The sequence below is a fragment of the Lepidochelys kempii genome, chromosome 3 (genome assembly GCF_965140265.1).
Source record: "Lepidochelys kempii isolate rLepKem1 chromosome 3, rLepKem1.hap2, whole genome shotgun sequence".
Classification (NCBI taxonomy): Eukaryota; Metazoa; Chordata; order Testudines; family Cheloniidae; genus Lepidochelys; species Lepidochelys kempii.
In genome coordinates, this window is record NC_133258.1 from 136,859,411 (window position 1) to 136,931,499 (window position 72,089).

General features: G+C 42.1%; 1 protein-coding gene across 1 annotated transcript; it reads right to left on the reverse strand.

The window, feature by feature from the left end:
* Window positions 1-19,268: 19,268 nt before the first annotated feature.
* On the reverse strand, window positions 19,269-21,333 carry LOC140908297 (uncharacterized). Its single transcript, XM_073335256.1, has 2 exons — window positions 20,477-21,333; window positions 19,269-19,889 (listed from the first exon to the last, which is right to left on the reverse strand). Exons 1-2 carry the CDS (start codon window positions 21,057-21,059, stop codon window positions 19,615-19,617), a joined length of 858 nt encoding a protein of 285 aa, XP_073191357.1. The 5' UTR covers window positions 21,060-21,333; the 3' UTR covers window positions 19,269-19,614.
* Window positions 21,334-72,089: the final 50,756 nt, after the last annotated feature.

Below are 72,089 nucleotides of genomic sequence, written 5' to 3' on the forward strand. Positions count from 1 at the left end.
CAGAATAATTTAAAAGGTAAGTCTGTTGTGAAATTTTTTTTTAAAATGTAGCTCCTACCCCATGTAAAGTAAACAGAGTTGAACTAGTGATAAGGAAATGATCTGCCCTGTATGAAGATCAATGTCCTTTATTTGGTACCTAAGATCCTGTGGCCTGAATGCAATAAGATGCTATTGAGAATCATCTGATCAGACGTAAGGCATTTTCAAACAATCATGCAAAAGATCATACAAATATTTAACTCATGGTACAGAATTACTCCTTAGAATCCTAGAAATGTCCCTTCCAGCCTTACATCAGGAGGCCATCTAGCCCATCCCCACCCTGTGCTGAGGCAGGATTAAGTATACTTAGACCTTCCCTGACCAGTGTTGGTCAAATCAATTCGTAAACCTCCAAGGACAGGAGTTCCACAGCCTCCCTAAGTAAGTGTTCCAGAGCTCAACTATCCTTGTAGCTGGAAAGTTTTTTTGTTTTTTTTTTTTCCTGAGTATCCAAACTAAATCTCCCCTGCAAACTAAATGAATTACTTGTTCTTCTACCACTGGTGGACATGAAGAGTTTATCACTATCCTCTGACAACCTTTTACCTATTTGAAAACGTATGTCTTTCTTCAGCCTCCTCTTAACTCGACTAAAAATGCCCAGTTCTGTCAGCCTTCCCTTATAAGTCATGCTTTCTAAACTTCTTATTTTTGTTGCCCTCATTTGGATGCTCTCCAATTTGTTCACATCTTTGAACACAGGACTCCAGCTGAGGTTTCACCAGGGCCGAGCAGAGTAGAACAATTGCTTCCCATGTCTTACATACAGTGCTCTTGTTCCTGTATCCCAGAGTGACATTAGCGTTTTTTGCTGCAACCTTGTAATATGCTGTCCCTTATAAATAAGCTTTGTTTATCTTACAGTTGTCCCTAAAATGTAGGCTCTTGCTTACGCAGAAATCTACCTTTCTCTTGGAATTCTTTCAACAGTATTATCTTATCCTGGACCCATGGTCCTGGACCCATGGAAAAGAAGCCCTTGAGGAATTCCACCATGATTTCAACAATTTCCATCCCACCACCAACCTCAGCCTGGTCCAGTCCACACAAGAGATCCACTTCCTGGACACTACAGTGCTAATAAACAATGGCCACATAAACACCACCCTATACCGTAAACCTACTGACCGCTATTCCTACCTGCATGCCTCCAGCTTTCACCCTGACCACACCACACGATCCATCGTCTACAGCCAAGCTCTGCGATACAACCGCATTTGCTCCAACCCCTCAGACAGAGACAAACACCTACAAGATCTCTGTCAAGCTTTCTTACAACTACAATACCCACCTGCAGAAGTAAAGAAACAGATTGATAGAGCCAGAAGAGTTCCCAGAAGTTACCTACTACAGGACAGGCCTAACAAAGAAAATAACAGAACGCCACTAGCCGTCACCTTCAGCCCCCAACTAAAACCCCTCCAACGCATTATTAAGGATCTACAACCTATCCTAAAGGATGACCCAACACTCTCACAAGTCTTGGGAGACAGGCCAGTCCTTGCCTACAGACAGCCCCGCAACCTGAAGCAAATACTCACCAACAACCACATACCACACAACAGAACCACTAACCCAGGAACTTATCCTTGCAACAAAGCCCGTTGCCAATTGTGCCCACATATCTATTCAGGGGACACCATCACAGGGCCTAATAACATCAGCCACACTATCAGAGGCTCGTTCACCTGCACATCCACCAATGTGATCTATGCCATCATGTGCCAGCAATGCCCCTCTGCCATGTACATTGGTCAAACTGGACAGTCTCTACGTAAAAGAATAAATGGACACAAATCAGATGTCAAGAATTATAACATTCATAAACCAGTCGGAGAACACTTCAATCTCTCTGGTCACGCAATCACAGACATGAAGGTCGCTATCTTAAAACAAAAAAACTTCAAATCCAGACTCCAGCGAGAAACTGCTGAATTGGAATTCATTTGCAAATTGGATACTATTAATTTAGGCTTAAATAGAGACTGGGAGTGGCTAAGTCATTATGCAAGGTAGCCTGTTTCCTCTTGTTTTTTCCTAACCCCCCCACCCCCCCCAGATGTTCTGGTTTAACTTGGATTTAAACCTGGAGAATGGTCAGTTTAGATGAGCTATTACCAGCAGGAGAGTGAGTTTGTGTGTGTATGGGGGTGGGGGGGATGTGAGAAAACCTTGATCTATGCAGGAAATAGCCCGACTTGATTATGTAAAGAGTTGTCACTTTGGATGGGCTAGCACCAGCAGGAGAGTGAATTTGTGTGGGGGGGTGGAGGGTGAGAAAACCTGGATTTGTGCTGGAAATGGCCCACCTGTTGATCACTTTAGATAAGCTATTACCAGCAGGACAGTGGGGTGGGAGGAGGTATTGTTTCATGATTTCTGTGTGTATATAAAGTCTGCTGCAGTTTCCACGGTAAACATCTGATGAAGTGAGCTGTAGCTCACGAAAGCTCATGCTCAAATAAATTGGTTAGTCTCTAAGGTGCCACAAGTACTCCTTTTCTTTTTGCGAATACAGACTAACACGGCTGTTCCTCTGAAACCTGTCATGAAATATTGTGTTGCTAAAGATTTGTTGATACGGGGGGGGGGAGGAGGCAAGAGAGCTGGCTAATCTCATGCTGTTAGTGCAGCAAAATGTCTTACAATAAAATACATGCGTGTAGAACTATTTAAGTAGGAAAAGAAGGTGCATTAATAGAATGTTTATTGTATTCAGATTAGGTGGTAGTAGCTGCCAAAGCAGTAGCAAGTAACCAAGAGATTGTTTTAGTATAATAATAATAATGATTCTTATATAACACCTTCAGATGGACTCCACAGATCCTCTAGCCTCTATATTTATGAGTGGAGAATGATGCATGTTCGGCTGTAGATGCTTCTATAGATTGTAGTAGCAACTGCACACTGGCTATTGACCTGTAACCTGCCTCTGAGCTGGAGAAAGATTCCATCCCACCTCTAATCTCGCATTACTTCGAGCACACCACCATTTACTCTGGCTATGCACAGGGTGCTGGGATTTCACCTTTAATAAATAGCCAAGGTTAAGTTCTAGCAACATGATTTTCATTAATAAAAATGAACATGAGGTACCATGAAATGGCAAAGTCAGTGTATAAGTTGGAATACTCGAATTTTGCCTTAATGTTTCAAAACGAGCAGAAGTTGCATAGGGTTGCTCACGTATTTATAGATTGGTTTTATCAGAATATTACTAAGTCATAATAGATAGGCATTGTCCTCTTTCTTCCCTTTTATTTCATCTTTCCATCCATCCCAGGTTACTCTTTCCTGTCATGGACTGTGAGAACTGCTTTATCATGTAACATGCCGTGCCAAGACAATAGATCTTAAATGAGTAAAGCGAAGGACAGATGCACTGATAAAACTTGGGCTGTGCCATTTTTTATGTACATTTTGCTATTCTAGGGAGAATGATTATTCAGTTGGGGAATTGTGAATGAATTTTACCAGGGATCTACATCCATTTAAAATTCCTAGGAGGGGAGGAGATATCAGTCAGTCTCTGTCAAAACCCCCTTTCCTTCCCTCCCACTCTTCCAGTTCAATAGTAGATTACTTAATAAGCAGGAAAGGACATTTCTGAATCTATGTATGCTGTGTGGTTGGAGATGCATGCAGATAAATGAGATGCAAAGAGGATAAAGTACATCACCAAATCCTGTCATTCTGTTGAAGACCTGAGAACTGCAGTGATGTCTCACAGCTCAATTCACTGTTTATTCATCTAATTTAAATGCCATTGTAAATATATTTAGCAGATAGCGATAGCTTGTATGCAAATTAAATGTCAATAGGTAGTTAAGATCCATTAAGAGAATTAGTAAATACACATTAAATAAATCTGCTTTTAAAGATACTGACAGTCACTTAAAAATATTTTTTTAAAAAATACCCAAGCCGCCTACTTTGTTAATACAAATTACTTATGACAGGTTTCAGAGTAGCAGCCATGTTAGTCTGTATTCGCAAAAAGAAAAGGAGGACTTGTGGCACCTTAGAGACTAACCCATTTATTTGAGCAGACTGCTGCAGTTTCCACCGCATGCATCCAATGAAGTGAGCTGTAGCTCACGAAAGCTCATGCTCAAATAAATTGGTTAGTCTCTAAGGTGCCAAAATTACTTATGAGTTTCTTGTATCAGCAATCCATATGATAATTTTAGTAAGATAATTTGTCAAAGAATATCTTGCAAATATTGGAGCTATAAAGAACAATCACAGACAAAGCTTTTGGCTGTCTTCTGTATTTCCGCAAATCTTTGTAACAAAGGAATTTCCATAAAATGTACTACGTGCACATCCGAACATTCACTAAATTATGATCACAATTAACTCTCAAAAAATTGTTACTGTTACTTTAGGATGTAAGATGCAAAACTGAGTTTGCACTGCAATGACTTTAATAATAAAAGGTCTGGCTATCAGATTAGTCTCTCTGGAAGTTTGTAACATTCCAGAGCATTTGTCTTAGCTGAGCTTCTTAATTTTCTGCTTCTGCAGCTCCCTTACAGCTATCTCTATATAAGGAGCAGTCTTCTATCTTTCCCCCTCACTCTAAACCCTCTTGAACAAAATGGAAGGCAAGACAAAAAGCACATTTGTTTCTTTCAAAAATTACTTAAGGATTCTGAATAATCAGATATGGACTCATCATAGACTTACGTCCATGGGAAGGTAAGACTCCATAGATATGCAAGTAAGATCAGAGATGTAAACTTGACCCTTTCAAATTTCATCTCTGACCCTGAATGTTTGCAACTGAAATGCTCCTACATGCTTTAGGAGATGAAGGGCCTCCCGTATGTCATCAGACAGATAATTTTCCATAGATTTGCAACCTCAGACTTGATGTATGGTTTCAATGTCATGATACAGAAAGGGTTGATGTTGAATTGGGTATCTCATGCCTTGCAAGTTTTAGTTGCATTTAATTCATAAATCTTTATTAAAATTTGGCCCATTTAATTTATATGCCAATTGAAGCTGGGAACGGGGGTTGAATGGATGAGTTACTCCAAATTTATGCTTAGTTAGGGCCAAGTTCTATCAACTATGTGGTTAAAACTAGACTCAGATGCTTCAATTTTGTAGGTTTTACACAATTTTAAAGAAATCATAAGGATTTCCATACTAGCAACTCTCCAGGTACTGCAAGGACTGACTGGAGCATTTCACTGCCACATACCCGAGGTTCCTGAACAGAAAAGGTTACCAACAAGTCCTGTTGTACTCACTACCAGTGAGTGAGTGGGGCTAGATCATGAGTGCAGTTCCTGCAATTGGTAGTTAAATAAGATGAAGGCACCTGGTCTCAACTCATTGTTGAGGTTGAATTCCAATATAGGTCTAAAATGGGACATATGCTCCTGCTTCTGTCTAAGCAGATGTGGCCAATCATTGTGATATTTCACATTATATATTAGTTTTGATGCCATTTGGATAGTTTTGATTTCTTTTCATAAAATGTTAATAGTAAGTGTTCCGAAATTCATTCGTGGCAATCAGACTCTTTATCAAATGACCTTTTTAAAAAAAATGTCTACACAACAATTGGAAGAAAAATGAAATCAGAATGGTTTTGTGTAGTTTGGTTCATTTTTAACCGTTCATCATAAATGAAAGTTCATCAAATAGCTGACAGAAAATCTTTATCTGATTAAAATCTCTGTACAGATGACTGCATGTATAAAATCTTCTCTCACACCCTCAGAATATTCTATCCTGACACCAAGTATGGAAATACAGGAAAAGGGAATGTAGGGGAGGTATGAGACCTTAGATCAGGGGTAGGCAAATGTTTTGGCCCGATGGCCACATCAGGGTTGCAAAACTGTATGGAGGGCTGCGTAGGGAAGGCTGTGCCTTCCCAAACAGCCTGGCCCCCGCCCCCCGACTGCCCCCCTAAGAACTCCCGACCCATCCAATGCCCCCCCCCGTGCCCTGTCCCCTGACAGGCCCCCCGGGACTCCCACGCCTATCCAACCTGACCTGTTCCCTGTCCCCTGATCACCACCCCCTGAATATCTGACCCATCCAACCCCGCTTGCTCCTTGTCCCCTGACTGCCCCCTCCTGGGACCCCCCCAACTACCCCCTGGAACTCCCCCATTCCAACCCCACCCGCTTCCTGTCCCCTGACTGCCCTCTGGGACCCCCTGCTCTTTATCCAACCTCCCCGCCCCCTTACCATGCCGCTCAGAGCAGCAAGAGCTTGCAGCCCCGCCGCCCAGAAGGAGCAGCGGGCCAGAGTGCTGGTTGTGCGGCGCGGCAAGCGGAGGCTGCAGGGGAAGGGGGGATGCGGGGGACGGGGCGGGGGACTGGCTGTGGCCCATGGGCCATAGTTTGCCCACCTCTGCCTTAGATTGTGTGGGAAACATGTAGACAAAATGCGTCTAGGCAGAAGATTGGATGAGGGAGGGAGGGAAGGAAGGAGACGAGGGGGTAGATGGATGAGAATGGAAGTAGGACAGTGTCAGGAAGAGGATGGAAACGGACAAAAGGGTCATTCCCTTTCCACAGAGATTGAATGAATAAGTGGACTATCCTCTGAGTAGCTAGGGGAGATTCCACATTTGTGTGTATTTAAAAGTTGAATTTTGAACCTGAGATGCTCACATGAGAAATGGGAATAGTACCTTTCCCCTAAAGATTAAAACATCAGAAAGCACACACAAAACCCATAATAATTTTCAATCACATGGTACTTTTAAGCCAACTTCATGGTTTTAGGGTGTGGGAGTAATTCCTGATTCTTGAACACTTGAAGTTCAGATTCATTGTATTATTTATCTATCCACAAAATCAGTACTGAGGCAACGTGAAGCTTGCAAAGTCAAGCAGTCTACAGTGAGGAAATGCAGAGTTAGGCAAAAAGCTAAGCCTGAGCTCTGCCCCCTTGCACATATGCCGTAAACTTAATCTCTAAATTGTTTATCAAATTTCTTATTTCATTAAAATGGAATTTCCTATTAAACTCTTTTCACTCATAACAAAGTATCATACCTGTTCTCAGCACTCAGCAATGGGGAAATATATTCAGAGTCTCCAGATCTTTTGACACCGTCCAATCCACGTGTGAAATATAAAAGCTCAATTTCCCTCAGACTTCCCCAAAAGAGATGATTAAACCTGAATGTTCTGAAAACTTTTCACAGAGCTATTGGGAGACCCCCTCAGGGAAAGGATCCAGCCTGAAGTCATTTACAAGATCACATGCTGATTTTTCCTATCAAAGGGGAATTTCTTTGATTTCCCTGACTCTCTTCCCTTTCACTCCTCTTCAAACTACTGTATTGTACCTGCTTATGGTTATAAGTTAATAGCAAACACTGGTCAAATCCACTAGCTTGCATTATTTTTGTTCTACTTAATTGATTTGTAAAAAAGTGTTCCAATTTTTATAAAGTACTATCTACATCAGATTAGGTCAGTTTAAGTAGCATCATAGATGCTGTTAAAGGGAATAATTTTCAGTGCAGCATGCTGGGAATTAGTTTTTTCCACTCCTGTTAAAGTGGAATAGAAAACTGTACCTATCTCGAGATACATAATGTTAGTGATTATTTTTAAAACTTTACATAGAATCATAAGCTTACCTTGCAGCAGTTTTAAGAGGGCATAAAAAAATAAATTGGCAATGTTCCAGCCTCAAGTGAGGTGTTAACAAATAACTGTTGTCAGATGGGTGGAGGACTCCCTCCTATTTCTCTTGAAAGAAGGAAGAGAATCACTTGAACTCCTCACCATAAAATAGACCTCTCAAGATTTTCTGTGGTGCAGTTATTAATCTCTCCTTTTTTTAAAAAATGTACTTGCTGCATTCAAATACATTTACATTAAAAAAAAATCTACTTTAAAAATTCAGCTCCCTTTCCTTTATGCTGAACAGTTCTATGCCTGGAGCTGATTTTTTTTTTTTTTTTAAAAATCAGTTTAGGTGTCAATAGATGCAGTAGGATTTTCAAAATGCCCAGGCATTTAGCTTGTATTGGAATAAATGGGAGTTAGGCACCTAGACACCTACCTGCATCTGTAGGTGCCTAAATACCTTTAAAAATCTGGCTCTTAAAACTTTGCTGTTCCATAAACAGTTAGTGTGGTTATAAAGTGTAATGAGATCTCTTGCTGACCTCTATTACTGCATAGGTTAATAGACTGCAATAGAAAATAGATAATGCAATTGTGTTTTCAAGTATATCCCTAGATAAATTATATTTTAGAAAAAGCTTATGGCCATATTCTAAGCCCTGGGCTTCATCTTTAGCTGGTGTAAATCAGCATAACTCCTGACTTGTGCCTGCTGAAGGTATGTCCCTCTGTCTTTGCACAAAACTCCTAATGATGTCAATCAGAATTCCATGTACCTGGAACAAGGGTTAATTAAATCCATTATGGGTAATTTGTATCGCAAAGATGCTAACTACAGCCCAGTCCTGCAATTGCCTTCTGCAACTTTGGTGGATCTGACATGTGGATGTGAATTTTTCAGGACAGGCGTATCTCTGGATTACATTATTTTAGTAAGCAGGCCTAGCCTTTCTTTATGTTTAAAGTCGGACTGTTTTGTGCAGCAGTTTCATTGATGAGCACTTTTTGCATGGGTAAGTGCTCATCAATCTGAATAAGGATTAGATGACCTAGTCCTCACACACCAAATCTTGCCTTGTGTGTCACCATGTAGCTTCCCCCTCCCCCACAATGTTGTAAAGATGAGCATAGAGTTTGTCCTGATGCTGTTAATCAAAAGGATTTGGCATTCAACCCTCCAGCCCCAAATTAAAGTATGTTTCTTATCTTTTACATTCAGGGTATAGGGCATGCTATCTGCCAGTTGCTTTTCTTAGGCCAGTAACTTTACTTCTGTCATTTGCTTTACTGAGTTAGGTGGATTGGGGGAGAGAGAGAAAATACATAATGCTTTTTTTCTTCTGACAGCTCTCTTTTCAACTCCAGTATCCTGATGAATACCAGGATCCTAATACAGTAGACCCTCAAAATTACAAACACGTCAGGAATGGAGGTTTTTCGTAACTCTGAACAAAACATTATGGTGGTTCTTTCAAAAGCTTACAACCAAACATTGACTTAATACAGATTTGAAACTTTACTATGCAGAAAAAAATGCTGCTTTTAACCATCTTAATTTAAATGAAACAAGCAAAGAAACCGTTTCTTTACCTTGTCAAATCTTCTTTTTTTAAACTTTCCCTTTATTTTTTTTAGTAGTTCACGTTTAACACAGTACTGTACTGCATTTGCTTTTTTGTCTCTGCTGCCTGACTGAGTACTTCCGGTTCCAACTTAGGGGTGTGGTTGACTGGTCAGTTCGTAACTCTGGTGTTTATAACGCTGATGTTCTACCATCTATAGTAGTTTCCCTTTAAGGATCTCAAACCACTGTTAAACATTTTTCTTTTTATATTTAACAATTTTTCATTGGAAATATTTTATATCAGTATGTGTGATATAGAACGCCTGTGTCGAGGTGTTTGGATTTGATGCATTGAGTGGGGAACATCATCAAACCTGGAGTGGAGGATTCATTATTAGGCCCTATCTTGGATCCAAATTCTTACATGGGTTAAAACAAATTCAAACACTTCCAAACTTTTCATAGAGCTCAAGGCTATAAGGGACCATTCATCTAGTCTGACCTCCCATATATCATTACCCATTAAATTTCACCCAGTTATCTCTGTATTGACCCCAATATTTTGTTTGATTAAAGTCTGACTTTGACGATGTTTCAAATCTGGACCTAACCACACACCCATATTTCACAGAGCAGGCCAAGTTCTTTCTTTCTATCTATCCTATATATATACACACACACACACACACACTTCAAGTAAGACACATTAGAAATGCAGCATTATTCTGTGACACTAAGCACCCCTGTATTCACCCTGTACACACTACTGTAATAATCTTTGTACAAAATATGCCTTCAGGTGCCATTTGAAAACTAATAACTCATTGATCATTAATATTCTTGTGTGGTGTCTGTATGCAGTGGGTATTAAAGTTTATGGCTATATACTAGAATTATGACTGTTTGAACCGGGCATGTCAGGGGGATTTGGGATGTATATTTTATTCCCTAACTAGCCTGATCTTCAGGGAAAGACAATGAAGATCCATGTTTATATATTCGGTAAACAAAGCTGTTATTTCTTCCGCCATTTGTTAGCATAACATGCAGCTTCCTTCACCACCAGACTCCATCTTACCTTCCTCACACCTTCAATCAACTTTACTTTGAGGGGTAACCCTCAGAAGAATCTGTTTTTGTTTCAAAGGTTTACTGGTCTATAAAGATGGGGAAGGGGGGCTTGAAACTCAAGTGATAAGAAATTGAATCAACTGATTTGTGTATATTACTCTATTATAAGAGTGTAAAGAGTCAAGTCTCAATGAGGAATATCATTGTGAAATGTATGTATTAATACTGTGTATGTGGAAATGTGGATACGTAATGACATTATGCTTAAGGCTCCTTCCCAGACAGGAGCGAAGGCAGCTCTTTACTTAACTCCAATGTAAATTTAAGCATGGTGGAATCAGAAACAGTGGAAGCCCCATTTACATACAGGGTATAGGAAGCCCACAGGAAGGGAAAAACCGCATGAGGTCATCCGGACTCTTGAAATAGTTGTTGAATTTTGGAAGATATAAGCAAAGACAAAAGCCACTGGCATCCATCACTAGATAGACACTAAACACTGGCATCCATCACTAGATAGACACAAGGAAACAATGCTCTTCCAAGTTGAGAAAGATGCCAGAACCCCTGTGCAGGGCCACCCAAGCCCTTCCTGCCTGTGCGGGGCCAACCTGAGGTCCCCTTCCCCTCTGGCATCTGGGGCTGGCCCAAAGCCCGCCCACATGCAGGGCTGGTGGTTTTAACCCCCCTACCCATATGTAGGACTGATGGTCTGAGGTTATCATTTGGCTTTGGTTTTTCAAAAGCAAAATCCAGATCTGGACTCCATTTTATCCAATCCACCGAAGTTCTGGGGATAAATATCTATAGATCTGAACAAATTATGGGTAATACATGGGTGGTTGGGTTTTGTCTCATCTTATCAGCTCTATTAAGCATGAGTTTGGCTGTTTGGTTTCATGTTATCTTCGCTACTGAATTTTGGGATGGTTCTTCTCCGTAAGACTTAAAATGTGCTGCCTTGCAAATAATGAATGTAAATTCCACAGTTTGGAGTTGTCTCTAGATGCCACTAGAATATTGCTGCAACTTCATCTTTCAGAGGTCTAGGTCAACCTTTCCTCCATGGTTTTGGAGCTGCCTTCAGTAGCTGTGGAGCTGCTAAGATGCATCAGGTTAAAACTACCTCCGGCTAACTTTGTAAAACACGCAGGACTTCTTCCGCAACCACTTGCTACCTTGCAGTACGTTCAAACATTAAAATATTGAACTACATGCTACAAAGCATAGTCTCTATACTGGTTTTCCTCTCAGACCATAAATATGGGTACCAAGCAACCACCAGAAAAGGAGTGCTTCATGTGCAGTGTTTCAATATACTGTCACACTGTCTTCAGAGTAGACTGTCAAAAACAGGTCAGACACCCTAACATGTTATGTTCTATAATTAGGTTTCACCAGTAACAAATGTGAACTCCTGGATCACTGTTAACAGTCTTACCATGGAGACAGAGACAATACCCCTGGGCTCTTCAGTCTATCTTACCACTCAGGTAAAGTGGACATAGTGAGAAATGGTCATTTAAACCAAAAATGACAAAATATTCAGGTTACCCCCAGTCCCAAGAGACCAGTCACTTACCACAGGTCAGTCTGTACCTTAGATTTCACTTAAAAGACAATGCCTGTAGCCAATCCTATAGGAAACTAAAGATTTATTAACTAGGAAAAAGATTATTTGCAAGTTAAAGCAGCAACATATATGCACAAATGACTTCAGTCTATGCATCTCTGTCACTTTTTGGAACCAATAATTTGTCAGCATTGAATGTCTTTGTAGGGCTGACCCTGGGGATCTCCGCTTTTTGTTTTAGCTTCAGCCCTTGTAAGAGTCCAAACAGCAAAGAAATGGAAAAATCAATCTTTAATTCCATCTTCCAGCATTCCAATCAATGGGACAAGGCCTTCTGCACATACTTCTCCATGGGTGGATGGGGGCAATCAACAAAGCTTTTTGTCCAACATGGTCATACTTAATTTTGATAGCCCTCCTGGATGGGCGGGAAAACCGCTCTTCCCATCTGAGTTCACAAGGTCAGACCAGGCATTTCTACAATTAAAAAACAAATTTATATTTTTTACTTTGTAGCATGGAATGCAGACATTACACATAAGATTGATCATGCACTATTTACAAGCGTTTTATAGAGTTGAAACACTAAACACCTGTCTTGAACAATATTAACATATAGATGAATTGGTCTGGTTTCTAGCTATGAATTTTAGTGCTCAGCTGACGCCTACAGACTTGACAAGAGCTGGCACCCAGTTTGCCAGCATCACGTTATTATAAAACAATCAACATATTTGTTTGCAGTGATGGTGTAACCACATTGGTCCCAGAATATTAGAAAAGAAGATGGGTGAGGTAATATCTTTCAGTGGATCAACTTCCGCTGGTAAAATAAACAAGCTTTTAAACTACATAGAGCTCTTCTTCAGGCCTGGAAAGGGAGAGTGTGTCAGCTAAATACAATGTGGAAGAGATTGTTTAGCATAAGCAGTTAACAAACATTGTAAGAGACCATTCACGGTGAAGTGGTCAGTTAACACCTCTGCAGTCACAGGACAAAAAAAGAGGGTTAGTGGGTTACAGATTGTTGCAATAAGCCATGAATCCAATGTCATTATTAAAACCATGATTTTTAGAATCTAGCAAAGTTATGAATTTAAGCTCCCAGGCACATCTTTTGAAGGTGGTGTGCAGATTTCCTTTGAGAATGAGAACTGAGAGCTCTGATATGGATGATGATTTTGTGAAAAACGTTTTGCACATGGGTGATGTAGTTATTTTTTGTCTCTTAAAAGATATTACTTCACCCACTTTTTCTCTTTAATCAACATATTGAAAGTTCTTTTTTTATAAAGGGAAACCTTTGATTTTCATCCTTTCTTTGTTCATCAGCATGGAACAATATATCACACACCATGAAAACTCTACTGCTAAAAGCCTTTCTGAAGGTGATGTCATTGTGCTAGCCATCTAAGCCTTAGCCCAAGTGTTGCATGGAAGCTTGCAAGTGATACTTGATGACTAAGGAATGTTCAAGTTTCTCAGATGTGACCCCAGTCCCTTCTAATTTGTCTAACCTTGTACAGTGAGAACACTGTCTTGTCCTACAGCAGAAACTAGAGTAGCATTTTCAGATGGATAATAGCAAAAGGCAACATAGCGGAGATTCTGTATTCAGTTCACCTCTATTTGTGTACAGTATTGAATATTCTTGTCTAAGTACTGATATTTGAGCTGAGGTATGTTGCTTTTGTACTCTGTGTATGTCAGAGTTTCAATCTACCTCTAAGACTTTTTTGTATCACAATCATCCTGGCCCTATTAATAACAATTAAAAACAAAATGAGCACTAAAAAGATCAGTCCCTAGCATTACTAATACCCACTCACTGATTACAAAGAATGCCCTTCCAGATACTGTATCACCACATCTTCAATGCGTCCAGTGTCCAGCTCTGGTGGACTGCAAGAGGCTGTCATTCCAGTATCAGGGCTCCTCTGGTGAGAATGCTGACTCTTGTTCAAGAAGTTCAGCTGAAGAGTAATTTAGATGAGAACTAGCACACCAAGATATATAGTGAGATGTGTTCTGAAAGGTCAGTTCTCTCTCTCTTGTAATGAGAGATACTGCCCAAACCTTTGGGCTTTTTGAAGTGATGAGCTTGGACTGGAAATTTAAGATTCTGAAAGTTTTTGTTTTGTCACTTTCACAAGCCTTTTCACTTCCACATTCTGGTCAAAATGACAGTTGAGAGAGGTTGCTCAGAAAAGCATTTCCAACCATGATCAGAAACTGTAGTGCCATAAATCTCCTAAGAAGGAGTATCCCTCTGAGATTTCTAGTCCAAATATTTAGCCTGAAGAGTTACTTGCATATAAACTGTTGGAAGATTTGTTGCTTCTGGACTCAGTGCTGCTCCCTTTTACAAACTACTCAGAATGCTGCCATTGCATTCAGTGGGAGAACGGAGCAGTCTCTCTCTGCATGTGTCAAAGTGAAAACTGGCTAGACTAAGTCCTACCATCAGTTTTATGCCAGGCTGAAGTAGGGGCTCCATACGCAGAACAACAGCAGGTTGTTACTTCAATTGGCATCTAGATGCACTGCCTGTTCTGTTGTTGGCAAATTAATGTAACCTGGGTATCTCCACTCTTCATGCACAGCTGTTCCTGGCCGGAGTCTAGTATGGTTTCTCTGACAAAGAGAACAAGGCTTTTGTCTCCTTTATGACGCTGTTATAATTAGTTATATCTAGCATGATGTGGACAGCTGTGCTTGAAGAAAATTATTCAAATTGATTTTTCTAGCCACTGTCATAGGAAGGCCAAAATTGGACCTGCAAGTCTGCTTCCTTTATATTTAAGTTAGGGTGATTGCATGGAAAATAATCGAGACTGCGAAGCCCATGCTCCTCTCCTTTTATTTATTTAGGGTGAGAGGATAGGCAGCTTTTCCATAAGTGTGTGCTTTTCTGCTTTGTCATGGGCTTTACTTTTGGTTTTGACCTATCACTGGGAGAGAGAGTACAAGGAGATCCAGGTGTTAGTTTCCATATATATATATAGTCACTAACGGGAGTAAAGACATAATCTGGACTGTTCAGCTCTTGCACAGAAAACACAAATTGGTAAATTAAACATTATACCAATGTGCAAACATTTAACATTAACACCTAACATCTCTTAAAACCCCTCTCTTTGAATCCAATCTGTAACAGAGCTGAAAAATTAAGCTCCCCCTCCGCCCCACTAACCAGTGGAATCCCATGCCCAAAGGGCTTTGTTCATAGGTGAATATGATGCACCGTTCTAAAGCTAATGGATTATTAATCGGGTGCACTTTAGAATGTATTTTCCCCTCTTTATGCTGGATCTTCACAAGGTCTCATATTTTTTGTTTTTCATCTGTGCGTGTATGACCCTATAGAGCAAAGACCATAACATCAAGGGAAATCTGTGCTTTCTTGAAAATGACTGCATCTATAAAATTAAACCTTTGAGCATGATGCTACTTAATTCAAAATAAATTGGGTTAACTTCCAAAATGAAGTGTTCGAGCATCTGACCATGAAGCAGCTCAGGGTACAATAAAGAAGCTACAACCATCTCTCCATAGAAATATTTGTACAGTCATTTCTTGCACTGAAAGGCAACATCTTATTCTAGAATGCAGAATCTACAAGCAAATCTGGGATATTTGAATAATTTGTTTTAAAAGTACACGAGGGGTAGGATGGAGCTTGACATCCAAGCACAGCCACAGTGTAACATCCATGTCCTGCAACTGAATGAGGACAGTAATAAGTGATAAACCAGTGAAGCGAGAATTTTCAAAGGGACTTAAGTGAGTGAGATGCCCAGCTCTCATTGAAAGTCAATAAGTATTGGGGGGTAGATTTTTTTTCAAAAGTACAAGTGGCATTGAAGCTCCTAACTCCCATTGATGTTCAAAGAGAGAAAAGTGCCATTTGACACTTTAAAATATATCCTAGGTGCCTAACTCCCTTAGTCCCCATTGCAAATATTGACAGGTTTCAGAGTAACAGCCGCCCCCCCCCCCAGATGTTCTGGTTTAACTTGGATTTAAACTTGGAGAGTGGTCAGTTTGGATGAGCTATTACCAGCAGGAGAGTGAGTTTGTGTGTGTGGTTTTTGGGAGGGGGGTGAGGGGGTGAGAGAACCTGGATTTGTGCAGGAAATGGCCCACCTTGATTATCATGCACATTGTGAAGAGAGTTGTCACTTTGGATGGGCTATTACCAGCAGGAGAGTGAGTTTGTGTGTGGGGGGGTGGAGGATGAGAAAACCTGGATTTGTGCTGGAAATGGCCCAGCCTGATGATCACTTTAGATAAGCTATTACCAGCAGGACAGTGGGGTGGGAGGAGGTATTGTTTCATATTCTCTGTGTGTATATAAAGTCTGCTGCAGTTTCCACGGTATGCATCCGATGAAGTGAGCTGTAGCTCACGAAAGCTCATGCTCAAATAAATTGGTTAGTCTCTAAGGTGCCACAAGTACTCCTTTTCTTATTGCAAATATTGACATTATTAGCAACTTTGGGGATACACTGCATTTCCAGTTATGTACCATGCTCTGCACAATTGCATACTGCCTGGAGCAGCTAGTATAATTCAGACATGGATTATCTATTTCAGTGGATTACTGTTATTACATTCCATTATGTGTATATACAATTTAAAGCTTAAATGGCAGACATCTTAAACTATGGAAAGGATCCTAGACAAAAGTTAAGCAAATGTACACTTACAATTCTGTAGAAGATAGTAAAGAACACTTTGTTGTAAGTTCATTTTAAGCATACTTTCTAAAAGAGATTCTATGATCTTATTAGATATATAAAAGTGTTATACCTTTGATGTACACACTCAACTCCCACTGATGCTACAAGAATTGTGTATACTTCAACAGAAGAAATCCCTTAATATAGAGGAAAAACTTCAAAGAAAACTGCCATGATAAATATTCTGTCAATAGTTACCATATGATTAAAGTAAATCTAAACTGCAATCAAAATTAGTAGCCACTTTAATTTTTATAAGTTGCTTATTTGAAATCTAATGCAGTCATTGCCAAGAACTGCATTTATGCAAAACACACACATAATCCTATGTCAACAATGTCTGTCAGACCATGTTAATGGGAGAATTACAAAATAGATGTTGCTGTAAAATTTTCAGACCTGTATTTCAGTGTGCCTGTGGTTGTACCATGCTTAAGGTTTTACTTTTTCTTCCTGAGGGTATGTCTACACTACGAAATTAGGTCGAATTTATAGAAGTCGGTTTTTTTGAAATCGGTTTTATATATTCGAGTGTGTGTGTCCCCACAGAAAATGCTCTAAGTGCATTAAGTGCATTAACTCGGCGGAGCGCTTCCACAGTACCGAGGCAAGCGTCGACTTCCGGAGCATTGCACTGTGGGTAGCTATCCCACAGTTCCCGCAGTCTCCGCTGCCCATTGGAATTCTGGGTTGATATCCCAATGCCTGATGGGGCTAAAACATTGTCGCGGGTGGTTCTGGGTACATATCGTCAGGCCCCCGTTCCCTCCCTCCCCCCGTGAAAGCAAGGGCAGACAATCATTTCGCGCCTTTTTTGTCTGCTGCCAGCCAAAGATGTAAAGGATAGATGGAGTGGGTCAGAACAAGAAATAGACCAGATTTGTTTTGTACTCATTTTCCTCCTCCCCTGTCTAGATCACACTGCAGTCAGTCACAGAGAAGGCGCAGCGAGGTTAATCTAGCCATGTATCAATCAGAGGCCAGGCTAACCTCCTTGTTCCAATAACAACGATAACTTTGGTGCACCATTTCTTATTGGAACCCTCCGTGCAGTCCTGCCTGAAATACTCCTTGATGTACAGGCACACCCTTTGTTGATTTTAGCTCCCTGAAGCCAACCCTGTAAGCCGTGTCGTCAGTCGCCCCTCCCTCCGTCAGAGCAATGGCAGACAATCGTTCCGCGCCTTTTTTCTGTGCGGACGCCATACCAAGGCAAGCATGGAGGCCGCTGAGCTCATTTTGGCAATTAGGAGCACATCAACCACCACACGCATTATCCAGCAGTATATGCAGCACCAGAACATGGCAACGCGATACCGGGCGAGGAGGCGACGTCAGCGCGGTCCCGTGAGTGATCAGGACATGGACACAGATTTCTCTGAAAGCATGGGCCCTGACAATGCAGGCATCATGGTGCTAATGGGGCAGGTTCATGCTGTGGAACTCCGATTCTGGGCTCGGGAAACAAGCACAGACTGGTGGGACCGCATAGTGTTGCAGGTCTGGGACGATTCCCAGTGGCTGCGAAACTTTCGCATGCGTAAGGGCACTTTCATGGAACTTTGTGACTTGCTTTCCCCTGCCCTGAAGCGCATGAATACCAGGATGAGAGCAGCCCTCACAGTTGAGAAGCGAGTGGCGATAGCCCTGTGGAAGCTTGCAACGCCAGACAGCTACCGGTCAGTTGGGAATCAATTTGGAGTGGGCAAATCTACTGTGGGGGCTGCTGTGATGCAAGTAGCTCACGCAATCAAAGATCTGCTGATATCAAGGGTAGTGACCCTGGGAAATGTGCAGGTCATAGTGGATGGCTTTGCTGCAATGGGATTCCCTAACTGTGGTGGGGCTATAGACGGAACCCATATCCCTATCTTGGCACCAGAGCACCAAGCCGGCGAGTACATAAACCGCAAGGGGTACTTTTCGATAGTGCTGCAAGCTCTGGTGGACGTTTCACCAACATCAACGTGGGATGGCCGGGAAAGGTGCATGATGCTCGCATCTTCAGGAACTCTGGTCTGTTTCAAAAGCTGCAGGAAGGGACTTTCTTCCCAGACCAGAAAATAACTGTTGGGGATGTTGAAATGCCTATATGTATCCTTGGGGACCCAGCCTACCCCTTAATGCCATGGCTCATGAAGCCGTACACAGGCAGCCTGGACAGTGGTCAGGAGCTGTTCAACTACAGGCTGAGCAAGTGCAGAATGGTGGTAGAATGTGCATTTGGACGTTTAAAGGCGCGCTGGCGCAGTTTACTGACTCGCTTAGACCTCAGCGAAACCAATATTCCCACTGTTATTACTGCTTGCTGTGTGCTCCACAATATCTGTGAGAGTAAGGGGGAGACATTTATGGCGGGGTGGGAGGCTGAGGCAAATCGCCTAGCTGCTGGTTACGCGCAGCCAGACACCAGGGCGGTTAGAAGAGCTCAGGAGGGCGTGGTACGCATCAGAGAAGCTTTGAAAACCAGTTTCATGACTGGCCAGGCTACAGTGTGAAAGTTCTGTTTGTTTCTCCTTGATGAAACCCCCCGCCCCTTGGTTCACTCTACTTCCCTGTAAGCTAACCACCCTCCCCTCCTCCCTTTAATCACCGCTTGCAGAGGCAATAAAGTCATTGCTGCTTCACAGTCATGCATTCGTTATTCATTCATCACACAAATAGGGAGATGACTACCAAGGTATCCCAGGAGGGGTGGTGGAGGAGGGAAGGAAAATGCCACACAGCACTTTAAGCACAGCACTTTAAAAGTTTACAACTTTAAAATTTATTGAATGACAGCCTTCTTTTTTTTGGGCAATCCTCTGTTGTGGAGTGGCTGGTTGGCCGGAGGCCCCCCCACCGCGTTCTTGGGCGTCTGGGTGTGGAGGCTATGGAACTTGGGGAGGAGGGCGGTTGGTTACAGAGGGGCAGCAGTGGCAGTCTGTGCTCCAGCTGCCTTTGCTGCAGCTCAACCATACACTGGAGCATTCTGGTTTGGTCCTGCAGCAGCCTCAGCATTGAATCCTACCTCCTCTCATCACGCTGCCGCCACATTTGAGCTTCAGCCCTGTCTTCAGCCCGCCACTTACTCTCTTCAGCCCTCCACCTCTCCTCCCGGTCATTTTGTGCTTTCCTGCACTCTGACATTATTTGCCTCCACGCATTCGTCTGTGCTCTGTCAGTGTGGGAGGACAGCATGAGCTCGGAGAACATTTCATCGCGAGTGCGTTTTTTTTTCTTTCTAAGCTTCACTAGCCTCTGGGAAGGAGAAGATCCTGTGATCATTGAAACACATGCAGCTGGTGGAGAAAAAAAAAGGGACAGCGGTATTTAAAAAGACACATTTTATAAAACAGTCGCTACACTCTTTCAGGGTAAACCTTGCTGTTAACATTACATACATAGCACATGTGCTTTCGTTACAAGGTCGCATTTTGCCTCCTCCCACCGCGTGACTACCCCCTCAACCTTCCCCCCTCCCTGAGGCTAACAGCAGGGAACATTTCTGTTCAGCCACAGGCAAACAGCCCAGCAGGAATGGGCTATACTGAGTGTCCCTGAAGAAAAGCACCCTATTTCAACCAGGTGACCATGAATTATATCTCACTCTCCTGAGGATAACACAGAGAGAGAAAGAACGGATTTTGGTTGAATGCCAGCAAACATACACTGCAATGCTTTGTTCTACAGTGATTCCCGAGTATGTGTTACTGGCCTGGAGTGATAAAGTGTCCTACCATGAAGGACGAAATAAGGCTGCCCTCCCCAGAAACCTTTTGCAAAGGCTTTAGGACTACATCTAGGAGAACTGCAAATGCCAGGGCAAAGTAATCCTTTCACATGCTTGCTTTTAAACCATGTATAGCATTTTAAAAGGTACACTCACCAGAGGTCCCTTCTCCGCCTGCTGGGTCCAGGAGGCAGCCTTGGGTGGGTTCGGGGGGTACTGGCTCCAGGTCTAGGGTGAGAAACAGTTCCTGGCTGTCGGGAAAACCGGTTTCTCCGCTTGCTTGCTGTGAGCTATCTACAACCTCCTCCTCATCATCATCTTCTTCGTCCCCAAAACCTGCTTCCGTATTGCCTCCATCTCCATTGAAGGAGTCAAACAACACGGCTGGGCTAGTGGTGGCTGAACCCCCTAAAATGGCATGCAGCTCATCATAGAAGCGGCATGTTTGGGGCTCTGACCCAGAGCGGCTGTTCGCCTCTCTGGTTTTCTGGTAGGCTTGCCTCAGCTCCTTCAGTTTCACGCGGCACTGCTTCGGGTCCCTGTTATGGCCTCTGTCCTTCATGCCCTGGGAGATTTTCACAAAGGTTTTGGCATTTCGAAAACTGGAACGGAGTTCTGATAGCACGGATTCCTCTCCCCATACAGCGATCAGATCCCATACCTCCCGTTCGGTCCATGCTGGAGCTCTTTTGCGATTCTGGGACTCCATCATGGTCACCTGTGCTGATGAGCTCTGCATGGTCACCTGCAGCTTGCCACGCTGGCCAAACAGGAAATGAGATTCAAAAGTTCGCGGTTCTTTTCCTGTCTACCTGGCCAGTGCATCTGAGTTGAGAGTGCTGTCCAGAGCGGTCAGAATGGAGCACTCTGGGATAGCTCCCGGAGGCCAATACCATCGAATTGTGTCCACAGTACCCCAAATTCGAGCTGGGAACGTCGATTTAAGCGCTAATCCACTTGTCAGGGGTGGAGTAAGGAAATCGATTTTAAGAGCCCTTTAAGTCGAAATAAAGGGCTTCACTGTGTGGACGGGTGCAGGTTTAAATCGATTTAACGTTGCTAAATTCGACCTAAAGTCCTAGTGTAGACCAGGGCTGAATCAGAAATAGAGTAATTTGTAGATATGCCAGTGTTCTCTAAACATATTTGTCATTATATAAACATTTGTCATTGATTTAAAAAATGCAAATAGAGGAGTTAACAGTGACTACTTTTAGATGATATAGAATTTCACCTAGTACATCTGCAAATATGAGTTGTTAAAGAGAAAAAAGTATGAGGTTTTGATTTGACTTTCTCTTTCAATATGAAATTGTGGCCTGCATTGTGCAGGACGTCAGACTAGATGATCATAGTGGTCCCTTCTGACCTAAATATCTATGAAGCTACTGCAGCTGGACAGTCTATGGAAGGATCTCAGACAAAGGTGTTAGCTCAGGAGCGTTCCCTATCATCCCAGAACTAGAAACAGTGGCTAAATTCCAACCAGATCCGGTTATCTTGGAAGCATATGGGACCCAGCAACCTATATCAAACCTGTGACTGTACAAGGGGTACTGAGCTGGTTTGTAACAGTCATTTAGGAAGTCAGAATTCACAATACCCAACAATAACCACACAGTGGCCTCTGAAGTACCACAGTTATTCTTGGCACGTACAGAGAAATATCGTAGTACCTCCAATATCCATGTTAAGCATAGGTGAGTATTAACTCTTTCATGTTGCTCACTGGATCTTAGGTACAGAGGAGAGCTATCTGAAATGTTTTGAATTTAAAAATTAAATTATTTTAATGTAACTTTCCTCCCTCAGTTCTGACCAGCTCTAGTACAGACTTTTTTGGTCACATTTCCATTGTTCTTTTACATAGATTCAGTCAGCTTGACTATTTTGGGTGTTTTTGCATATAAATCTACAAGTATTTAAGTATGTGAGCATCTTATCCTCTTAAAAATAATAAAATAGGTCAAGAACTTTGTGGGACTCAGAGGTGGTGTTAGAAGCGAACGAAGTTTGCCCTCCAGATGTTAAAGAAATAAAGTCACATAATTTGAGTCAGCGTTCACGCCTAAGCCTTATCTTTGACCCTGTCCCTCACTAAGGGCTTGTCTACACTACTGCATGGGGTCGATCTAAGATACGCAACTTCAGCTACGTGAATAGCATAGCTGAAGTCTACGTACTTAGATCTACTTACCGTGGTGTCTTCACTGTGGTAAGTCAACAGCTGACGCTCTCCTATCCACTCCACTTGCACTTCTCATTCTGGTGGAGTACCGGAGTCGACAGGAGAGCACTCAGTAGTCTTTTTATTGCATCTATACTAGACGCAATAAGTTGATCCCCCACTGGATCAATTGCTGCCTGCCGATCCAGCAGGTAGTGTAGACAAGCCCTAAGACTTCAGCCTAACAAAGTACTTTAACACCTGTTAACTTTAAACCATGTGCTCAATTGCTTTTTGGATCAGGGCCTGATTTACTCAAACATATAAACAGACCTTAAATAAAGTCAAAAAGTCTGCTCTGTGGCTCACTTTTAAGTTATTCCATTTGCAGCAAAAGGATCCAATTAATTCCAAGAGAGCTGTTTTACGGATATTAAATTTGCATATTGAGTATAATATAAAGATGAATGTGGCTAATCCAGAGGGATTTTGTTTTATATATCTGGATGCAAAACTATTTTTGACATAGGAAGTTATCAAATAGGAAACCTACATTTCATTATTTTTATCTAGTTTTTTATTTTCATAAGTAAATGTATTTTTCTTAATGTGCTGCACTGAAGAGAGCATATTCAGGGCCAGGCTTTTCAAATATAGGTAATAAAATAAGTTAGTATAAACAAATAGAAATGTTTGACCACTGGAAATATTAAGGACTGAGTTTCTTTGGAACTAATTTTCAGCACACTTGAGATGTTTCTTGTTAAGTTGAAGTTTGCTTCTGATTTATAGGATCAGTATAGAGTGCCTTATTAAACTGTCACTCAGAGAGTACAAGAGTGGAAAACCCATTAATGATTTAATTAGGTCTATGGTACTTTTCAGCCTAGTAGTGAGTTACTAGCATGTGACCTACCATATATATATATATATAATCAGTGTGATAATACTAGCAGTGTTGGACTGCCAGGCTGTACATAGATATGACATAGAGAAGAGAACATTAACTTTGCCCTGAGCCTTACAGCTGTATTTCAAAATACAAGAAAAGTTTTGAGGATTAGACTGTTTAAAAAAGAAAAAGAAATTAAAGAGAGAAGACAGGGTAGAGTGCAAGTTAATTCTGTTCTTTTTATTAACTTCTCTTCTCTTGCCCACCAGTTAAGCATTAGCCAATGGGTAGTAACAGGAAAGAAGGGAAATGACCTTAATCAAATGCTACACTCTACTGTTATCTAGAAGATGTCGCTGTCTTATTTTAATATTAAACAACCAAATAAATAACACCTTGATACTTGTGTATGACAACACTGCACAACATACTCATGGATTTTCTTGTACATAAACAAATTCTACTGAATATATTCATAGAATTTAAGATTATGATCATCTAGTCTGATGTCCTGCATAATATGGACCATAGAATTTCACCCAGCAATTCCTTCCTCAGCCCGCGCAGCTTCCAGCAGCTCCCATTGGCCTGGAGCTGTGAACCGCAGCCACTGGCAGCAGCGATCCGCCGAACCTGCGGATGCGGCAGGTAAACAAACCGGCCCGGCCCGCCAGGGGTTTTCCCTGCACAAGTGGTGGAACAAGTTTGGGAACCACTGCTCTAGGCACCTAGACTCGCTCATTTTTTTCCAAAAGAGTCCCAAGGTACGTTTCTTGCTCAGGACATGCACTCTGGGCGTCTGGATGCTTTTTTCTTTCTTAAGCCTCAGAACGATCTGCAGAGCAGGAGATGATAGTCTGGAAGATGCCAGTCTTGGGTGAGTGGCCCAATCTGGCTCGTAGGCCACCTGCTGGCTCAGGTCCCATTCAAAATCTGGTTGTCGGAAGAGGTAGTGGTGTCCATCACAACTTTTAGCCCAGTAGTTAGAGCATCCACTCAGTATGTGGGAGACCCAAATTCAGTTCCTAAGAGAGAAAGAAAGGATTTGAACAGCAGTTTCCCACCCCTCTCAGGAGCATGGCATAACGACTGAGCTATGGGATAGTCTGATAAATTAAGAATCTTCAGAGCAGTGGGCCTGGGCCCCCCTCTTCCAAGGTGTGTCCCTTAACCCCTGGACCACAAAGTCATTCTTACGCTCTCTCTGGCCCTATAAATAGTTATCCACAGTGGAATAGCTTCAACTGGAGAGACTGAGGGAGCTCCACATCAGAATATCTCATTGTCCAGTGGTTAGATCTTGCTCTTGAGAGGTGTGGGAGGTGTTCCTATCCCCTCTCTCTCAGGCAAAGGGGGAAACTGAATCTGGGTCTCCCACATCCTAGGTGAGTGGTCTAGTCACTGGGTTAAAAGTTTATAAGGGAGGTGCTACCACCCATGCTGGCTTTAGAATGGAGCCCAAAGGGAAGATGGTGGACACCTATTTTCCCCGGCTTTGTGGATCTCCCAGGAGCTTAGCTGAGAGGCCCAAGTGGTTAAAATGAGGTGCTAGTGTGCATGCCCGGAGGCAGAAATTCAGATGTTTAGGGGACTTTTGTGGTAAAATATTAGGTGTTGAGTGAGGTTAGGTGGCAACCAAGTGTGGGTTTGTTAATCAGTGGCACCTAAAAATGGGGCATAGGCCCCTAGGCCCATATCTACAAAGGCACTTAAGTCATTTTTGAAAAAGTGACCTAGGCTTCTAAATCAGAGACACTTTTGAAAAATGGTACCCAGAACTAGACACAGTATTTCCTTAATGGTCTTAGAAAACGAGAGGAAAAAATATGACTTCCGTACTCCTTGTCAATACCTCCTCCTTGTGTGTCCAAAAATTCCTCCTTGGGAGCTTTTGTTTGACCAGAAGAATGTAAGATGCTCAGACATCTAGAAATGTGTTTCGTATGAAAACCTAGGTAGCAAGAGAGGCAATTATTTCTGGAACTATGCACGTGTGTGGATAGCAAAAGTTCCCTAAATATCTGTAAAAAGAAAAGGAGTACTTGTGGCACCTTAGAGACTAACCAATTTATTAGAGCATAAGCTTTCGTGAGCTACAGCTCACTTCATCAGATGCATATCGTGGAAACTGCAGCAGACTTTATATATACACAGAGAATATGAAACAATACCTCCTCCCACCCCACTGTCCTGCTGGTAATAGCTTATCTAAAGTGATCATCAGGTGGGCCATTTCCAGCACAAATCCAGGTTTTCTCACCCTCCACCCCCCCACACAAATTCACTCTCCTGCTGGTGATAGCCCATCCAAAGTGACAACTCTTTACACAATGTGCATGACAATCAAGTTGGGCTATTTCCTGCACAAATCCAGGTTTTCTCACATCCCCCCACCCCCATACACACACAAACTCACTCTCCTGCTGGTAATAGCTCATCCAAACTGACCACTCTTCAAGTTTAAATCCAAGTTAAACCAGAACATCTGGGGGGGGGGTAGGAAAAAACAAGAGGAAACAGGCTACCTTGCATAATGACTTAGCCACTCCCAGTCTCTATTTAAGCCTAAATTAATAGTATCCAATTTGCAAATGAATTCCAATTCAGCAGTTTCTCGCTGGAGTCTGGATTTGAAGTTTTTTTGTTTTAAGATAGCGACCTTTATGTCTGTGATTGCGTGACCAGAGAGATTGAAGTGTTCTCCGACTGGTTTATGAATCTGTGTATTTTATATAAAACAGAACTTGCATCTGGTACCTGTGTTCTTACCTGTATGTATTATACTATACCAGACTTAAAACCTGCATAACCACCCCTGTACTTGAATGCAAATATCCTTATACAAATATAAAGAGTTATTTTTAAAAAAAGCAGCCTGTAGCCTTGCATATTATAGTTTAGGGAATACGGACTTGCTGCAAAGCCCATGGAAGTCTGTCAAAAGATTCCAAGTGACTTCAATGGGCTTTAAATCATACCTAACTGGCTCGGGAGATGGACTAGATGACGCAATATTTCATCTCTAACTTCTGTGATTCTAGAGTGCTTCCCCCCCACCCATTCTTCCTTTTCAATCTTTCATTCTTTCACATTTAGTTTTATCATATTTTCTGTCATTTTTTTAAAAAAAATCATTATGTAGAACTGGATATTATGCAGAACTTTGATGCTTTTAAAATCACAGACTGCTCAGAAGCAATAAGTAAAATCTGCTAGAATGAAGACAGGCCACAATTAGTGTGCCGTGAAGACTTCTCTCATGCATACCAATTCCTCCATCCATGTCAAAAGAACAGGTGGATACAACAACAGTAATGAAAATTATTGATTTTAAAAGAAGGAATGATAATTGGGAAAGGTAAGAGTGAGCTTTTCCCTCTTTATTTTTAAACAGAGCTAATCCCATGGATTTGCTTTGGGTAAAAATATCCAAAATTATATAACCAAAATACTGTTATCAATCTGGAAAAATACAGTTACTCATTGCTAGCTAGCAAATTAGCTAAACCACCTAGATCACTTACTAGCTGGAGCTCATATTTTTCTCTCAGTATAGCATGGCATTGGTGAGAGACAATCACTGTCACCTTAAGGCAGTGGTTCTCAAACTAGGGCCGCCACTTGTTCATGGAAAGCCCCTGGCCGGCCAGGCCAGTTTGTTTACCTGCTGCGTCCGCAGGTTCTGCCCATCGCGGCTCCCACTGGCCGCGGTTCGCTGCTCCAGGCCAACGGGGGCTGCGGGAAGTGGCAGCCAGCACATCCCTCAGCCCGCGCTGCTTCCCCCAACCCCCATTGGCCTGGAGCAGCGAACCGCGGCCAGTGAGAGCCGCGATCAGCCGAACCTGCGGACGCAGCAGGTAAACAAACTGACCCGGCCCGCCAGGGGCTTTCCCTGAACAAGCGGCGCCCCTCGTTTGAGAACCACTGCCTTAAGGAATGTCTGATAATCTCCATCAGGCAACGGCAGCTAGAATACAAAAGAGAGAGAAAAAGGAAATTGTCTCTGGATTAGCTGCCACATGTTTATAGTCTGTGTTTTTCAAGATGTTCACACATTTTAGTTGGACAATTTTTTGTCCTGTATCCCATATCTCAGGAATATTGCAGTATATGGAAAAATAGAAAATAAAGAAATATTTATAATTTGGACAAAGATTTTAAACCATTGTCTTTGTTTCATATAAAATTCAAATTATATTTTCACTTATGCCTACGCAACATCAGTGAAGTCTATCCAAGTGAAGATTGTTACACCTCCAACCACTCTCCTTTACTGTAGTGAAATGTGGCTGAATAGGTGTAACTGAAATCTGTGTATAGCCCATAATGTTTAAAAGTTGAAGCAGATTTATAAAGATAAAATGGCTTTGGAAGGGATTCATGGCTGAATTCAATCATGGGGCTCAAGTGATGTTCAGAAATGCTTCAGCTGCAGTTATCACAGAATACTGTACACAGTGGCACTTGAGCAAATTAATCTCTGGTATTCACTTCCAGATTAGCTATTAAATTTCATATAGTCACACTTATTCTAATAACCTTTCTGCACTACTTTGGTTCCAAGAACAGTTTAACAATGAAGTTGGGGATGCATGCATCTTTGTTCTGTACTTTAAGAAGAAAACACAGATGCTCTCTTTTCAATCTAGATCTTTCTTCCTCAATTAATCTCTTATTCCCAGTGATCCAAATCTCACAATACAAAGCAGCAGTACAAAATAGTAGTCTCTCATGCCAATGAGTTTATTTCTGTGTGGGAGGTTAGAAGGGTGTTAGATTCATAGCAACTATACTAGAAAGAAATCTTTGGTCTCCCAGCTGCCATAATTATTATCAGCTGCAACTTATTGGGTTTCCTCTTGTTAATTGCTATCACTTGGCACAAAACTAAAGCAGGCCTAACCAATTATTTACCCCTATGAAAAACATGGTTTAAGACTATAAGGCATGGTACGCAACAAATTCTTTTTTTCATCTGAAAAATCCACTGACTGAGATGGTGGTAGAATGCAGCAGCATGACTGATCAAGGGTTTGTTCCCATATCAGTGGATGATTCCTGCATTCAATGTGTTCCACTGGCTGTCCATTGTTAGGTACGTGCCTCTTAAGATTTAACTTTTCATATAGGATGTTTAAAATAACATAAGACCTGTCTCCCTGAAGGACCATCCATTGCCCTATAAGGCATGTGAAGTTAGCAAGATTGCAGTGACTGACTTTCCAGGTGATGCAATCTAGAAAGGACAGTAATTTAAAAAATTTGTACTGCTTACTGTATATCCCCTTCACTGATCCAAAACCATCAAGAAAAAAATTGTCATGTTGAATGTTTGTTCAAAATCAAACTCAGGTGAAGCAAACCTATATAAATGATGTGAGAGACTATACAGCCCAACTGGGTCCCATGAGGCCCCTGGCCAGGTGGCTGGAGTTGCCCAGGTACAGGCAAAGCCCAAGCCTCAATGTTTCTTGTCAGACATGTAAAGCTAGAAAGTGAAGGGCTAAGGTCCAGATCCTCCATGAGGGTTGGGTACCTGGAGAGCAGATAGGTCTGAGACTTTTTACCCTCCCTGGCCCAGCTGCCATAGGCAAAATAAATAAGCAAGTGGTAGACAGTCAAAGAAAGGGAAAAAGCTTTTAACTTTTGCTCATACCCTGAGAAGGAGAGAACATAGAGCTTTGTTGTTTCCTTTTTGGAGAAGATCTGGCCACAACCACGGAGAAGAGCTCCCTCTGTGGTAAGGGAACTTGGAAAATATTGTGCATTAACTCTTGTGAACAGAAACCACCGAGTTTTATGCATCACAAATCTGGTCTATGATCATCTCTGGTTTATTTCAACCAGAAATGAATTTGTTTAGCCATGTTGATAATCCCTGAAAATAAAAATATAGAAAGGAAATATTATGTGACTTCTCACCTGAGCAACAAGACTTAACCCTGGTCTACACTACGGGGCTAGATCGAATTTAGCCGTGTTAGGTCAATTTTAAAATGAATGCATCTACACAACCAATCCTGTTCCATCGACCTAAAGGGCTCTTAAAATTGACTTCTGTACTCCTCCCCGGTGAGGGGAGTAGCACTAAAATTGACCTTGCTGGGTCGAATTTGGGGTAGTGCAGGCACAATTAGACTGTATTGGCCTCCGGGAGCTATCCCAGAGTGCTCCAATGTGACTGCTCTGCACGGCACTTGTAACTCCGATGCACTAGCCAGGTACACAGTAAAAGCCCCGGGAAATTTTGATCTTAATTTCCTGTTTGGTCAGCGCGGCGAGCTCAGCAGCACAGGTGACCATGCAGTCCCCCCAGAATCGCAAATGAACTCCATCATGGACCAAAATGGAGACACTGGATCTGATTGCTGTATGGGGAGAAGAATCTGTGCAGGCCAAACTCTGATCAAAAAGAAGAAATGCTAAAATATTTGCCAAAATCACCCAGGGAATGGTGGAGAGAGACTACAACAGTGACACACAGCAGTGCCTCATGAAAGTTAAGGAGCTCAGGCAAGCCTACCAGAAGACAAAGGAGGCAAACAGTCACTCCTGGTCAGAGCCCCATATACGCCACTTCTATGATCAGCTGTATGGTATTCTGGGGGGGACCCTACCACTACCCCACCACTGTCTGTGGACACCTGCAAGCGGGGGAGTCTCACGCAACAGGGAGGAGGATTTTGTGGATGAGGAAGAGGAGGAGGAGAATGTGCAGCAGGCAAGGCATGAATCCGTTCTCCCCAGCAGCCAGGAACTTTTCATCACTCTGGAGCCAATACCCAGCCAAGGCGGGATCCCCGACCCTGAAGCCAGAGAAGGCAGCTCTGGTGAGTGCACATTTGTAACTACAGTACAGGGTTTAAAAGCAATAGTGTTTAATGTTTGATTTGCCCTGAAGAATGGGGATGCATTCACGGCCAGTACAGGTACTGCAAAAGTCTGTTAACGTGTCTGGGGATGGAGCAGGAATCTTCCAGGGACATCTCCATGAAGCTCTCCTAGAGGTACTCTGAAAGCCTTTGCAGAAGGTTTCTGGGGAGGGCTGCCTTATTTTTCCTCCATGGTAGGACACTTTACCATGCCAAGGTAGTAGCAAGTAGTCTGGAATCACTGCAGCACAAAGCATGACAGTGAATGGTCCTGAGTTTTGGTCTCATTCAAGCAACATTCAGTCTTTATCTTTCTGTGTTAGCCTCAGGAAAGTGGTGATATTCATGGTCACCTGGTTGAAATAGGGAAAATTTTGTAAGGGAACAGTAAAAGGACCCTGTTCATGCTGGGTTGTTTGCGCTTGGCTAAAAGGGATCATCCCAGAGAATAGCCACCTGGTGGGGTGGGGAGAGGTGTGTGCTGCACATCCATCTAAAAACCGCAGCCCCTCCTTTTAAATGTGAAACCCAACCAGCATTGCTTGCTATGGGAAAGAATGGCGCTGCACTTTGAAACCATTCCCACATGTTATGAAGGCAGAAGAAGCCAACCCCACATACCAAAAGGCTTATCATGGCTGCCTGGAAAACAAATTCTGTTGCCTAGCCGTGTGTGATGTGTTACCATATCGGCGGGCGCTCAATAAAAAAGGCAAAATGCGACCTTGTACCTAAAGCACATATGCTGTCTGCTGTGAATTGCTTGATTCACTGTGAAAGAGTCTCCCTTTTGTTCTCAGAAATGTATCATCTTAAATTTTACTCTCCCTTTTTATCTCCCCCCCCCCCCAGGTGCAAATGTTTCTATGCTCCCCCTATCATCTCCGTCCCTGAGGTTATCGCAGATTAGAAGGCAAAAAAACCGCATGACATGTTTTCTGAGCTCATTCAGTCCTCCCGCATTGATAGGGCACAGCTTAATGCATGGTGGCATTCAGTGGCAGAGGCCAGGAAAGCATTAAGCAAGCACGAAGAGCAGAGGCAGGAGGCAATGCTGAGGCTAATGGGGGAGCAAACAGACATGATGAAGCGTCTGTTGGAGCTGCAGAAAAGCCAACAAGAGCACATACTCCTGCTGCATCCATTGTATAACCACCTTCCCTCCTCCCCAGATTCCATATCCTCCTCACCCAGATGCCCAAGAACGTGGTGAGGGGGAGGCTCCAGGCACCCAGCCACTCCACTCCAGAGGATGGCCCAAGCAATAGAAGGCTGTCATTCAAACAGTTTTGATTTGTAGTGTGGCTACAGTAAGCAATGTGGCCTTATCCTTCCTTCCTCCCCATACCACCCAGGCTACCTTATCAGTTATCTCCCTTTTTTTAATTAATAAAGAAAGAATGCATGGTTTCAAAACAACAGTTACTTTATTTCCTTTGCCAGCTGTGATCGGAGGGGGAAGGGTCTTTGGCTTACAGAGAATTAAAATCAACAAAGGGGGCGGGTTTGCATCAAGGAGAAACACACACAACTATCACACCGTAGCCTGGCCAGTCATGAAACTGGTTTTCAAAGCCTCTCTGATGTGCAGCGCGCCTATCTGTGCTCTTCTAATCACCCTGGTGTCTGGCTGTTCAAAACTGGCAGCCAGGCGATTTGCCTCAACCTCCCACCCTGCCATAAACGTCTCCCCCTTACTCTCACAGATATTATGGAGCACACAGGAAGCAGTAATAACAATGGGAATATTAGTTGAGCTGAGATCTAACCTAGTCAGCAAACAGTGCCAGTGAGCTTTTAAATATCCAAAGGCACATTCTACCACTATTCTGCACTTGCTCAGCCTATAGCTGAACTGCTCTTTACTACTGTCCAGGCTGCCTGTGTATGGCTTCATGAGCAATAGGAGCAAGGGGTAGGCTGGGTCTCCAAGGATAACTATTGGCATTTCAACATCCCCAAAAGTAATTTTCTGGGAAGTAAGTCCCTTCTTGCAGCTGCTCAAACAGTTCCTAAAGATGCGAGTGTCATGCACTTTTCCCTGCCATCCCACGTTGATGTCGGTGAAACGTCCCTTGTGATCCACCAGTGCTTGCAGCATCATTGAGAAGTACCCCTTGCAGTTTATATACTGGTTGGCAAGGTGGTCGAGTGCCAAGATAGGGATGTGTGTTCCATCTATCACGCCACTACAGTTAGGGAACCCCATTGCAGCAAAAGCCATCCAGTATGTCCTGCACATTTTCCAGAGTCACTACCCTTGATAGCAGAACGTCAGTGATTGCATTGGCTACTTGGATCACAGCAGTCCCCACAGTAGCCTTGCCCACTCCAAACTGATTCCTGACTGACCAGTAGCAGCTGAGTGTTGCAAGCTTCCACAGGGCTATCGCCACTCACTTCTCAACTGTCAGGGCAGCTCTCATCTTGGTATTCCTGTGATTCAGGGCAGGGAAAAGCAACTCACAAAGTTCAAGGAAAGTGGCCTTACTTTGCAAAAGTTTCGCAGCCACTGTGAATCATCCCATATCCGCAACATTATGCAGTCCCACCAGTCTTTGCTTGTTTGCCGGGCCCAGAATTGGTGTTCCACTGTATCAACCAGCCCCACTGCCACCATGATGTCCCAATTGCCACAGCCCGTGCTTTCAGGAACATCTGTGTCCATGTCCTCATCACAATCGTCCTCTTAGCCCGGTTCTGCACATATTCCAGGATAATGTGCGAGGTGTTTACAATGCTCACAACAGCAGCAGTGAGCTGAGTGGGCTCCATGCTTGCCGTGATATGGCGTCTGTATGAGTAACCCAGGAAAAAAGGTGTGAAAGGATTGTCTGCCGTTGCTTTCACGGAGGGAGGGGTGACTGATGACATGTACCCAAAACCACCCTTGACAATGTTTTTGCCCCATCAGGCATTGGGAGCTTAACCGAGAATTTCAATTGGCAGCAGAGACTGCGGGAACTGTGGGATAGCTACCCACAGTGCACCGCTCCGTAAGTCTATGCTAGCCACAGTATATAGGACACACTCCGCCGACTTAATGCACAAGTGGGGACATACACAATTGACTGTGTAAAATCGATTTTTAACAATCGACTTCTATAACATTGACTAATTTCGTAGTGTAGACATACCCTTTGTTCTCAGCAGCTGATGGAGTCAAATTACATCCATTAGCAGCCAATCAGAGCCCCAAAAGGGACTGTTAAGATGCCTCTAATGTTCATTTTCCCAGGGTGTGGTTTTTTTTTTTTCAAGTGACATCTCTTTTTAGACTATTGCAAATTGTAAAAAAAGCACCTTTTGGTACAAGGTGATGTTTCTTTGTGCATATCTCCAGTTTATGGATGATCTAAACCCTTCTTTGAAGTTCCACACAAGAACTGCCTTCTGTAAGTAGTAAAGAATCCTGGGACATGAACTACCCATTTTTCATTAGTTCACCATATGTTCCTATCTGTTAATTCAAATTCCCAGGCTCTCCTTGTCATTCAGACTAGCAAGAATTGGATGTGACAAATTGGGATATAGTAACATTGAAAGTGCAAGGAAAGATTACTCTTAATTTTTTTTTTTAATTCTAGCATGTCAGAAATACAAAGCGAAACTGCAATGACCTACTGCAGAACAATGAGGCAGATACACCACTTGGGTTCTATGAGTTTGTGCTAATGACATTAAGGCCACCAGCTTCCAGCACAGAAAGGCTGAGGTCAGGGGACTGCACGCCACCCACATTCTCTCTTCTGCCAGAGGCACTGGAGTAACTGACAGAGCCATATAGTGGGTACAGAAAGCCAGGAAGAAGATGGGGTGGACTGGCTCGAGATGCAGTGATTCAAGCCATCTCCTGGGGAGCTTCTAATGGCAATGCTCTTAGACACGCCAAGCTGCATTTAAAAATTGCTCTCCCCTAGACCATGAAGGAGGGTATCAGCAGTCGTACCTTCATCGCCACACACTTCCAGAGGTCAGTTCCCTTTTCAGTTCCCTTTTCAGCTATGCCTGCAGGGGGTGTCAACTGAATGTGTGTGTACCCTCTCCCCTATAACCATGGGGTGAATCTTTGACCATTATCTATTTTAGAGCACTACCAAGTATGAAAGCACAGTTCTCCAACCAAGTTAGTGCCACTTCCCTCATTTTGCAGTCCCTAAATTCGACTATAAGAGTGCCACTAATTGTTCATCTCAGCCTTCATTATATGGTGGAATGATATTCTTCATAATCCCGCACCCAAATGAAGTAAAATTGTCCCCTCCATTCAAAAACAAAACAACCCTATGTGCTGCTAGCAGACCAGGCTGTTCTATTTCAGGGAGGACTGAGTCTTGTTGGAAAATAACATGTTTAACTAAGAAGAAATAAAATAAAGGGCATGCATCATTGTCTGAAATTTTATAGCCAGATTGGCATTATAGCTGCCTCTGAATCAGAAGCATAATTCCAGTTCTTGTGTGTGGGTGTGGGTGATATGTATCACAAACTATGCCTCTTCACCCTATCCTACAACACGTGGCAAATGTAAAATTTTCTAGGGAGTTTAATGATCTCATTTGCTGTCTCTAGCAAGAGATTAATTGTCCTCATCCAATAATACAAAAGGTCCCTTTGTAAACCCATATTCCTGAATTTAAACAATCACAAAGCAATGACCTTTACAAATATTTGTCTGAGTACTTTACTAAATTACATTTCCCAATAGACCATGGGCCTACGATCAAAGTTCACACCACTCTCCCAAGTATGAGAAGCTCCAGCTTCCCACCAGATTTGTTTTCTGGGGAGCTGCGGGTTTTGAGAAGGACACTTTTAGTAAGTAGCAGATTGCTGTCTGTCACTAGCTATCCTTTTGCATGATCAAACCCACATTTTACAGTATACTTAGTCCTTTAATAGGACTTGAATCATTATTATAGACCAGTCCTGTCTGGGTTGTATAGCATAAGATTAATTTCGTAATCAGTCTCTTATTTACTTTACCCCAGAAAGAACAATTATTTCTTAAATCAGAAATCCCTCTTGAAGGTACAGAGTCTTTAACATTTTTATTTCCCTTTCTTACCCCAAAGTAAGACTTGCATACTTTAAGCTTGCATTCAGACACACCACCACTACCACAATAACAAATCTGCTGGGCAGAAAACATAAACAAGGAAAATCATTCAACATCCATTCATTTGCATGTCCCACATTTGTACTGAAAGCAACATACATTTTCTGTCACATGCAATTTTACCCCTTTAGCCAGTGGGTTGTCAGACACACAATTTAAAGGAAATATTTACAGCACAAGTAAATGATATCTATCTAGTTACTTAGAGGTTCCCAGGCTCAGACTCTTATCCCCTTATTTCTGGGGGTGGGACGGAAGCAGAACAAGGAAAAATGTGTAGTGCAATCAGGATATAAAAATCCCCTTGGAAATAGCCCACCACCGCTAGTTTACACTCAGGAATAGGTGAAGTCTCCTTATAGGACTCATAACTGAAAAAGAACTTGAGAATATTGTTAGGATATAGATATTCAGGCTTGTCTGTAAAGGCCGATACTCTAAGAATTTAGGTGTATTCTTATCACTTAGCTAGTTATAGAGGTATAAAAGAAAGAATCAAAATCACTGTCTGCCAGTGTAAGGTCCTTCTCTTACTGTGACCTTCTGAGGCCCTGTTCTTAGGCTAAGATCTTTGGCTATGCAGCAGAGGCAGCCATGGGAAGCGACCGGTCACATCTTCACATTCCAAACTAGTCACATTGAAAGAAGTGCTATTGGGCTTTTAGGAATACAATCCTGTCCTGATAGTGCTTATCACCTCCAGAGAAGGGGAAGTGCCTAGAAGATGTAAAAGGAAACTTAGTTTGATAGCATCCTGTCTGGCAAGAACTCACTTATCAACAGCGGGGATGTGAAATCCTCATTTCTGTGTTTGTTCTATCACTGTAGTCCCCACTTCCCTATTGCTTATCTGCATGATCTCCGTCTGGTTCTGTGATTGTTCCTGTCTGCTGTATAATTAATTTTGCTGGGTGTAAACTAATTAAGGTGGTGGGATATAATTGGTTACATAATCATGTTACAATATGTTAGGATTGGTTAGTTAAATTTCAGTAAAATGATTGGTATAGCTAAGCAGAACTCAAGTTTTACTATATAGTCTGCAGTCAATCAGGAAGTATGGGGGGGTGGGGGGGAAATGGGAATAGGGAATGGGGGTGGGGAAATTGGAATCATGTTTTGCTAAAGGGGGAAATGGGAACAGGGAATGGGGGTGGGGAAATTGGAATCATATTTGGCTAAGGGCAGGAATGGGAACAGGGACACAGGTGTAAGGCTCTGTGGTGTCAGAGCTAGGAAGGGGGACACTAAGGAAGGAAACTGGAATCATGCTTGCTGGAAGTTCACTCCAATAAACATCGAATTGTTTGCACCTTTGGACTTCAGGTATTGTTGCTCTCTGTTCATGCGAGAAGGACCAGGGAAGTAAGTGGGTGAAGGAATAAGCCCCCTAACAAATATTGACATGGTTGCTGCAACAGGAGTGGCAAACACAATTCAAGTCAGAAATCATACTAGGAAACAGATCACTAAGGTGAACAGGGTGTGTAGACTCTTTTCAGAGACTGGAAGTGAAGACGTTAACCTTCTTCCCTTGGCTACAGGTATGACTTCCAAACAGCTCAAGTTCTGGAGGGCAAAATAGCAGCCTGCTGTCCTATACACATGGCCAAATTTTACCCCTGGTTACATCATGCCCTTGAGGATATATGTTTGCACATATATTTCAGCCAATCAGATCACCAACAATAGTCCAAAATGCCTCCAGCACTAAGCTGAAGCAGCTTCTCTTCTCTTTATCTTCTCTACTAGACTTTGTGGTGGGCAGCAACAACAAAAATCTAGCACCCCTTGTAATGTGCTTCATGTAAACATGTTTCATAGCTTGCAAGAAGGGTCTCAGGGTGAGACAGAATATTTCTTCCTAAAGACTATAATTATTCCAACTTATGCATGAGATCATAAATGATTGCAATACAATAAGACTTTATTCCTCTGCTTATCCTGGCAATTTTGACTATTAGAGCTAGTTATATAAAGATACAGAAAATAAAAATGTAAAGTATTTACAAAGATACAGAGGAGAAACATTTTCCTCTATAAAATTGTCTTGTGAAAAGTCAAAAGGATACATTTTATGAACAGGTACAGCAAGTATTGGATAATATGCCTAACTATGACATCAAGTTGATGATAGGTGACTTCAACGCACAAATTGGCAACAACTCTACTGGCTGGTATGAAGTCATGGGCAAGGCAGTAGAAGGCATCCAAACTTATGGTGGATGGCTCTTGAATCTTTGGCACAAAACACCCTAAAGATAGGTCAAAGACTCTTCTAGCCCAAAAGGATTCACAAGGTCATATGGAGATCACCAGACAGTGCAACCATTAAACAAATAGTAGACCATGTGATTATATCTAAGAGATGGACACCTTCTTTACTAAATGCCAGACACAGCGCAGGAGCAGATGTTGGCTCAGATCGTTATCTTTTAGTGGCCACAGAGAGGGACCAAAAAAAGTATTATAGCAGTAGAGAAGTTCAAAGATAAAGAAACACTGATCAGATTGCATTTAGTAACTATTCCAGAGTTTTACAGGACAAGCGTGATGAAATTCTGGAAGACAGATTATCAAACTAGAAGAAGATGATAGTTGGAACATCAGAAGAAGTAGTGGGCCAGTGAAGAGGGTGGAAGAAAGAAGTATGGATTGCATCTGGAACATGGTCAGCAACTGATGAGTGGAAAGCTCTGAAGGCAAAAAAGGAACAGCACAAGACAGTGTGACAGAGTACTGGGCAACAGCAGCTGAGCCAGCACCCTGATCACTGCAACTCCAGTTAATTGCCCCAGAGCACACGTGACTATGGAAACTGTGCTGAAGAGAGAGATTGAGATGGGCTGAAGAGAGTTTTAAAAACTAATGAACTCCATTAGCCAAAAAGGGTACAAAAGGCATAGGAAAGTTGTGGGAAAGAGGGTAGGGGAGAAAGAGGGACAGGTGGGCAGGCAACCACAGCAACCTCTCCCTTCCTTGGCTCAGGAGCTGAGGGCTCTAAGGTACTGTTGATATGATCATGCATAGTCTGTAAAGATAGTAGGAAAGAATACTGTAAATAAGCTGCATAAGTCATTTTTACCAGAAGGTCTCAGATGTTTGTGGGCTAGAAAGTAGGCAGGAACAAGTGTGCCCTGCCACATATAGGTTGAACTCTTAGAAACAGGTGCAAGGTATAGAGAAAGGCACACACACAAAAATAAAGAGGAGACACAGGCAAGATAGAAATGCCTGGGTTAGGGACAAGACTGCAAAGGCAGAAGAAGCTGCACTGAGGAGAGACTTCAAGTAGCTCTATAGAACAGTGAAGGATGACTCTGGAAGAACCAGACCGTCATAGGTGATACCCATCAGGGACTGTCATGGACAGATATTGAAAATGCATGAAGAACAAGCTATATGATGGAAGGGATATTTCCATTCCATATTAAGTTGTCCAGAGCCTACAATCATGCACCGGTTCAAAAGAAATGCCTGTGCTAAAGTTAGAAATGGAGGGACTTATAACAAATGAATTAAATCAGCCATTAAAGACCTCAAAGAGGGCAATGCTCCTGGGACTGACAAAATTAAAGCAGAGGTACTAAAGTTAGGAGGAGAAATTCAGAGTGAACAGCTTAAAAACATTAAATGTAGGTGATAGAACAAGTGCCACAATACTGGAAAGATGGTATCATTGTGGCATTGCTCAGAAAGAGTGATCTCACTCACGCATGAAAGACAGGTATTGTACGGCTATCAATCCCAAGCGAAGTATTGGCTAACATTATGCTGAATAGAATGAAGGCAGTAGTGGATGAAATATTACAAGAGCAAAAAGCTGGGTTCTGTTCAAGTAGATCATGTTGTGATGTTCACTCTTTGACAAAGCTTTTTTTTTAATAGAAAAAGCTACTGCTTGGCAAAACCCCATCTTAACCAACTTTATTGCATGCTTTCTTACAGTCCACAGAGAGACCCTGTGGAATATTGCTGGAAGCTATGGGATACCAGACAAGCTGATCAACCTACTAATGAGTTTATCTGATGGATGTTGATCTGCCAGATACAAGTCTTGGTGAGTGATTCAGTATTGAGACTGTGTTACACCAGTTATTCTTTGCACTAACAATAGAGTGGGTGAGGAAATGGGCAACGAAAGGTTGCATGGATAGCGTAAAATAGGTTAGCAGAAATGAGTTACAAAATTTTGACTTTGCTGATGATATTGATTTACACTAAGCATGATGTGGAATGGAATGATTGCCTTTACATCAGAGGTAGAAAGGGAAGCTTGAAAAAATTAATATAAATTTAATTTATTTAATATAAATGCAGAGAAAACCAAGATTATGAAGGTAGGAAACTGGACAATAGATGCAAAGTTATAAGTGGATGGAAAAAAAATTGAACAGGTAAAAAATCTGTTGTCTGGGGAGTGTAATGACATTTGATGGTTGCTGCAATGAAGAATATCACCTTGTCAAACAGAGAACTTCAAACCAAACTAGAGATCACATTATACCATGTACTGAGCACACTACTTTATAGAGCAGAGACTTGGATCTTAACATACATATTTTATTTGGACATGAGTCTGAACCAAAACCGTCATCTTCTACACCAATTTAGATAGGAGTTTGCAAATCAAACGTCTCTGTATAGTGCATCAAATTCCAAGCCTCCAAATTTGTGAAAACTGGGATTAGAAACTAGATTTCGACCTCCAAAATTCAGATCTGATTTGAACCATTACAGAAGTCAAAGTTCAGATCCAGCCTTTGTGTCTGACATTTTGGCGTCAGCCCCTATTTTTACTGATAATCTGGCATTGATGGTCCTTTGCATATTCAATGAAAGGAGAAGAGGCTGTGGTTGGTGAGATGTGCGTGTAGCTCATAGATAGAGAAGTAATCAAAAATTACATTGAATCCCAAAGTGTTCTGCTTAATTTATTGGTTTGAAAAGTCATATTTCTGAATATTTCCTGATTAGTAAACTTGTAGTGCATTTTACAGGATGACTAAAATCAAAGCTGAATCAGCTGACTTTAGATTTACAGACAAATAACTTACCAAAAAAAAAAAAAGGTACAGAAAACTCATTCCTCTTATAAAAACAGAGCAGCTATTCAATATTTAACTATGGAGATAAACATACTCCAGTTTTTCCATGTGGAGGGAGAAAAAGTTGCCTAGCTAAACTATCATTCACTGAATGGCAATGTCTGGGAGCAGAGATCTGCATTGTAAAATTACCTATTTGATGCCCAATATCAGGTGTATATTTACACTTACCAGCATTATGTTGTGGAAAGGAAGTAGTTAGTCACAACGTATGAAGTATTACGGGACTTCAATATTTACCATTTTTTTCTTCTTGTATAAAAGTGTGAAAATCCTGCTTATGCCTGTCAATAACACTTCTGATGATGCCAGAGAGGATATTTCACTGCCTGTTAAATAGCTGGCCTGCAGAGAATTCTCACTGGCAAATCAGGCTGCCTTAATTTCTCAAATGTGTTTTCTATTTAAGTGCTCAGTGGTGTATTTTTGTTAATGTAGTTTCTTTGAAGGAGTAATCATTTTTGTCCTTATATTCATGTGGGCTAAAACCTGCTAGAAAACCAGATCATTCAGTTCTGTTGCCGTATCAGAACATTATAGAAGGTAAGTACCATAGGAGCAGAGAAGTTTACTTTCTAAGCTTTAAAAGGCTAATCAAATTTCTCAGGCAATGTCCTGTCACAAGTTCCTAAAACCAATTTATCTTCATATTTCTTAGTTTAAAATCTTTCAAGCACAGACTTTTCTTTAAAAAAATTGAGGTTCGTGCGTATGATTTTCTGACATTTGCAGGATGGGGGTGGGAGTGTGTAATCACAAATTTGTTTTGGCTAACAAATCTCGTGTGTGTGTGACAGAGAGAGAGAGGGAGAGAATATTCTGAACTGCAGTGCGTGTTTGAGAGTATAGTGCCTTGTGCAGTTATATTCTATTTGCTATAGAGCTGAACAGATTCCATATCTGATGTTAGTAACAACTCATTCCTCATTATATGTCTGACCTATGACAACATCTTAAACCCATTTGTAAGCCAAAACTAGTGCAGAATGCTGTGGTCTGCTTGTTAAGTAGAATATGTTACCAGAACACAACACTGGTCCGTCATGGTCTGCTCTGACTGCCTTTTGGATTCTGGATGGTGTTGTTTGTCTTACTGAAAGAAGTCCCAATACACAACACAACACCTGCCTCCTTGCAAGACTGTCTCTCTGTGTGCTATATTGCCATAGGTACAATCAGAGGTGGCAAACTAATGACAGATACTTCAGTTTGTAATACAGGAAGCCGCTGGCAGGCAATCTCCTGGTGAGTCCCTTGTCTTTGGAATTTATTCTCTCCAAAGGAGAGGGGCACCTATTCATATCCTCAAGTTGACTTGGATGATTTAGATAATGGCATAAAAAGTACACTTATAAAGTTTGCGGATGATACCAAGCTGGGCGGGGTTGCAAGTGCTTTGGAGGATAGGATTAAAATTCAAAACATCTGGATAAAGTGGAGAAATGGTCTGAAGTAAATAGGATGAAATTCAATAAGGACAAATGCAATGTGTTCCATTTAGGAAGACGCAATCAGCTACACACATACAAAATGGGAAATGACTGCCTAGAAAGAACTACTGCAGAAAGGGATCTGGGGGTGAAAGTGGACCACGAGCTAACTATGAGTCAACAGTGTAACACTGTTGCAAAAACAGCAAACATCCATCCTTACTTCTTGTTGTAAGCAAGACACAAGAAGTAATTCTTCCGCTGTATCCACTCTGATTAGGCCTCAACTGGAGTACTGTGTCCAGTTCCACATTCAGCATTTTCTCTGCAAAGATGAGGGATAGGAATTTCATTTTTTGCTTATTTATTGATGAAGGCTTAAATTCTCATATGACTCTAGAAGCTTGGGGCTTTAAGGGGGGGGGGAGGGGCAAATTTAGTGGGACTCACTATCAAATTGCAAGAGTTGGCAACACTGAGATTGTAAGATTGTGGCTGCTTACCTCCGTGTGCCAGGGTCTAAAGTCCAGATAGGCTGCATAGAATATAATAATAATACCTCGCTCTTACATTCACAAAGTGTTTTACAGTGGAGGTCAGTATCATGCAAGGAATACCTACATCCTTTTAACCATATGCATGCACACAGCCCAAGTCAATATCTAGCTAAAAGAGAAATCTTTAGTATGCAGAGCAAAGAGCCTGACAACTTTTGCAAACCCTTAACTCATTTAATTTATTTTTGTTCTCTGCTTATATTTTATGCAATCACTTACTGTGGAACTGAATTGGGAGCTATAGACACGCTGCAAATGAATTTGTTAGTCTCTAAGGTGTCACAAGTACTCCTTTTCTTTTTGCAGATACAGACTAATACGGCTGCTACTCTGAAGCATCATGGTGCTGGCTCCTGAATATGTACACAAAAATACCCCTTGATATTAATGAAAATCAAAGGAACTCTTAAGGGGAAAATGTCTTATTACAAATTTGAAACAATATATAATAAAGCTGGAAAACTGCAGTTATTCAGACCTCTCTGGAAAATGTTTTAGGCCCTCTAACCAGCTTTTATGAAGTTGGTAGCCACTGAAGATCAGTAATTTTTAACTACAGCTCATTACCTTCCCCCCCCCCGCCCCCCAGCCTTGCTGGCTTTGTAGCTCCTTTTAGTAAAACTACATAGAAAAGTTTGATATCACTGAAATCCTAGTTATTAAACGTTCACTGGATACATCAATGTCAATGTAAAAGAAAAATAAATTACTCCCAAATCTGATTTAGTGTATGTGTGTGTTTAGAAAAGTAGTAAAAATACCTCAAAGCACAGCACTTCTAAGGTCAAAAAGTGTAGAAAACTTCTTGGAGAATTCAGTTAAATAGTTCAGAAAAACCAGATAGTGAGTTTTGAGGGGAAAATAATTTTATGGTATAATGGTTGCTCTGAATTGTAAAAGTAGTTTTATTATTTCATCCTGTTTGCTTTGGTATAGGTAAGGGACATTTTCTGTTTCTCTTCTAACCTATTTATTTCAGGAAGTTACAATTTTGCAAGTTTTATAAGTTTTTGGATAAATCTTGGCATAAAGTAATAGCACAATGATCTATCCAGGTACACTTTTTACATCTTTAGTAAAAAGTCTTTTTTGTATATCTTAGAGTAGTCCGATAATATTTTAAATGGCTTATTATTGAAGAGCATTTATTTTCATGAGCTGTAAGCAAAACATTTTACTTCAAAGGCTCAGACTGAAACTTATAGGAGCCTGTTTCTCCCTCCCCCTACCCCCAGGGCTCCCCGACTCATCTGTACAGGAACCAATAAAAGGCCAATAGCTGTATCTCACAATTAAGGTGTGAATGAGTTCCTTGTTCTGATTCTCTGACCATTTTTATAGGAAAGAGCCATTGCAATGGAATTTATTTCAAAGTATGAATCATTATGTATTCAATAGCTTCATAAGGGTTCAAAGGCATTTCAGACACTGATGTCAAGGAAACATTTCTACAATGTTTTGTTTGAAAAACAACATCCGCACAATTGAACTAGCATCTCACTGGCTCTGAAAGATTAACAGTCTGATGCTGACATATCCCATATATACAATTCTATACAGGAAACCCACGGATCACCATACTTGCCTCCACCCCAGACACCAACAAATCTTATCTACAGCCAGACTCTCAGGTGCCACAAAATATGCTCTGAGGAGATGGTCCAGGACACACATTTAACACACTTAAAACCACTTTTGCCAAACAAAGACATTCTGCTAGATAAGTGGATCATGTCATGAAATGAGCTACCCAATACCTGAAGAGAACCTGCTTCAATATGGAAAAAAACAGAAAATCACCAACCACACACCCCTAGTTGTCACCTACCCTCCCCCACATTGGGACCCATACAGAGTATCAACAATTATAACCCATACTTAATGGGGACAACATCCTGACTTTCCTGACCCCCCTCTTTTGGCCTTCAAACAACTTCCCAGCCTTGCCAAACGAATCATCAGAAGCAAGCTCCCCACAGACTGGGACACACCAACTCAAGGTGGCACCAGACTGCCATAACAACAGATGCAAAACCTGCAGATATACAACCGCTGCTGTAATGATCAACATGCCCCACAACCCACCTTTCAAAATCCATGGATCCCACACATACCTGTCACAACATGTGGTAAACCTCATCTAGTGCATCAAATGCCCCAACTACTACTATCTGGGTGAAACCAGACAATCACCTTTCAAATGAACTCACATGAAAAATGATAAAAGACAAAAACTACCTATCACCTGTGGGCGAACACCATCACAAAGCTACCACTCCATATTGGATCTCTCAGTCCTAGTGCTCAAAGGAATCTTGCACAAAAACTTTCAAGAGACGAGCCTGGGAACTTTACTAACTCTGCTAGACACCAAGAATCATGGGCTCAGTAGAGACACTGCTTTTATGGCTCATTACAACAATTTGTAACCTACTACTTCTCCTTCATCCTGTAACTGTAGAGGTATTAATTGCCCACTTCACTTTAAATTGTCTCCTGCAATGTGTTAACTCTTTATGCATAACCTGTCCCACCTTGTATTTAGCTGTGACACTTGGATTACTTTTTCCAGACCTGAAGAAGAGCTCTGTGTAGCTCAAAAGTTTCTTTTACACCTACAGAAGTCTGTCCATTAAAAGATATTACCTCACTCAACTTTTGTCTCTCACATCCTATATATTTACACAGTTGATAGGTTTGGAGCTTTTAGAATGTCAATGCAGGTAGATGACATTTTATTACATATTTAAAGGAAGCTTTTTCTTATAACTATAATAATTATATAATAAAGCCTATGTTATAACAATATTATACATCTAAGATTAATGAGGGAAATGGTAAAAACATCATCACTTGTATTTCTTAAATCAAGAATGGCTGTCTGTCTAAAAGATGTATCATTTAACTGGTTCTTGGGCTTGATTTATCTTATCTGAGATACTTACATGTACCCCTTTATTGTAGTGTCTGAGTGCCTAACATTCTTTAATGTATTTATCCTCACAATATCCCTATAATGTTAATATCCCTACAATGTTAATATCCACATTTTGCAGATAGGAAACTGAGGCACAGATAAAGTAAAGTGACTTGCCTGAAGTCACCTAGGAAATTTTTGGTGGTGAAGAGATTTGAACCTGTCACATAAGTGCCAGGCTCACACCCTAACCACATCCATGTAGTAGAGAATATACAGTAAATTCTGAATTAGAGTTGGAACTCTATAGCCCGTCCTGTTTATCATGATAACATCACAGTTTGGTGAAAAGAAAAGGAGTACTTGTGGCACCTTAGAGACTAACCAATTTATTTGAGCATGAGCTTTCGTGAGCTACAGCACACTTCATCGGATGCATACCGTGGAAACTGCAGCAGACTTTATATACACACAGAGAATATGAAACAATACCTCCTCCCACCCCACTGTCCTGCTGGTAATAGCTTATCTAAAGTGATCATCAAGTTGGGCCATTTCCAGCACAAATCCAGGTTTTCTCGCCCTCCACCCCCCCCACATAAATTCACTCTCCTGCTGGTGATAGCCCATCCAAAGTGACAACTCTCCACACAATGTGCATGACAATCAAGTTGGGTCATTTCCTGCACAAATCCAGGTTCTTTCACCCCCCCACCCCCCTCCCAAAAACCACACACACAAACTCACTATCGCGCTGGCAATAGTTCATCCAAAGTGACCACTCTCCCCACAATGCGCATGATAATCAAGGTGGGCCACCCCCAGCACAAATCCAGGCCTTCTCACCCCCCCCACCTCCATACACACACAAACTCACTTTCCTGCTGGCAATAGCTCATCCAAACTGACCACTCTCAAAGTTTAAATCCAAGTTAAACCAGAACATCCGGGGGGGGGAGGGGGGGGAGGAAAAAACAAGGGGAAATAGGCTACCTTGCATAATTCACAGTTTGGTGAAGCGTTCTAAAGTCTTAGTGGTATTTTAGTACACTTCCTTGTGTCTGAGAAGCAAGTACATTCTAACCTCAAACTATTATAAATCCTGGGCTTCAATAGAGCTACCCTAGCCTTAGTCGTGTTTTGGTTTTTTTTAAAGTTGCATTGGACCCAGCACACTCTGAATTCTTTTGCTTTTGACTCAGTTTAAGTTAAACTTATTTCTAGATGACGTCTTTCTAAAATAGCCATTTCTATCATTAATGATGTATCTGGGCACCCATGTCCAAATGTTGTTGCTTCCTCATCTTCTGTATGAACCAGCATTTTCTCTTTGGCCATACAGTGGAAACTCTTGTCCTGTAGGCTTTGGTTATTGCAACCTCTGGTCTTCGTGTCACCCAACTTGCCTCACTCAGGTCAATCAAAACACCACTTTTAATATCTTCATGTCCTGCTTTTCTGGGCATGTCACTGTGACCGAAAGCACCCTTGTATTCAGACCCCACACACTATTGTAATAATCTTTTGTACAAAATATGCCTTATGAGGTATTTGAAAATGAATAACTCACTGGTCAATATCATGGTGAAATGTACATGTCAACATTATATGTGAAGTTATGAATACAAGCTTAAGTAACAACTGAAATATGTTTACCGGACAAGTTCGGGATGGGGGGGGGGGTAAGAACCACTAACCCAGGAACTTATCCTTGCAACAAAGCCCGTTGCCAATTGTGCCCACATATCTATTCAGGGGACACCATCACAGGGCCTAATAACATCAGCCACACTATCAGAGGCTCATTCACCTGCACATCCACCAATGTGATATATGCCATCATGTGCCAGCAATGCCCCTCTGCCATGTACATTGGTCAAACTGGACAGTCTCTACGTAAAAGAATAAATCGACACAAATCAGATGTCAAGAATTATAACATTCATAAACCAGTCGGAGAACACTTCAATCTCTCTGGTCACGCAATCACAGACATGAAGGTCGCTATCTTAAAACAAAAAAACTTCAAATCCAGACTCCAGCGAGAAACTGCTGAATTGGAATTCATTTGCAAATTGGATACTATTAATTTAGGCTTAAATAGAGACTGGGAGTGGCTAAGTCATTATGCAAGGTAGCCTGTTTCCTCTTGTTTTTTCCTACCCTCTCACCCCCCGCCCAGATGTTCTGGTTTAACTTGGATTTAAACTTGGAGAGTGGTCAGTTTGGATGAACTATTACCAGCAGGAGAGTGAGTTTGTGTGTGTTTGGGGGTGGGGGGTGTGTGTGTGAGAAAACCTGGATTTGTGCTGGAAATGGCCCACCTTGATTATCATGCACATTGTAGGGAGAGTGGTCACTTTGGATGAGCTATTACCAGCAGGATAGTGAGTTTGTGTGTGTGGTTTTTGGGAGGGGGATGAGGGGGTGAGAGAACCTGGATTTGTGCAGGAAATGGCCCAACTTGATTATCATGCACATTGTGTAAAGAGTTGTCACTTTGGATGGGCTATCACAAGCAGGATAGTGAATTTGTGTGGGGGGGTTGAGGGTGAGAAAACCTGGATTTGTGCTGGAAATGGCCCAACCTGATGATCACTTTAGATAAGCTATTACCAGCAGGACAGTGGGGTGGGAGGAGGTATTGTTTCATATTCTCTGTGTGTATATAAAGTCTGCTGCAGTTTCCACGGTATGCATCTTATGAAGTAAGCTGTAGCTCACGAAAGCTCATGCTCAAATAAATTGGTTAGTCTCTAAGGTGCCACAAGTACTCCTTCTCTTTTTGCGAATACAGACTAACACGGCTGTTACTCTGAACTCTAGGTATATTCTCTCTCTCTCTCTCACCCCTGAGAAGACAAAGGAACCATCCTTTAGGAGGGATTCTGACCTGAAAATTTGGTCAGTCCTGGTACTGGGAATATGTGGTACGGGATTTTACTTTAAACTAAGTCTAGCTTGTTAAGTTTTAGTTACCAGAAAGCATTTAATCTTTTTCTCTTGTAACCATTTTTTACTTTAATGCCTGACACTTGTACTCACTTAAAATCTCTCTCTTTGCAGTTAAATAAACTTGTTCTATTCTTTAATCAGAACTGATCCAGTGTTGTGTTTTAACTAAATTGTTTAACTCCAGTTAAGGTAGCAAACTGTTAGACATATGTTGCCAACGTATGAAGTTAATGTATAGTATATGAACTGTCAACTAGAGGACTGGAGAGTGTATAGCATATGTTTTTTAGGGAAAATCCAGGAATGAGTGTGTGTTGGGGTCACCCTGCAAGTGGTACCTAAGGCTCATGCAAGTTAGTAGGCTGCAGCTATAAAGGAATACTCAGTGTGACCTGCAAGCTGGTTTCTGAGGGTCCCAGGTTTGAAGCTACTGAAGCAAAGCTTTGTGAGGCACCCACAATTGCAGAGGAGGATGCCTCACTAGTCTGGATTGCACCCCAGAATGTGATAGTTACCCTTGTCTTTGAGTTCCTTCACTGGTTACCATTTCATCACCTAAAATAGTTAAATGCCTATGCAACATGTCCCCTTCCTGCTCATATGCTCTCATATCTTATCAAGCCACTGCTCCCACTGCCCTCATCTATGCTCCACCAATACTGGCAAGCTTGATCATCCGTTTGTCCATTTTCCTCACAAACATCTCATCAAGGCTGATTCCCCACTCTGGCATGGCAAGGATTCTAAAAATGAATACTGGTCACTCCAGGCTTGTATTAAACTCCCAAGATTACAGCTTCTCTCTGACCTTGGATGGGTAGATGCTGCCACCACCCTAGTGCAAAAAAAACCCCTTTGGACCTAGGAAGGCACACTTGGGGTACCCTATGGTGGTACCCTCAAGCCCTTTCACATACCCCCTCTCCAGGGAAGAGCTGAGAAACAAAACAAAGGAAATCAGCTGTTGCCACCAGCTAATTAAACAACATATGCACAAACCTCTTAGGACACAAAAATCCAATCCTGTTCTTAAAAAAATGTAAATTTTATTAAAAACCAAAAAGAAGAAAATACATTTGGAACTTAGGCTTTTCGCTCGATTTAAAAAAACAATTACAAGAATTAAGCATCAAAGATAGCTCTCTTGAGGTCCAGTTGATGGTTACAAGCAAAACAAAAGCATCTGGGGTTAGCATAGAGGAGTCCACAAGCCTTACAAAAATAAAAGAGATAAACCTGATCACATCTTCCTGATCTACTTATATATCTGGGATTTCAAATAAGTAATTTCTAGGTATGATTTGATTATTTTTCGTACCTGGTGCAGGCTTCTTACAGCATTGCTGCTGTGTGCCTCCTCTCCAGGGAGAGCAACAGACAGACAAAGGGGAAGTTTTCCCTCCAATTTTTAAAAGTTCTAGCCCTCTCATTGGCTCTTTTGGTCAGCTGCCCACTCCCTTTCTTTTGCCTATGGGCTTTTTTAACCCTTTACTGGTAAAGCAAGAAGAGAATAGCTACTAACAGCGATTTTGTAGCTAGCTGGCTGGCTGGGAGCTACCCCTCCCTTTCATTTATCACACACCTTGCTTGCTGTTTTGTATGCAGAGAACACCCTCCCCAAACTGATCTGAAAGTAGTAAACCTGTTCTTCAGTTTCTCCTTAAGATTAACTTCCATCATGCTACCTATCAGAAAATGCCAACTGACAGTCCAGGTAGGTGGCCAGTAAGTATTTCCAATATTTATTTCATTAATATCTTATATTTCTACTTAAAAGTTATTTGACTTCATTTAGTTGTGTGTATAGATAGTCAATGTATCCATGTTTCTTATCACTATGACTCTTGTCCTCTCTCCACAGTTCTCTGTTTGTCACAATTAGTTGTTGTGTCTTGTCTTCAAATAGATTGTAAACTCCTTAAGGCAGGCACTGTTTTCTATTATATGTTACACATCCTGATTGGGAGCACAGGGCAGTGCTGTAGTACAAATTGTAACTACTTACATCCAGTATCTCTAGAAGAAAGATCTATACTCCTCCCTCCTTTAAAGACAATTTGAGATAGTGATCCAGGGTTATGGCAGCTGACAAGTGGGTTAAAAGACTTTCAGCACTTGTTTTAGCAGACATCAGCCTAAACTGGGGAAGCCTTATTCTATTATATACTTATTTTTGCTGGTAGTCTGCTAGGTTATATTGAGGTCACACCTCTCAAATCTATCACCATTGCCTTTCTATATTGTTTATTGGGGGGAAAACACAATTGGGCACTTACACTCAAATATGTTCTCAAAAATACACAGTGGGTTATAACTATTATACATTACTTTAAGTATTTTGAGCCCTTTAGTCATTGTATTAGTGAAGCCTGAGATTAAAATGTGATCCTAAAAATGCAGAATTCAAAAACAAAACCCATACAACATTCTCTCCAAAAGAAAATGGGAGGTTGTCTTGATAGCACATTTCTTCCTTATTCCTTATGACACAGCAAAACAGCAGCGAGATTATTGTAATTCATCTGCACAGACAGTAATTCTGTTCTATGATATCTTATATTGATTTGTCCAGAATCTGGCAGGACAAAATAATGGAGGCATTCAACAGACAGCCTACATGCCAAGCTATTCATTACCACCACCAGATGATTTCATTATATTAAAATCTAATCACTTGGCAGTGTCTTACTTAACTTCCTCTTACCCATACATGCTGAAGTCTTGATGATGTTTTCCTTGCATTGATTACCCTGTGTGGAAGACTTGCTTATGTTTATCTGGGTGTCAGCTCCTTGACTCCACCAGCCTGTTAGCCACCCACCCAATCTCCTCTGAGCTGTGCTATCCCTTACTTTTGCTTTGCAGATTAACAATAGTGCACCCCAGTCCTCAAGCCCCTTTGAAGCATTCTCCTTGCGATAGCCATCCCCTGTCACTGGCTACTCAGAGAAATACTAGGTTTTTTCTCCCCAAAGGAATAGTACATACATCAGCTTGAATGAGACATCTCAGGATCAGCCCCTTGTATAATGTTAAAGCACTAAGTTACATTTGTAATGAAAATCATGAATGTACTAACAAAGATCAAAATTTTAAGAAATGGTGAGTTAGGATAAAGGAAACAGAAGGGTTACATATAAAACAAAATCCAAACGTTCATTCTGGAGTTTAAGTTTAACTATCAATCTGTCTAAAACATTCTTATCTCACCCAAATGTCCTTGGTACCATTCCCAACCAAAGCTGGTTGAGATCCCATTTTGATGAATGCAGACATGCTGTCCATTTACTTCCTCAGGTGCAGGATAAAGGGGTGGCCTTTTTCCTTCCCCTTATGCTCCCCAAGTTAATTGTCTATCCCCAGAGTCAGGATGGCCCCCCATGGTTTATTTTTTGGCGTACCGACCATGTTGAGTTTGTATGTAAGTGGGGCTACCATTGTGTTGGCTTACAATGCTTAATTTACATGTCAATTGAGACAGACAGGTGAATATATACATCCTTTGTCTGGCAGGTACCTGTTTGTCAATGCTGTCTTGATTCAGACTTTTAGAAAAAGAAATATATGAATACACGTATAAGACACACACAGGCAGGCAAGCACGGGCACACACACATTTTTATATGGCATTTGTACTTACGTTTCACAGCATTATACCCCAGCTTTTATTGAAGATCTCACATGACATTCTTTATAGATAAATACTATGAAAGCAGTGTGCTGGGTATAATGAGTTTGTCAGACCCATTAGGAGTTGCTGTTACAGACCAGTGAACCCTTTGCCAGTTGGCATTGAGAGGTTTGTAGAATCATGCACCTGATTGAATTGTGGGCAGTAGGCCTGCCAGATAATCCAGTGCTTAGACTCCATACTAAGGAGTAAGGAAGACATACTGCCTGCTTTACTAATCAGGGGACAGAACAGGAAAGGAAATCAGGGCCTTGTGAGAGGAGGATTTGTTCAGAGAATTATTTGTCATGGGGAACCTCAGAGGTTCAAATGCACATCCAAATGTTCAGAAGCTTTTCCAAATCACTGTCAAATATTTGAGATTCTCCTTTCACTAACTATGCCTAGCAGAGGTGAACTGGAATCACCCAGAGATGTACTGTCTGGGGAGTAGAGCTTAAATTGCAATAAAGGTTTTTAAATGCTATTTACATAAAATATGACACAGTAAATCATACAATAGTGCTGCTTAATCCAACTGCTAGCAGTGTGCGGACAGCAGGCATTAGCTCATCCCCTGCTGTCCCTGCATGGTGCAGAATTTAATAATCATGAATGGGGCCAACTGATAACATTAATCTGTATATCATCACGTAATGTTTAATTGAGAACTCCCCCTTTTGTCTTTGGTTTCCTAGTCTTTATCCCATGCCTTCTAATTTTCTCCATCTTTGTCCGTTCCTGTCTCCACAGTCTTTTTTTCTTTTCTGGAATATGATGCTTTCCCGTTTTTATCATTATTTTCTCTTCCTCATCTCCCTTGCTTTCACCAGACTGATGTTCTCATTTGAAAAGAATTTTTGTAAGTTTTGGTTGGGTTGGAGGCATGTGCAGGGGTTTCTGTTGCACAGAACAGGCTGTAGGTCCCGCTGCTAATAGTAACCAATGGGGATAATGGATACGGACTTGACTCGTCATATAAGTGGAGTATTAATTAGACCTGGTTGCAATTTTTCAGCCTTTGAAATATTGAAAGTGTGTGTCAAAATTTTGAGATTGAACCAAAAACAGTGTCAAAGAAATTTATATGATCCCACACCCCTTTCAGTTATCCATAGAGGCAGGTGGTATTTTTAAAATTTTGAGGGAGGAGGAAAGCTATCAATCAACTGTAGTACCAGCTGTTGTAACCCTGACCAAGGATACATGACTGATTTTCTTGCACTGTGCATAGTCATTTACACCAGAGACAAGGAGCACAAAAATGTATTTAAAATTCTACCAAATTGGAATGGTTTCTCCTTAAAACTCTCCCTGCCGTGATGCTTTTAAAAACGTGAGAAGCAGCTGGTTTGCTGAGATCACTGCCTATCATGCTGACCAATATTGTCTCGTTGAGTATCCCTGTTTTCCTGTATCCATCTGTTATCACTTGTGTAAGCTCTTGGGTCAGAGACCATCTTTTTGTTCTGGTTTCAGACTAGCAGCTGTTTTAGTCTGTATTCGCAAAAAGAAAAGGAGTACTTGTAGCATCTTAGAGACTAACCAATTTATTTGAGCATAAGCTTTCGTGAGCTACAGCTCACTTCATCGGATGCATAAAGTGGAAAGTACAGTGAGGCGATTTTATACATACACACAGACCATGAAAAAATATACATTGTAAGGAGAGTGATCACTTAAGATGAGCTATTACCAGCAGGAGAGTGGGGTGGGGGGAGAGAAAACCTTTTGAAGTGATAATCAAGGTGGGCCATTTCCAGCACATTTCCAGGAGTTAACAAGAACGTCTGAGGAAGAGTGGGGGGGAGGAATAAACAAGGGGAAATAGTTTCACTTAGTATAATGACTCAACCACTCCCAATCTCTATTCAAGCCTAAGTTAATTGTATCCAGTTTGTAAATTAATTCCAATTCAGCAGTCTCTCGTTGGAGTCTGTTTTCAAAGCTTTTTGGTGAAGGATAGTCACTTTGAGATCAGAAATTGAGTGTCCAGAGAGATTGAAATGTTCTCTGACTGGTTTATGAATGTTATAATTCTTGACATCTGATTTGTGTCCATTTATTCTTTTACGTAGAGACTGTCCAGTTTGACCAATGTACATGGTAGAGGGGGATTGCTGGCACATGATGGCATATATCACCTGTAGATGTGCAGGTGAACGAGCCTCTGATAGTGTGGCTGATGTGATTAGGCCCTATGATGGTGTCCCCTAAACAGATATGTGAGCACAGATGGCAACGGGCTTTGTTGCAAGGATAGGTTCCTGGGTTAGTGGTTCTGTTGTGTGGTTGCTGGTGAGTATTTGCTTCAGGTTGGGGGGCTGTCTGTAGGCAAGGACTGGCCTGTCTCCCAAGATTTGTGAGAGTGATGGGTCGTCCTTCAGTATAGGTTGTAGATCCTTGATAATGCGTTGGAGAGGTTTTAGTTGGGGGCTGAAGATGACGGCTAGTGGCGTTCTGTTATTTTCTTTGTTGGGCCTGTCCTGTAGTAGGTGACTTCTGGGTACTGTTCTGGCTCTGTCAATCTGTTTCTTCACTTCCGCAGGTGGGTATTGTAGTTGTAAGAATGCTTGATACAACGTTTAGCACAATGGGATTCTAGTCCACTACTAGGCCTCCTAAGCACCACTCCTATACCAATAATAAATAACTTTAAATTGCTATAACTACACAATGTGCAGGCAATGGAAAAAACCAGGCACCAAGTTTCTTGAGAGCACTCTTGTGTGTTAGACCCTCAACACAGTGTCCACCTAACATTGCAATGCCACCGAATCTATATAGATTGCTTCCTAGCTTGACGGTTTTAGGTTTTAACTAATTCTTGTTTATCAAGAATAACTCAGAGGTCAACAACTGCTCTATATTGTTCTTCTGCCAGCATAGCTCCGCTATTTTAGACCTGTCTGAATGAGTCAGCCTTTGACATTTGTCAACATGCCGCTCAGTATAGTATGAGCAGAACTGGAGAAAGAAAGTGTCAGGAGGACTTAGGTCCATGTGGCACCAGGAGCACAAGAATGAAAGTTGGCCACTCATCATACTTAATAAACGTCTGTTCTCTGCAACTCTTCTTGCCTGCCAAATGAATGATTGATAATGAAATACTGAGTACTTCCCGTGTCTTGACCCAGAAACCACTCAGAACACACAATACAACCTCAGCCTTGGTCATCATTCTTCATTATCTCAAGCAGGAGAATAGAGATTCAAGTCTCACAATTTAATTTGGGGGGCCAATAAAAATCAAATTTATGAAAAAAATTAGAAAATAATCCCAAAGAATCGTGAAAGATCTTAAATTAGTTAGACAAATCTTAATCATTTTGAAATATACCAAAGGAGACTCTGCAAGGCTGGGGAAGTCTCTTAAAGGAAATGGAGGTTCAGGTGATCGTCAGTCAGATTCTGCCCCTACCTAGAGGAGAATGAAGGCAAGACAAGATTATAATCAACAGATGGCTCAGACAGTGGTGCTATAAAGAGGGCTTTGGGATGTTTAACCACTGGGAGGCATTCATGGATAAAGGACAGTTTTGATGGGATGGATTTCACCTGAGAAGGGAGGGAAATAGACTTCTGGGATGGAAGTTGGCACAACTCATTACAAGAATTTTAAACTAGGATCTTGTAGGAGACCTTTGGGAGATGCTCATGTAATCTCCATGCCTGATTTTAACACTGAGGGAGGAAAATCAAGTCAGAAAGAATACAGCAAAAAAGAAAGAAACACCAGTGGGTAGCAGAATGGACAGTAAGAGGAAGGATAGTGCCGATACCAGTCAGATAGGCGATGCTAGCAGTAGAATGACTGTACCAAATCGGGCAAGGAATGTGGGTGAAGCTAATCAGCAAAGATTAAGATGTTTATACAGCAATGCAAAGAGTCTGGGTAACAAAATGGAGGAACTAGAACTACTGGTGCAGGAAGCGTCTTGACCCAGGTAAGGGAAAGTGTGGGTCCCTTACTGAGTGGGGGAGGCAACCTAGTGGCAGAAGATGTGGAAAAGGCTAATGTACTCAATGCTTTTTTTGCCTCTGTCTTCACGAACAAGGTCAGCTCCCAGACTACTGCACTGGCAGCACAGCATGGGGAGGAGGTGACCAGCCCTTTGTGGAGAAAGAAGTGGTTCTGGACTATTTAGAAAAGCTGGATGAGCACAAGTCCATTGTAGCATTCATGCAGGGTTCGTGCACTTGGCAACATTCAGGGCACACCCGGAATGTTGTGTAGGAGCAGTGCACACACGGCTCCTCTCAAGGGCATGAACCTTGGAATCTCTCCCAGATGACATGAACCATGGGAAGCCTCCCAGGACTGGGCTTGTCAAGGTTCCTCCCCCACTCTGAACTCTAGGGTACAGATGTGGGGACCTGCATGAAAAACCTCCTAAGCTTATCTTTACCAGCTTAGGTCAAAACTTCCCCAAGGTACAAAATATTCCCCCCCGTTGTCCTTGGACTGGCCGCTACCACCACCAAACTAATACTGGTTACTGGGGAAGAGCTGTTTGGACGCGTCCTTCCCCCCAAAATACTTCCCAAAACCTTGCACCCCACTTCCTGGACAAGGTTTGGTAAAAAGCCTCACCAATTTGCCTAGGTGACTACAGACCCAGACCCTTGGATCTTAAGAACAATGAAAAAGCATTCAGTTTTTTACAAGAAGACTTTTAATAAAAAATAGAAGTAAATAGAAATAAAGAAATCCCCCCTGTAAAATCAGGATGGTAGATATCTTACAGGGTAATTAGATTCAAAAACATAGAGAACCCCTCTAGGCAAAACCTTAAGTTACAAAAAAGATACACAGACAGAAATAGTTATTCTATTCAGCACAATTCTTTTCTCAGCCATTTAAAGAAATCATAATCTAACACATACCTAGCTAGATTACTGACTAAAAGTTCTAAGACTCCATTCCTGTTCTGTCCCTGGCAAAGACGACTACAGACAGACCCAGACCCTTTGTTTCTCTCCCTCCTCCCAGCTTTTGAAAGTATCTTGTCTCCTCATTGGTCATTTTGGTCAGGTGCCAGCGAGGTTACCTTTAGCTTCTTAACCCTTTACAGGTGAGAGGAGCTTTCCCCTGGCCAGGAGGGATTTCAAAGGGGTTTACCCTTCCCTTTATATTTATGACACGCCCCCCAAATCTCAGCTAGGGTGAAACACTGGCTGGGATTTCTTCCTGGAGCTCTAGGAAAACAGAGTTAATAAGACACATGCATCTCTAAATATACTACCAAGTACATAAAGACTAACAATATTTTCCACATCTCAAGGACGATTTTAACCAGTTGATTCTGGGAAACTTTCACGGGAGAGTGCATCAGCCACTTTGTTAGAAGCTCCTGAGATGTGTTGGATGTCGAAATCAAAATCTTGGAGAGCTAAACTCCACCGAAGAAGTTTTTTGTTAGTTTCTTTGACGGTGTGAAGCCACTTTAGTGCAGCATGGTCGGTTTGCAGGTGGAAACGCCGTCCCCAAACATATGGGCGTAGCTTTTCCAGAGCATAGACAATGGCATAACATTCTTTTTCAGTGACTGACCAGTTGCTTTCCCTCTCAGACAGTTTTTTGCTGAGAAACACTACAGGGTGGAATTCTTGATCAGGTCCTTTCTGCATTAAAACTGCTCCCACACCACGCTCGGATGCATCTGTGGTTACTAGGAACGGTTTGTCAAAGTCTGGGGCCCTTAGTACAGGGTCAGACATGAGTGTCGCTTTAAGCTTGTTAAAGGCCTTCTGACACTTTCCGGTCCACTGAACAGCATTTGGCTGTTTCTTTTTGGTTAGGTCTGTCAGTGGGGCAGCGATTTGGCTGTAGTGCGGTACAAATCGTCTGTAATAACCGGCCAAGCCTAAGAAGGATTGAACCTGTTTCTTTGACTTTGGGACAGGCCACTTTTGGATAGCATCCACTTTGGCCTGTAGGGGGCTGATAGTTCCTTGACCCACCTGGTGTCCAAGGTAAGTCACTCTGTTTAGGCCTATTTGACACTTCTTAGCCTTAACAGTTAGTCCTGCCTCCCTTATGCGCTCAAGGACTTTTTGTAGATGTTCCAGGTGGTCTGCCCAGGAATCCGAAAATATGGCCACATCGTCAAGGTAGGCGACTGCATATTCTCCTAATCCCGCTAGGAGACCATCTACAAGTCTTTGGAAAGTGGCGGGTGCATTTTGCAGCCCGAAAGGGAGTACATTAAATTCATACAGCCCGAGATGTGTGATGAAGGCTGACCTTTCCTTGGCAGATTCATCTAGCGGTACCTGCTAGTACCCCTTGGTTAAGTCCAAGGTAGAGATGAACTGGGCCCGTCCCAGTTTCTCTAATAGTTCATCTGTGCGTGGCATGGGATAGTTGTCTGGGCGAGTTACAGCATTTAGCTTATGGTAGTCCACGCAAAAACGTATTTCCCCATCTGGTTTGGGAACTAGAACCACTGGAGATGCCCATGCACTTTCAGAGGGGCGGATTACACCCATCTGTAACATATCCTGGATCTCCCGTTCTATAGTAGTTTTAGCTTGCGGAGACACCCGGTAAGGGTGGACCCTAATTGGGTGAGCATTACCTGTGTCAATGGAGTGGTTTGCCCGTTCAGTCAGTCCTGGGGTGGCTGAGAACGTTGGCGCGTAGCTAGTGCACAGCTCCTGGATCTGCTGTCGCTGCATACGCCCAAGGGTCATGGAGAGGTTCACCTCTTCCACACCACCAGCACATTTCCCTTCGTAGTAGACACCTTCAGGCCACTCAGCGTCGTCTCCTCCCTGGGCTGTAAACTGACAAACCTTTAATTCTCTGGAATAAAAGGGCTTTAGAGAATTAATATGGTACACCTTAGGCTTTCGGTTGGAGGTGGGGAATGCTATGAGATAATTAACAGCTCCCAGGCGCTCCTGGACCATGAATGGCCCTTCCCACGATGCTTCCATTTTATGGGCCTGGAACGCCTTTAAGACCATGACCTGGTCTCCTACTTTGAAGGAACGCTCTCTGGCATGTTTATCATACCAGGCTTTTTGCTCTTTTTGAGCATCCTGTAAGTTTTCTCTAGCAAGAGCTAAAGAGGTTCGGAGGGTGTTTTGTAGGTTGGTTACAAAGTCCAGAATGTTAGTTCCTGGAGAAGGTGTAAATCCCTCCCATTGCTGCTTCACCAACTGCAATGGCCCCTTAACCTCACGGCCATATACAAGTTCAAATGGGGAAAACCCTAAACTGGGATGTGGTACAGCTCTGTAGGCAAAGAGCAACTGCTGCAATACTAGGTCCCAATCATTGGAGTGCTCATTTAAGAATTTACTTATCATGGCCCCCAAAGTTCCATTAAACTTCTCCACCATGCCATTTGTTTGATGATGGTAAGGAGTGGCAACCAAGTGATTTACCCCATGAGCTTCCCAAAGGTTTTTCATAGTTCCTGCCAGGAAATTAGTCCCTGCATCTGTGAGGATGTCGGAGGGCCAACCTACCCTGGCAAAAATGTCTGCTAGTGCCTGGCACACACTTTTAGCCCTGGTGTTGCTTAGAGCTACTGCTTCCGGCCATCGGGTGGCAAAATCCATGAAAGTCAGTATGTACTGCTTTCCTCTGGGTGTCTTTTTCGGAAAAGGACCCAGAATATCCACAGCTACTCGCTGAAATGGAACTTCAATGATGGGGAGTGGCTGGAGAGGGGCTTTGACCTGGTCTTGGGGTTTTCCCACTCTTTGGCACACCTCACAAGACTGGACATAGGTAGAAACATCCTTGCCCATTCCCTCCCAGTGGAATGACCCCCCCAAACGGTCTTTGGTCCTGTTCACCCCAGCATGGCCACTAGGGTGATCGTGGGCTAAGCTCAAGAGCTTGGCCCGGTATTTAGTTGGAACTACCAACTGTCTCTGAGGATGCCAGTCTTCCTGGTGTCCACCAGAAAGAGTTTCCTTGTATAGAAGTCCTCTTTCTACAACAAACCTGGATCGATTAGAACAGCTGAGAGGCGGTGGGTTGCTCCGTGCCGCCATCCAAGCTCTCTGGATGCTTTCATCTGCTTCCTGTTCGGTCTGGAACTGTTCCCTTGATGCTGGAGACATCAGTTCCTCATGGGATTGTGGACCTAGGCTTGGTCCCTCTGGAAGCGATATAGGGGATGGAGCTGTTTCTGTTGACTGTGAACCGCTCTCCGCTGGTGCACTATGTTGGGATTCAGGCTCCGGCTGAGCCTCTTGTGTAGGGTTATCGGCTGCTGCCAGTTCAGGTTCAGTGGGGCCCTCTGGTGTTGAGGTTGCAAGTCCTGGATTCAGTGCTGGCACGGGGTCTGGTGTTGGTTGGTTGGCTGGTTCCGGTTCTGGGACTGGTTCCGTCTGGGTCTCTGGGACTGGATCCACTACTGCTGTTGTAGACATTGGCCTGGGGTCCGGGTCCATCACCTCTGACTGGGTCCTGATAGAAGTTTCCGGAACAGAGCTAGGCCTCACGGCTTGTTTAGCCTGGCTGCGGGTGACCATTCCCACCCTCTTGGCCTGCTTCACATGATTGGCCAAGTCTTCCCCCAACAGCATGGGGATGGGATAATCATCATAGACTGCAAAAGTCCACATTCCTGACCAGCCCTTGTACTGGACAGGCAACTTGGCTGTAGGCAAATTGAGAGAGTTGGACTTGAAGGGTTGAATCGTCACTTGGATCTCTAGGTTGATTAAATTGGGATCCACTAAGGAAGCATGGATAGCTGACACTTGTGCTCCAGTGTCCCTCCACGCGGTGACCTTCTTCCCGCCCACACTCACAGTTTCCCTCCGCTCCAAGGGTATCTGGGAGGTATCTGGGCCTGTGGACCTCTGGTGTGATTCCGGTGCAATGAACTGTAATCTGTTGGGGTTCTTGGGGCAGTTGGCCTTTACATGCCCCAGCTCGTTACACTTAAAACATCGTCCAGCTGATGGGTCACTGGGGCGAGGAGGGTTGCTGGAGAACGGGGTGGTGGGACGATAAGGGGTCTGGAGGGTTCTTTGGGAGGTAGGTGGGGCTTTGGGCGGCCCCCGGTAATAGGGTGTGGTCTGGGGTGGTTCCTTCTGGTCTCCGCTCCAACTGCGACCAGTTTTCTTCTTCTCTGCCACCTCCACCCATCTGGCTCCAATCTCTCCTGCCTCAATTACAGTTTTGGGTTTCCCATCTAGGATGTATCTTTCTATTTCCTCAGGAACACCCTCTAAGAATTGTTCCATTTGCATTAGGAAGGGCAAATTTACTGGAGATTCAACACTTGCTCCTGATATCCAGGCATCCCAATGTTTCACAATGTGGTAGGCATGTCGGGTAAATGACATGTCTGGTTTCCACCTTAGGGCTCTGAACCTCCGACGAGACTGCTCGGGTGTTATCCCCATTCTGACTCTCGCCTTGGATTTAAACAGTTCATACTTGTTCATGTGTTCTTTAGGCATTTCAGCTGCCACCTCAGCTAAGGGTCCACTGAGCTGCGGCCTCAGCTCTACCATGTATTGGTCAGTAGAGATGTTGTACCCAAGGCAGGCCCTTTCGAAGTTTTCTAAGAAGGCCTCAGTATCATCACCTGCCTTGTAGGTGGGGAACTTTCTGGGATGGGAAGTGGTACCTGGAGAAGGATTGCTAGGGTTTGTTGGTATATTCTGCTGGGCCTTTATCCTCGCCATCTCCTCCACATGCTTCCTCTCTTTTTCCTTCTCCTCCTCCACATGCTTCCTCTCTTTTCCCCTCTCCTCCCCCACATGCTTCCTTGCCTCCATTTCCCTCTTGTGGGCAGCCTCTTGGTGTTGTTCTGCCTCCCTTTCTTGTTCCTTCTTCAGCTGCATGAGTTCTATCTGTCTTTCATGTTCCCTTTGTTTTTCCTCAGCCTGAAATTTGGCTAATTCCAGCTGTAGTCGAGCTGAGGATTTGGCCATTCTAACCTCTCTGTTTTTAACTAACTTTACACCCGAGGTTTAGAAATAAACAAACAAAACTTGGCTGTAAAATTTTGCTGTGCTGGAATAGAATACCTATTCTCTGATAGTGATTGTCAGCCTACAGAAAAAGACAATTCCCTTGTCTCTGCTCTGGGCCCAAATTAAAGCAAAAAACCTCCAACTACTTGGAAACCTGCTTACCCAGCCCAAAGAAAAAAAAATTCCTTTTCAAACCTGTGCTCCTTGTAAAACAAAACAAAACAAAAAAATCAAAATCCTAAAAAAAACCCCTGCCACTTTTGTCTCCAGGCAAATGGGTAGAACACACACCCCCTATTTACTTTTAGGAAGAAAAGAAAAAAAAAACCTCTGGGTTGGAAGACTGTGAATTTCCCTGCAGGAGTTAAGTACCCTGCCTCCAGGCAAGAAAACCTGCAATTCACAAGATAATCCCCTTTTGTCTCTGCTTGGCCACAAAGCAGAGAGAAACCAAGCTGCTTTCAGTTTCAAAGCTGCTTTCTGGACTTTCTTTCCAAAGGAAAAAAAAAATTCCTTTTTAAAATCTGTATTTCTAGTTCAAAAAATCTCAACTGGATCTCAAATGATTTCAGGTTAATCCCACCACTGTGCCACCATGTCAAGGTTCCTCCCCCACTCTGAACTCTAGGGTACAGATGTGGGGACCTGCATGAAAAACCTCCTAAGCTTATCTTTACCAGCTTAGGTCAAAACTTCCCCAAGGTACAAAATATTCCCCCCCGTTGTCCTTGGACTGGCCGCTACCACCACCAAACTAATACTGGTTACTGGGGAAGAGCTGTTTGGACGCGTCCTTCCCCCCAAAATACTTCCCAAAACCTTGCACCCCTCTTCCTGGACAAGGTTTGGTAAAAAGCCTCACCAATTTGCCTAGGTGACTACAGACCCAGACCCTTGGATCTTAAGAACAATGAAAAAGCATTCAGTTTTTTACAAGAAGACTTTTAATAAAAAATAGAAGTAAATAGAAATAAAGAAATCCCCCCTGTAAAATCAGGATGGTAGATATCTTACAGGGTAATTAGATTCAAAAACATAGAGAACCCCTCTAGGCAAAACCTTAAGTTACAAAAAAGATACACAGACAGAAATAGTTATTCTATTCAGCACAATTCTTTTCTCAGCCATTTAAAGAAATCATAATCTAACACATACCTAGCTAGATTACTTACTAAAAGTTCTAAGACTCCATTCCTGTTCTGTCCCTGGCAAAGACGACTACAGACAGACCCAGACCCTTTGTTTCTCTCCCTCCTCCCAGCTTTTGAAAGTATCTTGTCTCCTCATTGGTCATTTTGGTCAGGTGCCAGCGAGGTTACCTTTAGCTTCTTAACCCTTTACAGGTGAGAGGAGCTTTCCCCTGGCCAGGAGGGATTTCAAAGGGGTTTACCCTTCCCTTTATATTTATGACAGGGCTCAAGGCCCGAGAGCAAGGAATGCGGTAGATAGATATTGGTAAATAAGAATATTAAAGGTTTCAGAGTAACAGCCGTGTTAGTCTGTATTCGCAAAAAGAAAAGGAGTACTTGTGGCACCTTAGAGACTAACCAATTTATTTGAGCATAAGCTTTCATGAGCTACATCCGATGCATCTGATGAAGTGAGCTGTAGCTCACGAAAGCTTATGCTCAAATAAATTGGTTAGTCTCTAAGGTGCCACAAGAATATTAAACAAAGCCAGTGTATTCCTTTTATCTGTTGGAGTACGTAATGCGCGGCGGGAGAGAGAAATAAAAGAGAGGGTGGAAAGCTGACAGGAGGGCAGCCCGTCAGCAGGCCAGCCTGCTTGCTTGCTTAAAGCCTTGTTCTGTCTTGTATTTGAACCGCAACAGTCCATGAGGTGCTAAAGGAGTTGGTGGATGTGATTACAAAGCCATTGGTCGTTATCTTTGAAAACTCATAGCGATTGGACGAGTTCTGGATGACTGGAAAAAGGTTAACGTAGTGCCCATCTTTGAAAAAGGGAGGAAGGAGGGTCTGTGGAACTACAGGCAAGTCAGCCTCTCCTCAGTCCTTGGAAAAATTATGTAGCAGGTCCTCAAGGAATCAATTTCGAAGCACTTTAAGGAGAGGAAAGTGATCAGGAACAGTCAGCATGGACTCACCAAGGGCAAGTCATGCCTGACTAATCTAACTGCCTTCTATGATGAAATAACTGGCTCTGTGGATGAGGGGAAAGCAGTGGATGTGTTATTCCTTGACTTTAGCAAAGCTTTTGATTTGGTCTCCCACAGTATTCTTGCCAGCAAGTTAAAGAAGTATGGGCTGGATGAATGGACTATAAGGTGGATAGAAAGTTGGCTAGATTGTCGTGCTCAATGGGTAGTGATCGATGGCTCCATATCTAGTTGGTAGCCAGTATCAAGCGGAGTGCCCCAAGGGTCAGTCTTCGGGCCAGTTTTGTTCAATATCTTCATTAATGATCTGGAGGATGGCGTGGATTGCATTCTCAGCAAGTTTGCAGATGACACTAAACTTGGAGGAGTGGTAGATACCCTGGAGGGTAGAGATAGGATACAGAGGGACCTACACAAATTAGAGGATTGGGCCAAATGAAATCTGATGAGGTTCAACAAGGACAAGTGCAGAGTCCTGCACTTAGGACGGAAGAATCCCAGGCATTGCTACAGACTAGGGACTGAGTGGCTAGGCAGCAGTTCTGCAGAAAAGGACCTAGGTGTTACAGTGGACGAGAAGCTGGATATGAGTCAACAGTGTGCCCTTGTTGCCAAGAAGGCAAATGGCATTTTGGGATGTATAAGTAGGGGCATTGCCAGCAGTTCGAGGGACGTGATCGTTCCCCTCTATTCAGCATTGGTGCGGCCTCATCTGGAGTACTGTGCCCAGTTTTGGGCTCCACACTACAAGAAGGATGTGGAAAAATAGGAAAGAGTCCTGCAGAGGGCAAAAAAAGATTAGGGGGCTGGAGCACATGACTTATGAGGAGAGGCTGAGGGAACTGGGATTGTTTAGTCTGCAGAAGAAAAGAATGAGGGGGGGATTTGATAGCTGTTTTCAACTACCTAAAAGGGGGTTCCAAAGAGGATGGATCTAGACTGTTTTCAGTGGTACCAGATGACAAAACAAGGAGTAATGGTCTCAAGTTGCAGTGGGGGAGGTTCAGGTTGGATATTAGGAAACACTATTTCACTAGGAAGGTGGTGAAGCACTGGAATGCGTTACCTAGGAAGGTGGTAGAATCTCCTTCCTTAGAGGTTTTTAAGGTCAGACTTGACAAAGCCCTGGCTGGGATGATTTAGTTGGGGATTAGGTCCTGCTTTGAGCAGGGGGTTGGACAAGATGACCTCCTGAGGTCCCCCCCAACCCTGATATTTGATGATTCTATGATGATTCTATGAACTGAAACCAGATATTATAGGGATAACAGAAACATGGTTGAATAGTAGTCATGACTGGACTACAGGTATTGAAGAGTATGTGCTGTTCAGAAAGACAGAAATAAAGGCAAAGGTGGAGGATTAGCATTGTATATTAATGATGAATAGACTATAAAGCAATTGGAAGTGACCGAATGGATAAGAGTCTGTTTGGGCCAAAATCAATTTAGGGAAGAAAGCTAATAGAGGTTCCCCTGATATAGTGCTGGGGGTATGCTACAGATCACCAGGACCCAATCTGGATATGGATAGAGACTTCTTGATTGTTTTTAATGAAATAAATACTATGGGGAATTGTGTGATTATGGGAGACTAACTTCCTAGATATAGATTGGAGGACAAGTGGTACTACTAATAATATTAGGGGGTAGCCGTGTTAGTCTGTATCCACAAAAACAACAAGGAGTCCGGTGGCACCCTAACGATTAACCTGTATCTGTGCTAGTTTTTTGTTGAGGTTGATGGATTTCCACTCTATACGGCTAAATTTAGTGCCTTGCATGGTATCAAGTATCAGGGGGTAGCCATGTTAGTCTATATCAACAAAAACAACTGGTTAGTCTTTAAGGTGCATTCAGACTCCTTGTTGTTTTTGTGGATACAGACTAACCAGTCTTTAAGGTGCCATCGGACTCGTTGTTTTTGTGAATTGGAAATCCATCAACCTCAACAAAAAACTTGCACAGATACAGACATCATCTTCTTCTCCAAGTGAAAACAGATGGACATCATACCAAATGGACTGAAACGAAGTAGTAGAGCCCAGATTTCCCTGGATGTCATAGCTGACAGAATTCTTCACCAAATAGTTGCTTAACCAACAAGAGGTGTTGTCGTTTGAATTTGGTATTGGTGAGTAGTGAGGAGCTCATAGAAGCACTGGTTTTAGAAGACAACCTTGGTTTGAGTGATTATGAGTTAATTCAGTTTAAACTCAATTGAAGGATAAACAAAAATAGATCTGAAACAAGGGTCCTTGATTTCAAAAGAGCTAACTTTAAAAATTTAAGGGAATTAGGGAAATGGACTAGACTGAAGAACTCAAGGATCTGAAAGTGGAGGAGGCTTGGAATTACTTTAAGTCAAAGTTGCAAAAGCTTGCTGAAGCCTGCATTCCAAGCAAGGGGAAAAAATTACTAAGGAAGGGTTGCAGACCAAGCTGGATGAGCCAGCATATCAAACAGGTGATAAAGAGAAATCAGAGATCCTACAAGGAAGTGCAGATGGGAGGGATCAGCAAGAAAAGCTACTTCAAGGTCAGAAAGTGTAGGGATAAAGTCAGAACTTCAAAAAGCCAAGCAGAGTTGGACCTTGCAGAGGGTATTAAAACCAATAGTAAAAGATTCTATAACCACAAAAATAAGAAAACAAGGAAAGAAGAAGTGGGACCACTAAGCATTGAGGATGGGGTGGAGATTAAAGATTATCGAGGCATGGCCCAACACCTAAACAGATACTTTTCCTCAGTTTTTAATGGACCTATAGAAGAGCTTAGGGTTAGTGACAGGGTGGCTAATGGCAATGAGGATATGGAGGTAGAAATTACCACATGTGAGGTGGAAGTCAAACTTAAACAGCTTAATGGGACTAAATCAGAGGGCCCAGATAATCTCCATCCAAGAATACTAAAGGAATTGGCCTACGCAATTGAAAGCCCAATAGCAAGGATTTTTAATCAATCTATAAACTCGGGTCATACCCTATGACTGGAGAAATGCTAATATAGTTCCTATATTTAAGAAAATGGAAAAAAAAAACCCACCCAGGAAGCTACAGGCCTATTAGTTTGACTTCAATTGTATTGAAGGTTTTAAAACAAATGTTGAAAGAGAAAGTAGCCTAAAGACATGGAGGTGAACAGTAATCAGGATAAAAATATAACATGGTTTTACAAAAGGTAGATTGTGCCAGACCAACCTGACCTCCTTCTTTGAGAAGATAACTGATTTTTTTAAGACAAAGGAAATGCGGTAGATCTAATCTTCCTGGATTTGATACAGTTCTACATGGGAAATTATTAGTTAAATTGGACAAGACAGGGATTAATATGAGAATTGAAAGGTGGATAAAGAACTGGTTAAAGAGGAGACTACACTGGGTCCTAATGAAAGGTGAACTGTCAGGCTGGAGGTTACTAGGGAAGTTCCTCAGGGATCAGTCTTGGGACCAATCTTATTTAAAATTTTTATTACTGATCTTGGCACAAAAAGTGTGTTTGAATAAAATTTGTGGATGACACAATGTTGATGTATAGCCAATATGGAGGAGGACTGGAATTTCATATAAGAAGAAATGTAGGAGCTTGAAACCGGGAGTAATAGAAATGGGAAAGTGCAAAGTGCAAGGACATGCATTTAGGGACTAACAAAAAGAATTTTTGCTAAAAGCTGGGGACTTATCAGTTGGAAGCAACAGGAGGAGGAGAAAGACCTGGGTGTATTGCTTGATTGCTGGATGGCTGTGAGCCATCAATGTGATGTGGCTGTGAAAAGGGCTAATGCAGTCCTAGCATGAGACAAGGTATTTACAGTAGAGACAGGGAAGTGTTAGTACCATTATACCAGGCACTGATGAGACTTCATCTGGAATACTATGTGCAATTCTGATGTCATGATTAAGAAAGATTAATTCAAACTGGAACAGATGCAGAAAAGGACAACTAGGGTGATCCGAGGAATGGAAAACCTACCTTATGAGATGATACTCAAGGAGCTTGGCTTGTTTAGCATTATCCAAAGGTGGCTGAGGGGAGATAGGATTTCTCTCCATAAATACATCAGAGGGATAAATACCAGGGAGAGAGAACAGTTATTTAAGTTAAGTGCCAATGTGAACACAAGAACAAATGGATATAAATTGGCCATGAACATGCTTAAGCTTGAAATTAGGTGAAAGTTTTAACCATAAGAAGAGTGAAGTTCCGGAATTGCCTGCTATAGGAAGCAGTGGGGGAAAAAAACCTAACTGGCTTCAAAACTCAGCTTGATAAATTTATGGAGGGGATGGTATGATGGGACTGCCTACAGTGGCACGTGGCCCATCGGCCACTGCCAGTGTCAAAAATCCCTGATGGCATCTGCCAAGTGGGTCTTGCCCACATGTTCAGGGTCTAACTGATTGCCATATTTGGGGTTGGGAATAAATTTTCCCCGGGTCAGATTGGCAGAGACCCTGTTTTTATTGATTTTTTTTTTTTGCCTTCTTCTGCAGCATGGGGCCTGGGTCACTTACAGGTTTAAGCTAGTGTAGATGGTGAATTCTCTGTAACTTGAAGTCTTTAAACCATGATTTGAGGATTTTAGTAACTCAGCCAGAATTTAGGTGTCTATTACAGGAGTGGGTGGGTAAGGTGCTGTGGCCTGCAATGTGCAGGTCAGAAGGGATGATTGCTTCTAGCCTTAGTCTATGAAGATGTTTGACAAATTTTTCATTTTCAGCAAAAGTTTTCACAGCAACAAAAATCAGCAACCAGCTCTCGGGGATGTGTCTGAAGTGCAGCAAGCTCTTGCATGCCCTCTACGAAAGGTGAAAGAGGGGTGGAATAGAAGGCAGTTATATGATCTGTACTCCAGGTGTAGATTCCTGCATTCTGGGGAGAACCTGTGCCTTTCCAACTGCAGCATGAAAGAGAATCTGGCCCCTTATTTTTCACTCTTATCTCAGAATATGCTCCTCTTGGTTTTTTTTTTTTTAAATCCATCTTATCTTCATGTTTGTGTTTTAGTGGTGGTTAAACATCAGAATGTTCTGAGGTTTGGTTTCGTTCAGATGTGTGTCCAAGCCAACTATAGTCTAAAAAGTGGGGTGACAATTTTTTTTGAGATCAGGCTGTCTTTCTAGAGCATTCCAATATTTCCCATTCCCAATGGGGCTAGAAATTCTATACAAATAAATTGCTGAATTCCAAACTTTCTGGGCACTACTGAATGTTTGGATAATTGGTAATCAATAGACAGGTTGACACTTTGGCAGTTCAATAGAAAAGGCAGTTTAGATAACCAACTCCTCAGTAAAAGTAGAGGTACACTGAAATTTAGAAAAATAAATCAGTAAATAGCCAAACAAAAAAGTTAGATTAATTTTTATTTCAAATTTTAGGCAAAGATTTGCATCCATTCTTATTTTATCAGAGCTGCTCTGCCCTCAGATCTGGGATAGGGCCTGTCCAATGCTACCTTTATTTGTTGTTTTGGTCTTAGATACCAGGCTGATAAATCGTGACCATTTGTCTCCATTGTTATTTCCGACCCCCATCCCACCCCTCTTTATTTTACAAGTTTACACCTCTCTCATACTATAGCTTTCTCCTAATGGTGGAGGAGTTTCAGGTGAAAATATGTGGAGCTATAAATCCACCACAACCCCTCTCTCACTCTCTCTCTCACACACACACAAAACACAATCTCGCCAACCAACACAGGAGATTTATGGCTTTGTGATGTCATTGCCCACATATCTTCAAGATTACTTTAATATTACACCCTCAGAAATTATTCTTAATATCCTCAGTTGACAAACATCTTCCATTGTTAGTACAGAAGAATGTTTTATCTGTTATAATTGACTACATAGTTTATGTTCACCAGCAAGTTAGTGTGAATTTTATTGACACCATTTATTTCTTGTCCGAGACATAAAATTCTATAAACAGAATGACTGATTGTGCCTTATAATATTTTTCAAAGCTACAGTGAAGCTGACAGAGAAGCAAAGTAAACATTAATTTCATAAACAACAAATTACAGACGACAACTACCTATACAAGAAACACTTTCCCTTTACTCCCATAAAGTATATTGTCCCCAGGAGGAAGTTTTTTGCCTGAGCAATGATTACAGGGGTAAATGCCAAATTTATAACAAATGAAATGCACTCCTGTTCAGAGGGTATAAATAATGCCCAGGCTTTGTGACAGCTCTCTGCCCTGTGCACTGGACCTTGAAGTGATTTGATTGTAGGTACCATGTAAAGCTCAGTAACTTAAAAATGTTCTTTACATTGAACAAAATACGGATGAAATCTTATAAATGTGTCATGTTTATGTAAAGTGGTAGAAAGATTTACCTGCTAAGGTAATCAAAACAAAGTATAAACTCTCATTCAATTCCAACTTCCTCCAGGCCAGTTTTATTAACAGAACATGCAAAAGTCTCAGAACAACAAAATGCTAACAGAGGACTGTCCCAGTTTCTGGAAATTGGAAAGGGAGAGGAGACATCCTTCACTGTAGATATTCCTTCCTGGCTATCCTCTATGCCTTCTGGTAGGTCCCTAAGGAGGGACAGCCCACACTACCTTTCTTTTACCATCGTCTTCCAAAAACTAAATGAGAAAATTTCCTTTATAAAGTCTCCAGTTGGCAATCACATGACAATTAGTGCACATGTTGGGGGATGACTATCTAGATACTACAACCCCCCCACAAAATCATTAGTCCTAAAGGACTGAAGGTCATAACAGACACCGGGTGTGCACATGCTCCCCAGGGCCCAGTTACAGGCCCACAGACTAAAAATGTGTAGTATCTTGTTTTATATCAAGTATATTTCTGATATAGTCCTGGTGCTGGTTTTGTTTGTTTAGAGGTTTTTGTATTTGTAAAGGTAATATTAGGATTCTCACTACAGACTTCGATCCCCAAAATCCTTAATGATGGCAGTAGTCCTTACCTTAAGTGAGGGAATGGAGCTGATTACATAAGCCTTTGCTGCATTTGGCCCATTAGCTCCAAAGCTAGGTAATTTTAGATCTAAGGCTCAGATGGTTCTGCAATAAGCTCTGTGCAGGTAGACTCCTGCATGTACACATACCTAATTTCATGATTGAGGCCTAAAACATGACCGAATTCTTCTGAATACAGCATTATATGTTTTCATAATAAAAAATAAACTCCCTCTGTATGCTGTAACATAAGTTAGGAATGAACAAAGTAATCTGGATAACTGGGAAAAAAATACAACTTGGCCTCTTACTTAAAACTCCATTCCAAGCCCAAACTGAACCTTATGTACAAATTTTTTTTTTAAATAATTTCTTGCATATTAAAAGCTATACTGTCATTCCATATTGGAACTACAGAGTATTGGAAATCTTGTAAGAAAAGATGGCCCGGCAAACTTTTCAACCCAAGTAATAGTACCTAGCATTTATGTGGCACTTTGAAGCACTTAGAGCTCATTACAAACTTGTGAGATAGTGGTAGTGGCTTATGTCCATTATGCAGATCTGTAATGGAGCTAGAACATTGAAAAGTGACTTCTCTAAGACTCCATAGAGACAGAGTGTGAAATTCTCATGCCTGTGTCCCCTGTACACCAGATAAAGAAGCCAGAGTAGCATAAAGGGGCTCTAAAAATGCCAGATCCAGCCAGGAGAGAATTCTCCTGGTGTAAGAAGTGAGGAAGATAGCGGCCAGATGCCTTCTGTGGAGTCTAAATTATATTGATAAGCATTTTTCCCCTTGAGCAGCTCAGAACTGGGATGGCACAAAATAATTTAAGCCCCATTAGCCACTGTCCCACTGAGCTGTGAGTTCTTTGCTATGCCTATAACAGTCACTCTGAGATGGGCTGAGGCAGCAATTGTGTTCAGTGGAAGTACTCATGCTTAAAGTTAAGCATATGCTGAAGTGCTTTTCTGGACTGGGGCCACAGTGCTCTGTGCTTTGCAGGACTGAACACTCTTAGCATAATTGACTCCATAGTGAATATAGGCAGAACAGCATACAAAT

Excerpts from the sequence above, each read along its gene's own strand:
- LOC140908297 (XM_073335256.1), bottom strand. The coding sequence starts at position 21,059 with ATGCAGAGCTCATCAGCACAGGTGACCATGATGGAGTCCCAGAATCGC. Across the intron at positions 19,890-20,476 it reads AGGCGGAGAAGGGACCTCTG|CTGCATGTGTTTCAATGATC; the intron begins GTGAGTGTACCT and ends TTTCTCCACCAG.